The following is a 72,089-nucleotide window of genomic DNA, read 5'->3' as shown; positions in this document are numbered from 1 at the left end:
TAATTTTCCCAACCTCATCAGTTATGCAAATGATAATACTTATAGAGTTAAGGTTGGCTACACACTCTAAGCTTTGGGGGAGGTGAAGAAACCCTCACCTGAAATATCCTCCTCAATGCTGCTCTGAATAAATGTTATAGTCAAAGGCACAATTAAATGTCATTCAATGGGGAAAAAAGTCTATTGAGTGCCTACTAAGTGCTACAGAGTAAGACAAACTTGTGTTGGCCCTTGGGAAGCTTCCAACTGAAGAAAAGATGGCTGTTGGAGAATAACAAAATTTGATGAGCATCTCAAGAGAGGAAGCTGAGGGAAGATACAATGAAGAGGCAAAGCCAGTCAGCCATTAGCTGAAGGCTTCAAAGAGATTTGCATGTAAGTAAATAGCTCTGACTTTGGCATCTTCAGGGTTCTGTGGGTATATCAATTTCACTGCTCTTTGTCTCACAGAGTGTGTCCTTTTACATGATTTTTGTACTAAGATGCCCCCCAACACACACACATCCCAATGTTGAGTGGTCTAGGACTTGGTAACTCAGATAAAATCAGTTCTAGGTGTAAAAGAAAAAGACTTTTACCTTTGGTGCTCCTTTTTTTAAACTTGTCTTTCCTCCCTTCTTAGTATTAATAAAGTAGCAAGACTCTTAAAGCAAAAATTTGGGTGTAGGCCTAGGGCAGAAAAGTCAAAGGGGCCTCTTTGCTTTCTTTTTATCTAGGCTTTAGGCCAACGGAACAAAAAGAGTCCTTATAGAACTCTATGACTCAGCCTTGCTCACTAGGGCTCTGGGTTAATGCCAGAGACTTATTGTAAAGAGTGTGTGTGTGTGTGTGTGTGTGTGTGTGTGTGTGTGTGTGTACACTGGTCCCCAAGGAATCAGAAGATGGCTGATTTATTTTTCCCGAACTTGGAGATCCAAAAAGAGCCTCTTTTTATCAAAGAGCTATCTAACAGAAAACAAGAAGGCAACAACACATTGCCTTTTTAAAAGAAATGTACTCAATTACTTGAAATAGTTTTGTTGCTCCTTAGGTATAGAATACCATTCCATATTCACATTCTTCATGCCACTCTAGGGATTGAGGAGGGAGGAGGGTTGATTGCATTAGTAAGATCAGAGGATACTGATTAATCCGCTTTTTTCAAGAGTCAAAGCTTTCCAAGGGGCTATAGGTTATGCAGGCCTCTCTGCTTCTTCCATTTGGCTTGCTGGTAGGACAGGGCAGGGTAGTGTGGGAGACACAGAAAGGTTATCCTCTCCCTAAGTTTGGGGTACAAGGAAAAGTTTACTTCAGTAACACACAGGAGAGCGAACAGGGTCCTCTTTAGCTTTCTCTCCATTTCCATTAGTGCTCACTGGAGTCTTAACAGCTGCCTTTGAAGCTGAAAAGTAAGAGAGAGCAATCCTAAGAGCCTGCTATAGCTTGAGGCTATTCAGGCCAAACAAGCTCAAGAAAAAGAAACCTTTCATGTGTACAGACCAGTTTACTAGAGCTTTGTACTGTGGCTTCAAGCCAAATTCCCAAATAATAAATTCTTTTTACTGTTGTTGTTTGGTTATTTTTGCCCTTGAATTTTGCTTTATGAGAATATACCTCTCAGAAGCATTGGGGAGGATATAATTATTTGAGGCAATTTCAGGGACCTCCTTGATATTTTCTGGCAAAACGTCATTAAATAGTACCCTGAACTCACTCAAATTTCTAAACAATGTAAGCATGAAAAATTGATTTAAAAGTAAAAATGCTATTTTTGTTTGCATAGTACATTTTACTGGTACTGGTGTCAGTAAAGGCCCCGACCAGAGGGTATAGAGAGTAATAAAACATTTACAAACCAGCCCATGGAGTTCCACAAAACCTTGACAGTGAACCCAAGACTGCCCACACTGAACAAAGGCTACCCATGCTACGACCCACACCTGTTCATCTGCTTTGCCAGGTTTGGAACTTGAGAGCTATCAAACATTAAGAGAAACATAAATGATTTGAATACTGGTAATAAAATTGTGTCTACTGTGAGTCACATTGCAGCCACATTGTTAAAATTGTGCAATGAACAGAACTACTAATCATCATACTATGCCATGCTAGAGTTTCCAAAAGCAAATGCTCAAGACTTCCCATTGCACATATGTTTAGAAACAGATATTATCTGCTGCTTTAAGAGCATCCTGTAAGTTCTGACTTTTGTATACCAAGTGTCAAAGATCTCAAGCCAAATGGTTTCATTTGCTGTTTATAGCAAGGCTGGGAGGTGGATAGGAGCCATGGCCATTCCCTTAGTTGAGTTACTATGCTCATCTAGCTGCTCTCCTTATTCATCAGGGGTTTTGCATGTATAACCTGGAAGTGCATATTAAATTTATAGTAATTTGAAAATTGTGCAAAGATACTAGTTTTATAATATAAACCACAAAAACCAAAGCTGGAACAATGTGGATATTGAGGCTATTGATACTCAATTTGGATGAGGGGAAGGTGTTGTGTTTACTCAGGATTTTAGACAACTGATAAAGATTGTTCTACTCCCTTTTCCTAGATGATTGCACCCACTTCCAAGGCTTTCCTAACCATTAAAATGCTGGTGCCTTCTAAATTTACATCTCCAGGCTGTATTTCTCCTCTGTGTTCTGACTGGTATATTCTTATGTTTGCTGAACAACTCTGGAAAAAAAAAATGCCAGCTTGATTCATACTGTTTTAAGGCATGATCAGGGCTGGTCTTGCATAGAGCCGAGGCTCTATGGCAGAATCAGCAGATAAGTAAGCTAAAGAAGGGGACTGATGCAGGCAACAAAAGCAGATGGCCTCCATCAAATCTGATGAGCTAAAACTGCTTTAGTCTATTCCTTATAACACATTTTCTCTATTTGTGACAATATGGATTGTTTTCAATTCCAAATTATTTTTGTTCTTTAACAGACCCCAAAAGTCAGTTAGATAAATCATTAGGCTAAAAACAGAAGACTTAAAATAAGCACGGTTTACTAGTGGGTTGATCCATGACAGACAGATGAAATATCTCCCACAGATGAAATATCTGTACAGACATTACCAAAACATGACATGAGGCTAGCTGGTGTTCTGCTAACATGTAAACGCTCACATAATATTTGCAAGGCAGGTCTGCAAAGGAAAGAGTGTAACTGATTGTTTACAACTGAAATAATGATCATGCCCTAATTTTTAGGAAATTGGTATTTTAAAATATTAATTTGCAGAAAAGCTAAACATGGAAACAAGAACTCCTGCTTCAAGTAATTAAAACAAGAAATTATATAGACCTTTCTATGAGACTTTAGCAATCATTAAAAAACCATATTCTAGCCAGAATTGTATGAAGGCATGATTTCTGCTGACTTCAACAGATAACACCTTTCCATAAACTCAGCTGAAATATTTATACTCAGGGAGGTATGTTTTCCCAAGTTTATTTCTGAGAACATTTGCACAATGAAGTTTTTCTTTAGTATTTGTCTATGCTTGCCCTTATTTCTCATTTGATTTAACTATATATCCTATAATAGCAAGTACTGTTTCACCAGGGGGAACATTTTTCCATTTGTCTGAGAATATCAGTGTTTTTATAAGTGAATGTTTTAAGTCTTAAAAACAGAGGACAACTTGGGGCACCTGGGTGGCTCAGTTAGTTAAGCATCTGACGTCAGTTCAGGTCATGATCTCAGGGTCCTGGGATGGAGGCTGGTATCAGTGGGGAGTCTGCTTCTCCCTCTCCCTCTGCCCCTCCCCCTGCTCATGCTGTCTCTCAAATAAATTAGTAAAATCTTAAAAAAAAAAAAAAAAGAAGACAACTTTATTCGTTGTCCCATTTGGTTTTCTCTTTTTTGTGTTTTGAGGTTGACACTGAACACTTGGAAAGCAACATTACTGGTTTCATATTTTTCCACTTACATATTTTATTTGAAAACATCCATATGAAAACTTGGATAAAACAATATGAAAGAAGATTCACCCCAGGAAGCAAAATGGCTGTGAGTCCAACAAAAATCTTACTCAGAGTGAAGAAATAGCAACATCAACACAAAACTGATTTTGTTGTCTGCCCTTTACCTGAGTAGGTGTTTAAAATAAAAGTCTTCCTGGCCACTTTAATTTCATAGAACAAGGGGGTTTCATGTTACCCTCTCCCAAAAGCTATCGGTTTATCAAACATTATATACGATCAAAAACCAATACTACTGAGATAAGCTGTATATAGAATTTAGTGGCAAAAAAAGACAATTCATGAAAATTCTAGGCATCTACAAATATATACATACATTCCAAGTCTCTACCTAATAAATTCGTAACCACCATATGGCATTCTAAGATTATAGTAAATACCTATAGTAAATACCTAGTAAATACCTATAGTAAATATAGTAAATAACATTCTAAGATTATAGTAAATACCTAGGTATTTACATGAAAATGTAACTTCATTACCCTTTTTAAAACTTAAGATAAACTTGAATATGTCAGTGATGTCATTTGTTTTTGTTTTCCTTTGGGACTATAGTTTCTCAATATCATTGTAAATATTTCTTACTTAAAATGAATTTGGATTGAGTAAAATGTTTAGAAGGTTGGTTTCTTTTTACCTGCATGCCTTGTGGCTTGGTGAGAAGAGCTCAGCACTACTTTTGCCCTGCAAGCATGCTGAGGTAGAGATTCCTTAGTAGGAATTCCTCAGAAGGGATACTCCAGCTTCTCCATCTGATCCTGGAAGACAACTTTGGGCCCAGATGTGTTCACTTGAGCATGAGTGATACAGACCCCACTGCAGTCTCCTCCTACCTATGTCCATATGTAGAATAAAGGTGATACCTTAAATTGCAAATAAACAAATATCAAAATCAATTAAATATTTATTATAGAAGGTTAGGATAGAAACCACTAAGGAGATTTCAAAAACTCTCTCATAAATCCAACACCAAAAGGAGAGCATTTTGGTGTATTTCCTTCCAGTATTTTTATGCATACTTATTTTCAGTACATGTTTCCTATACAGCAAATCTTCATTTTGTGGGTCCAAGATAAGACTGCCTAGTATAAAAGGAAATATCATACAATTTCAGCATTGAGTGAAAAATAAGAAGTGAATCAAAATAAAAAGAATGATATGAAACATTAAAATACTAGGGGAAAGTGTAGAATCAGATTTTCACATTACCTATATCATGTTGAAGACAGTGGGAGTAATTAAGGGGAGAGGTCCCTCCCAATAAAAGGATCTAGCAGGGATCTTTGGTTCCAAAATAAAATTTAGAGGTGACTTGGACAATAGATTCCATATTGTTTAGTAGTTTATCTATGTAGGGGAGAATCTTGCATTGCTCATACCAAAGTCTAAATGCAGTCCAAGGAATAATACTCAATGCATTCGTTCTATGTGATCATAAGAGCAATTTTTGTTGTTTTGGACATAATTTTGAAATAAATCCCTGATTTATGGGGTTGCCAAATACAAAAAAGTGTGTTTCATAAACTGGGGATGCGAGGAGGAATTATGAACAATTCTCTTTACTCTAGAAGAATTTTCCTTATTAAGTTTTTAGGGGCGCCTTGGTGGCTCAGTCATTTGAGCGTCCGACTCTTGATCCTGGCTCAGGTCTCAATCTCAGGGTCGAGTTTGGGCCCCATGTCGGGCTCCGTGCTGGGTGTGGAGCCTACTAAATAAATAAATAAATAAATAGATTTTTTTAAAACATTCTAAATTGGAGATGTTCACTGGTTAGAAGGTTGTGTTATTTCATCAACTTACTTGCAATAAAGATACAAAAACAGGAGTCCAGGTCCATAATCTTAACTTTTATAAAGTGATAGCTTTAGAAATACAGAGAACCATTTTTATTACAGTTTTTGTCATATTTCCCAGATAGAATGATTGCTGTACAACAAACTGAATATCTGATTTTCTTAGATGGTCAAACTTATTTGTCCAACAACTCTATGGGAGGTGTTCTCATTGTCAATTGTAGCCTAAAATTGTGACATAAAGTTTTTTCCCTTTTAGCTTTTTTTTAAATGAATCAAACAGTGTTGTCCATGTTCATTATGTCCTTTCCAAGAAGACTATGAGCCTCTTGAAAGTTGGGACCATGTCTCTCTTATTTTTATATACACTGCACCTGTCAGTGGCTGATATGCCTCAGGCAATCAGCCAGGTGTCTTTTTTTTTTTAAGATTTTATTTATTTGAGAGAGAGGGAGACAGAGTGGGAGAGAGAGCATGAGAGGGGAGAGGGGCAGAAGGAGAAGCAGACTCCCCGCTGAGTGGGGAGCCCAGTTCGGGCCTCAATCCTGGGACTCTGGGATCATGACCCTAGCCAAAGGCAGATGCTTACTGGACTGAGCCACCCAGGTGCCCCTAATTTTTTTTTTTTAAGTAGGCTCCATGCCCAGTGTGGAGCAACATGGGGCAAGAACTCAGGACCCTGAGATCAAGACCTGAGCTGAGATCAAGAGCTGGATGCTTAACCAAGTGAGCCACCCAGGTGCCCCAAGGTGTCTTACAAATTAGTGAACGAACCACTTTCATATTAGTGCTCTATGCTCCTTTCAGTATTTCATAACAAAACAAGAAATGATTTTTTAATTTCTCTCTGTCATTCTTCATCATCATTTATCAAATTTTATTAGATAGCTGTGTTAGTTTCCTAGGGCTGCTGCAACAAACCACCACAAACTGGGTGGCTTAAAAACAAGATAAATTTATTCCTTCACAGGTGTAGACTGGGTCATCCCTGTGAAAGGGGAGAATCCTTCCTTGCTTTTTCCAGCTTCTGGCAGCTCTAGGAGTTCTCTGGCTTACAGATGCATCCCTTGAATCCCTCCCTCTCTTCATATTGCCTCCCTCTCCTCTCTGTATTTTCCTGTCTCTTATAAGGACATGTGCTGTCCATTACATCTTCAAACATCCTTTTTTCCAAACAAGCCCACATTCACAGGTTCTGGATAGACCTACCTTTTGGGGGTCTCTATTCAACCCACTACAATAGCTAATTGTGCAGATTTCTTCCTACTGAATAGTTTAACAGTTCCAGAAATAGGCATAAATATTTGTACTAGTTGGTACAAATGTTAACCTGACATTAAAAAGAGACTCAAAAAAACAGAGTGGCCTAAAAAAGGCAGAAGTTTATTTCTCTCTCATCTTACAGTCTGGCCAGTCTAGGCTGGTAGAAAGGCTCTGGTAGATTAGGTCATTAAGAGTCCCTGATGCCACTGATCTCTGTTATCTCAGTATCTTAACCCAGGAAGGGGAAAGAAAGTGGAGAGCAAGGCATTTCCTTTAAGCAAATGAGACTGGAGTTGCACGCATCAGTTCTACTCTGCCATTCTATTGCTGAGAACTTAGTTACTTGGCTACTTCTATCTGCAAGGGAGACTGGGCAATAGTTTCTTTAGCGGGGTGGTCACATACCCAGATAGAACTTTTAGCACTGGTGGAAGGTGGAGAAATGGAGTGGCAATAACTAGCAGCATGTGACAACTTAAAAAAACAAAAACAAAACTTTAACTCTCCAAATCATCTATTTTTAAATTAAACAGATCATTGGTGGAATTATTACAAGTTACGCATCTAATTACGCCATTTGTCATCTTCATTTGTAGACTGGAAAATAAACATTAACTTTCCTGATTTTTTAAAATTCCTAATATCTTTGACATTAATTACCTTAAAAGAAGAGATGATTTTGACACTGTTCAGAAGTCAATTGTTACACACTGTGTGGTTAGTCATTAGTATTTTCCTAGAACTACCACTAAAACTTTATTAGAAAATATATCTGTCTTGAGTAATTCATCCCCTGGTTTCCACGAAAGAGTGTTTATCTGGACTTTTTGCCCTCCATCCCTTTGCTCTTCCACATGGTGGTGGGAGGAATTACCTGGGAGGAGGGTGACAGCTGATAGCTTAGGTTAATGTGTCCTCGATACAGATTACAACTTTCCCTCTAGTGGGCTGTCCAAGGACTAGACTGGCAGTAGTTTGTCATTATTTGGCTTTCACTCTAAGACAGATTCCCCATCAACCCTATCAGTAATAGAGTTAAAGTTTTGGTCTTCCTTTTCCTGACTCACGTGTCTCTCTCAGTTCAGAATTTAGGAGGTGAGAAGAAGGAGTAACATATGAACCCCTCTAATCTCAACAATGACTATAAAGCCTTTTTTGTTTCCCCACATGATTTGTGAGCATAAAATAATCAATCAGAAAAGTTCCTGAAAGGCTACAGCCAAAGATTATGTTTAATGTTGTTAAAGAAAGGGTAACATTTCTGTCCAAGGGAGAGATTTGTTTTCGGTTTACACCCCATCTGAAAGTTATTCTTCTAGTTCAAAAGGAGCAAAATAGGACACCTTACTCCCACTCTACTCCATACTTTCCTCCCTCACTCCATTCCTATCTCAATACTAGCAAGGGGTAGAACACAGAGGCTGGAGTCCAATGCAAAAGACATATTGGGTTAATGGGCTGCAAAAAACAAAGAGAAGCTAATGGGTTATAAGTATTTGGCAATGAGAACTGAACAAAGCAACCTCCTTAAAAATGCCATTGGCAGAGATTACATTGATGGAAACATTTGGAAACTGCAAAAAGATAAAAAAGGGTTTGTATAAGGAACTGACCATTTCAACAGCCTAGTAAGAGGAAAGAACAGCACAAAACACAAGAAAAGGGTCAGCAGAACCTGGCACCTTAAGAACAACAACAGAGAACAGAACAGAGATGGTTCCTTAGGCACACTTGGCTAAGGACTCAGTTGCAAAGAGAAACTTGAAGCTAAAATCAAAACTTCGCTGAATGTTATTATGGGTTCAATTTAGGATCAAGTTACTCATCTATACTTCTCTATTTTATGGTTTCAGCCAGCTGCAATTTATTCCTCATGTTGTATCTACAAAGTCCTATGTATGGGGGGACCCTCCTATAGTTATTAAGAGTATATCGAGGCTGGAAAGACCATAACTGATCCTTGTAGCCAAAGTTCTGATGTTCTGAGTGGACTCAGTGGGTAAACAGCACCCCTAGATGATGCTGCCTTAGGAAGGCCTGACCATACCTGAGTGGACTTCATGTCACACATTTTGAGGAGTGACTGCTGAATGACTGTGACCAAGGCTTCTCTCTCTCTTTAGCTATGAAAAATGACACATGACACTGGCAAAAAAGTCACCTGAAATTCTGTATGATTTGTTAGACCTCATTTTAAAGATTTTGGTAACATGAGATTCTTTGAATACATAAATTTTATAGTATTTCGGTTACATTATGGAACATAATCTTAACATTCTGAGATTCCTTCCCTTTTCTCATTCCCCATATTCAATCATTCCAAGTAATCTTGATTATGCCTCTAGATGTTCTCAAGTGTATTTCATCTTTCCATAAATGAGTTGAGGCTCATTTACTTTGTCTCTTGGACATGTGAAATAATCTACCAACTGGTTTCCCTCACTCATTCTCCTCACAGCTGCCAGTAAACTTTCTAAATCCAAATCTGTTTCTTTCTTTCTTAAGCTACACAAATTTCAGGTACTCTCAATTGACTATAGGATAAAATCCAAACTCTAAAGAAGTGGTTCTGAAAGTGCGGTCCCAGGACCAGCTGCATCAACATCACTAGGAAATCTGTAAAAAATGTAAATTCCTTGCCCTCTCACCCCAAATCTACAGACTCAAACTCTCTGGGGATGGGGTCCAGGGATCTGTGCTTTTAAAAGCCTCCAGGGATTCAGATGCATACTCAAGTTTGCAAACCACTGCAAGAGACTGACACAGTGGTTATGCTGTCTCCCTTCCCCCAGGCTCACATGTGTACTCCGTGCATCATCTGTCCTCAGATCTTCCCACGACTTCTCAGGCATATCATGCCCTTTCCCACTTCTGTGCTTTGGCACTTCCTGTGTCTGAAATGCTATTCTACTCCTCCATGATCTGGTCAACTCCTACAAAGCCCCTTAAAATCCTTTTGGAATAAGCAGGATATAAATAAGTGTATACTCATCCTTCAACATCCAGCTCAAATATCACCTTTGCTGCAAAACTTTCTCTGATACCCAGATTTAGTCACTCCTTCCTCTGGGCCGCCCTTGGACCTAACACTCCACGCTACAGCTGCTTATGCCTCTCTCACCACAAGATGGACCTGTAAGGGCAGAGTCTCACCCTCAGTGTGCCCTTTAAAATGCTGGAATCATAGATGCTCCCAATAAGTAATTACTGAATAAGACCTTATTTGGTGGTTTAACAAGCAAGCCTGGCTACTGGCTACTCTTTTTTTTTTTTTTAAATTCCTTTCTTTTAACTGAAGATGAATCCTCATCTTCCAAGGGAGATTGCTCTCTTCTTCCTCTTCAAATGGGAGGATAGATTTGAGAGAGAATGACATGAAGAGATGAGGCAAAAGAAAATCAGCCAGATTCAGCCAGATGGGTCACTTTATGCCTGGAGATCAGCAGAGTATGCCCTTCCTCCTGAACTCATATTTAATAGATGAAACAAATGATCTTGATACAAATCCAAATTTAAAAAATATTCTCTGATCATATTTTCTTTATAATCTTTACTTATGAGAACAGTTGAAAAGCCACAAGTATTTAATAAATGTTAGAAATCATAAAATTCTGTGTCTGTGTGCCTAAAAATAATAGATTCAGTCTACAGAAATAATATCAGTCTCTGATCCTATTTTCTATACTGGGAAATAAGGCTCATTGGCAGTCGGATATTCTGAATTTTCCTTTTCCTTACTTTCTAAACAAAACTTTAAACATAATATTTTATACTCATTTGTCTCCTTAATATCCTAGTGTTTATTAATGTGGTGGCTAGACTGAGCAATACTTTGTGTGTACATCTACTTGTACAGTAACAGAATTATAATAACTGCAAGGCTTGGCATTTTCCCCCACTATTGTGAATAACAACAGTTTTCTAACTGAACCTTGATATACTGTTTTCACAGAATTGAAAATACTTGAAATTAGAAACACCAAATCTTCTGATTGTTCTGGACTGGAAGTTATAACTGTAGCATCAGCCTGTAATTTTCGTACTGTGAGTGGTAATTAGCTAAACAATTACTTAGCTGATATGAGTGGGTGCTTCCCCCTTTTCTGCTAATTTTTACCTGCCACCTCCATCAAGACTCACTCCTTCTGGGTCAAATATGTACTGAAGAGCATTGTAAGAGGAGAGGGAGGCTGGAGATATACTCTTCAGGAAAATGTGTACTTGGTAAAGGATGGACAGGTGCGTGAGCAAAATGATGGCAGATCAAGGCTGGAGGAAATTATAGCATTTCCCATCACAACTGTAATGACGGACAGAGGGAGTTATAGAAGAAGACTGGTTATATTCACAATTAGCTCCTGGAATTAAGGAAACCCAGGAACAGAATGAAGAACATTTGTTGGAAATGGCCAGCCATCAGGAATCATCTACCTTGCCCTTGCCATCCCAAACCCCTTGACACCACTCTGATGCACCCATTACGCATGCTTTGTAATTGAGTTAATGTTCCCTTCTTCACAATTAGACCGTACTTTCTGAAGGCAGGAAATGAATTTCCTTCATCTTCATAGTCTCAAAGCAGCTAGCAAAGTATATATCCCCACTATGCTTCTGTTGAACAAATAAGTTAAATATACAGCATTAGAAAGAATTAGTTGTTAACACTGATATAACAACTTCACACAGGGTCCAGACACTCATTTAAATTATATATCTCAAGCAAATCTGAAAAAAATAAGGCACTTGTCTTCTGTGAAGTGCTCCAAAAGTAGTGTTCAAAGTATTTGCCTTGCTAGCTGGAGAGCTTCTTGAAGAAGAGCACTATTCTGATTCCACTATTTGATGCACTGCTTACACTTTCATTTCCTTTGGCTGCAGGAGTCCTCACTGAAGGAGGCCTGGCATGTGTGTTCATTTGACACAGTTTCATGAAGTGAATTCAAGCCTTCTGAAACTCTATTACAAAATTAACCAGATTCTAATTTTGATCTCAGAACCCTAAAATCTCCCCCAAAACCTACCAATCAAAGATGTAAATATGAGGCAGAGAAAGGTAGAAACATTACACTCATGCAAAGACTCATAATTGTGCATGAGAAACAATTTGCATGAATAATAATAAATCTCAGCAAATTAATTTTAACTATTAATTTCAATACCCACATATCAAAGTGTACTTATCATTATGGATGTCCTTAAATTTAAGTGAAGGTAATATTGTGAAATATTGTGAAATCCATAATTATAAAATAATTTAGAGTTTGCAGAGTAATTTACCATTGAATTAGTTTTTAATAGCATCTTACCATTTTGCTTTTAAATGTAATTAATAATGCTTGATTGGATTCCCTCTTCTACCTCCTTCCGTCTCCTCACAGATACTAACAAAGTAGGGAATTCAAATGACAAGCACAGTGGCAAGTCTATAACAAAGAGGCTGGAAAAATGTACCCAGTGTATGACTGACACCTAAAGAGCTGAGAAGATAAATCAGGGAAATTATTTGTGATCAGGGAAATTCATGTAAATCATGTCCTAGGCTATCAAAGGGGAGAGAAAAACTATCTGCATTCTCCAAATAAACCCCCAATGACAGACTCCATTACAATTAGAAATCAGCACTGGCAAATTTGCATTCATTCCTAGTCATTTCTTTAAACCTCAGAGAAAGCATTGCCTCCGGCAGCTAATCCTTTCCCCAGATCTTAATCCCACCCTCCTCACCTCATTGGGAACCTGGCTTCATCACTTCTTTTCTCCTTTCTGTTTCTCAATCCTTTTCTCTCCCCAGGCTTCCTTATCTCAATTTATGAACACGCTGGAACATCACACAATCTCCCCATCTTCCTCACCTGGCATCACCTCCTAGCTGTCACCCTTTTCTTCCTTTCTTTCTGTTCAGGATCATCAAAAGAGCCATTTAAACTCTGCTATACTCACCTTTCATTTACTCTCAAACCTCTACAATTTGCCTTTCATTGAAAGTACTTTCCCTAATGCTGTAGTGGCTACTTTTTTTTTTTTTTTAAGATTTTATTTATTTATTTGAGAGAAAGGTGGGGGTGGGGGGGTGGCGGGGGAAGAGGAAGAGACAGTGTGTGTGTGTGGGGGGGATGGAGCTGAGAGAGAGAGAGAGAGAGAGAGAGAGAAAGAGAGAGAGAGAGGGACAAGCAGACTCCACACTGAGTGGGGAGCCGGAAGCGAGACTCGATCCCAAGACCCTGAGATCATGTCCTGAGCCGAAACCAAGAGTCAGATGCATAACTGACTGAGCCACCCAGGTGCCCCCGTAGTGGCTACTTTTAAAACAGATTATCTAAAGGACACTTACTGGTCCTTCTTTCACCTTGAACCCTTTGCAACATTGGGCACTGCTATCCTTTCCTTCCTTCTTAATATTCTCTCTTCCTTGGATAATAATTTCTCCTGATCTTTCATAACGCCTGAACTTTGATTTTAAAACCTGGTTCCATCACTTTCTCTGTGTAGCCTTGGGTAAGCTGTGTGAACTCGGGTGTTAGTAGTACTGAACTAATCAGCCTTTAACCTTTTCAGCTATCAGTCAGGGTCCCAGTGGGCAACAGAAACCATAGTAAAGAGAGTCTAATCAAGGGAGTATTACAAGGATGGTGTAGCATCAGGAAGCCATTACCAGAGCCAGGATGGAGCTGGAAACTTGATAAAGGAACTTTGATCATGGAAGAATTCAGTTACTGCCAAAAACACAGTGAAGCTGGGTTAGGCAGAGGTAAATACCCTGACCACTTCTTACTCCTACTATCCTCCATCTTCTTCTGCTGCCTTTCATTGGTCAAACCTAACTGGAAAGCCAGAGCATGGAGGAGGCTGGGTAATGCAAACTCTAGAGCTCAGCCTCCTGAGACACACAGCAAGGCAGGGAAAAGCAGAGAATGAACCCAGATGGAGGACTAGCAGGAAACAGCCAGTCACAAGCACACTACCTACCACCCCCCTTTATTCACTTAAAAATATTTAATGTGCCAGGAACTATTCTAGGGACTACAGAAGATCCCAAGACTCCTTAGGGAAGACAGTAAAGCAGTAACTATACACATTTCAGATCATAGATACAAATGAAAAAAAGGAGTACCATTACTCTAATGTAGACTCTATCTCTGAGATGACAGTAAAACTTAAAATAAATAAAAAGGAAGGAAGAGATAATAAATTTTCTAAAAGCTAGGGGAAGAGTATTCAAACAAGAGAGATTAGCAAGGGCAGAGTACAGACATCCTGAGGTAGAAATCAGTTTGGCCTATCCAAGGCAGAGACAGGAGGCCGGTGTGGCTGGAGGGAGGGTGGCAGGAGATGAGGCAGGACTGGTTGGCAGAAGTTAGATCATAAAGGGCTTTGTAGACTTAGCAAGGAGTTGGGGTGTTTTTGCTAATGCAACAGAAAGGTTTTAGGCTGGGGGTGGCAGGTTGGAGTGTTTGTAAGTTAAGACATATCTAATTTCCATTTGTAAAACATAGCTTCAGCAATTCTGTGAAAAATAAATCGTAGCAGGCAAGGATGGAAACATCTTGTTATAGTCTGCATTGCCCTGACCAGAGCTCCCAGGTTCAGGAGAGCTGGGAGGTGTTTTGTGTAGGGGTGGCACTGTTTGGGTCAGGATGGGTGCCTGACATACAAGTAGCATGACGACCGACTGGCTGGCAGCCAATGATGGGGCTCAGAGATAAGGGGTCTTGCAACTGGACTGTGTTCCTCTGAAATGTAGGGGAGAGGATAAGAAGAGTAGTGTGAGGACAGATCAAAGAGGTAGAGAAAAAATGGAGAGCCAATGGGAAAGAAATAAGAGAAGAGCTTCTAGAAGGGCCTTCGTTCCTAATACCCACTCATATATCCATATAAACCCTTTTGTTTTCACCCTTTTAATTGAGGTGGTCTCTGGGTCTCTCTTTCTTACATGCAAAATAGTCTAATGAATATATTAGTGTTCTCAAGATTTCATTCTTCTCTTCTAATTTCCATCAGTCAGAAATGACGAAGATCTGCTCTGGTAACAAATAAACCCCTCAAATCTCAGTTGCCTAAAACAACCAGTGTTGACTTCTCACTCACTTTTAAATATCCATCATGAGGTGAATGGGACTCTTTTCTGCATCATCCTCCCTCTAAGACCAAGACTTACAGAGCATATACTCTCTGGAACATTGTTGATTGCCACGGCAAAGAGCAAAAAGAGTTCTGGAAGGTCTTGCATCAGCAATTAAATGCTATGCTCACAATTCATGGCAGAATGTGTCATGTGACTCATCCCAACTACAAGGAAGCCAGGAAATGCAATCCTGCTTGTACCTGAAAGAGAACAGAAAATATTTGATACACTCACCACCATTCACTCATCCATAACCATGGCTTTAACTGCTGCCTATACACAAATCTCAAAATTTCTAAGAAATGCCCCATTGTCACTCTTTATCCATATTTTCAACTACCTACTGGAATGCCACAATTGGATTAAATCATAGGTATTTCAAATCTCAAGTACCAAGACCTAATCCTTTATCTTTCCCAGAAACTTTCTGTGTTTTTTCTCTTGGTTAGTGGACCCATAATTGAGCCACTATATCATCTAAGAAACCCAGATATTTGACACCTCCCTCTCTTCCAACATTCATTTAGTTTCCAAACCTATAGATGTTCCCCTCTAATTTATTCTCATCCTACTAACTCCATGACCATTACCGTACTTCAGCCCTTCGTGGATTCTTGCCCAGACAATTGTGTTGGCCCTGTCTGGTTTGTCTGCCTTAATATCTTTTCCTATAAACTGTGATAATTTATTCACTCCTCAAACATTTATAAAGTGCTTACTCCTTCTTAGTGCTTAAGTAATGAGCCCACCTTGAAGAAATTCAGTCTAAAGACAGAGACAGTGATGTAGACTAAAAATTTGGACACAGTGGACAAATGTGATAATAATTATGTAGCAAACAGTGGAGAAATGGAAAGGAAACATCAAATTGAGTGTGGTGCTGATGGGAAGGTAGTTTTGGAAGCTTCTAGAGAGGAAGTAAAACCGGCTAAATGCAAGGAGGCATTAGGAGCTGCTCCTCCACGTGAGCCACAGCAGTTGGAAAAGGTGAAGAAAGAAGCATGTGTCTGACATCACTGAGGTATTTTTCCTGACTCAGCCAAACCAAAATGGATTGAGAGGAATGGCATGAAGAAGCAGGAACCTGATCAGTAAGGACCCAAAGTGTCCTGGTCAGTTAACCGGCAGGCAAGTGGTAGAAGGTCATCCATTGAAATAAGTAACTCAAAAGGAATAGCAGGTCTTGTGGAGATGATACTTTTAATTATGGATACCTTCACATAGCTGAACACTGATTTCAGGCATAGGGCCAAGCATCTTACTTTATTACAGCTGACCCTTGAAAAATGTGGGGATTTGGTCCCTACACAGTCAAAAATCCCTATATAACTTTTGGCTCCCCCCAAAATTAATAGCCTACTGTTGACTGGAAGCCTTACCAATGAAGAGTTGGTTAATACATTTCGTATATGTATTATGTTGTATATTCTTATAATAAAATAAATTATAGAAAAGTTGTTATTAAGCACATCATAAGAGAAAATACATTTATAGAACTGTAGTATACTGAAAAAATCTGAGTGTAAGTGGACTCACACAGTTCAAACCACTGTTGATCAAGGGTCAGCTGTATTTTATTAATCCTCACTTTATGTCATTAAGTTGTACTATTATCTTCATTTTGCTATTTAAAAGCAAACCCTGAGATTCAGAAGTTAATGACCACTTCCACACTTAATAAAATGTTTTGCATTGGAGCCCAAGTTGCTATCTACCAAGCCATGCTAAGTTTAAGGCGCCTACAGGAACTGCACTCGCACGTGTCCACAGGCTGAAGCAACAGGGAAAGACGGGATTGGGGGTCATCAGAACAAGGGAAACACGGTGGGATCTAAGTTATGGGCGTGGATGAGATGGCTCAACCAATTCTAAAAAAGGAAGAAGGAAAGAGGACCCGGGGAACATTAAAGTTAAAAAGGCTGAAAAGCGGGAAAAAAAAACAGCAAAAAAGTTTGAGGAGTCGTTTGATAATGGGAATCCTTAAGAAATGTCTTTTCGTGAATCTTTTTGAGAAGTCCCTAGTCCAAGTGTCTGGCACTTGGTAAAGGACCTCTGGGGTTAGAAGGGGCATTCTGTCAAGGGTGGGCTTTTCTATCTAATTACTCCATCTCCTGAAGGATCCGTGATTCCCACATGGGGACTGGGGAGGTAAACAATTAGCAAATTCTCCTCAGAGCAAATCAAGAACTCTTCTTCCTCCAGTGTCGCCCAAGGAGCTGTGGATGTGAGCGTCCCAAAAGCTGCTCGCTCGAATCAGAGGTTACTGCAGAAACAACCAATGGGCAAAGATCCAAGCAGCTTGCGGACTGGGACTCGGTCCGGGGGAGAAGAGCGCGTGCCCTGACACGCAGGCACGCGCGCGCCCGCCAGGGGAGACAGGGAGCGCGCCGGGTCCCCAGCCAGTCACCGCACTCTACTTCACTGCCACTTTCTTCTCTCTCTCTGGTGCCCACGTCCCCTCGGCTCCTTCTCTCCTCTCAGCAACTCCCCTCAGCAGCCCCATCCCCGGCCGGCCCCGCGGCCGCCGCCGCAACCCCTCCTCACCATCCCTGCAGCTGGCCGGACTGTGCGTCAGGGGGGCGGGGCCTAGCGCGAGCGGCATTCTGGCCCCGCCCCCACGCCGAGGCCCCCGCCCCCTCTGGCCGAAAAGGGGCGGGCCCGGCCGGTGCTGGGTCCAGAGTTTTCTCACTCTCCGTCGGACCCGTCCCTCCGCCGCTGAGACCTTGCCCTTACCCCGGGCCCTCTCCTGCCCCCCGAGCAGACGCAGGGAGTCCAGGCAGGGCGTACGGGGAGCCATGAAGGGCCGCTGCCTGATAGGCGCCGCGGCGGAGGGGCTGGCCGGCTGAGGGCCCGCGCCGGCCGAGGCATGTGGAGCCCCAGCGGGAGCCTGCTCCAGGCACTACCCCGGCTCCTGCAGCACGCCGCCCTCCAGGGCCGAACCGAGCTGCCGGCCCGCTGGGCCCTGCCGCGGGCAGCGGGCGGGGACGACGCTGCCGATCGCCTCCCCCGCGGGGGCGGGGCGAGCGCGGCGGCGGCGGCGGCGGCTGCCTCGGGCGCCCTGCTCGGCGCCTATCTGGAGCGCCACGGTCCGCCAGCGGCCTCGGAGCTGCCGGCGCCGGGCGGGGCCTTGGCGGGCGGCCCCGGGAGCGGCAGCGGCGGCGGCGTGGTGGTCGGCGTGGCGGAGGTGAGAAACTGGCGCTGCTGCTGCCTCGGCAGCACCTGTTGGTGCCGGAGCCTCGTGCTGGTGTGCGTGCTGGCCGCGCTGTGCTTCGCTTCCCTGGCCCTGGTCCGCCGCTACCTGCAGCACCTCCTGCTCTGGGTGGAGAGCCTCGACTCGCTGCTGGGGGTCTTGCTGTTCGTCGTGGGCTTCATCGTGGTTTCGTTCCCCTGCGGCTGGGGCTACATCGTGCTCAACGTGGCCGCCGGTTACCTGTACGGCTTCGTGCTGGGCATGGGACTGATGGTGGTGGGCGTCCTCATCGGCACCTTCATCGCGCATGTGGTCTGCAAGCGGCTGCTCACTACCTGGGTGGCCGCCAGGATCCAGAGCAGCGAGAAGCTGAGCGCCGTTATTCGCGTCGTGGAGGGAGGAAGCGGCCTGAAAGTGGTGGCGCTGGCCAGACTGACCCCCATACCTTTTGGGCTTCAGAATGCAGTGTTCTCGGTAAGTGGTGTCCCGCTGCCCCCCATCCCTTTCCAAGACTGTTTTCCAGCGGTCTTGTGACGGTCCTGGGAGGGCGCTCCATCAGATAAATGCCAGTAGAGAAGTGACATTGACAACAGGAGTTAGAATCACTTTGCGTCGCACGCTGAGAAATCTCATACAAATAAAACAAATCTAAGTCGGGGCCTCAGACCTGGTAGAGAAAGAACTCTTTTTTGGCATATGAGTATGGTTAAAAATGAAAAGTCCTTTTAACTTGGAGGGGAGATGAATGGAAATGTCAATTTTAAACATTTGTCATCTTATTTCTGTAGTAGCTTTGGCAACAGTCAGGGAGTGAAGGCTTCACATTCCTAGCTTTCTCTCTGGCCTGCAAAAACGCATCCAGGGTTTTGACTCAACTTTTTAAGGACACGAGGCTGAAGGAAGTGTTTGGGTAAACAGTGGAGGGAGTAGCTTCAGACTCCATATTATAGTCTCCTAAAACTTGTAATAGGCCTTTTCTTCATTAGATAATTTGCTTTAATACGATGCAAAGGGGGAAATCCTCCTGTTTATTTTTCTTTGGAGGAACTGCATTTTGAAATCACTCGGTAGGGGTAAAACAAAATAGGACAGATAACCTTTTGCCTAGTGAGCATATATTTTTCTTTACACACATCTTCTACACTCTTTTTTGCTTGTATTCATACGTTCTGCTTATCCTATTTAGTTTTCTCTAGCTCAGTGCAATTGACTGAGGAATAGAAATACTGCTAGTGAGGAGACCATCTGCCCGGAAGAAAGGAATCCTGTCTTTACAAACTTCCTAACTTTGGACCGCATCATTAACCCTATGTGTCCTTGCTTTCCTCTTTTCTAAAGTGAAGGGATTGAACTAGATTACTGAGTTCCCCAAATTCAATGATTGTAAACTACAAAGAGTTCATATAGTGATTTCCCAGGAACTCAGCCCTTCAGCTTGACTTGAATAAAACTGTGGTACGGAAGTAAAGAGATACAGCATTCAAAACCATGGGGATAGATGTATTTTATATTATGCTAGTGATTCTGATACATTGTATTGTTTTAAAAATAAATTATTGTTAGTCCCTAGAAACTCTCTCATTTTGTTTTGAATTAAGACTAATTCTAACCACTGATCCCTAAAAGATAAAAATTGGTATTTTTAGGAGTGTGGTATTGTTTTAAAGCCCAAATATCTCCTAATTCATTAATTTGAATAATTTTTATCACCACAAATTGCTTTCAAAACAATATATAACTTTAACAAACTATAACCACCGGGTTAAACAATTTGAATAAACTAGCAGTTTATCTAAAAAAAAAAAAAAATTCTACCCAACCTACCATTTTTGTGATGAAATTAAGATTTTTTTCTTCTTCTTTTTAAATGTCTTTTGCAAATCTCATGTTGATTCTAATCAACAGCAGCAACAACTAGAATGAGGCTCATGGAGGCATGGAAATAGATAAGGGTTTTTTGTAGAGAGAAAGTTTGGTGTTTATGGTGGTTTGATATGTTTTTTGGCCTTAAATTTTTCCCTTTTACAACAGCCTATAGTATTAAGTATAAACATGAACTTTGACCCAGCCTTGGGTAAAATAGATCACGTGTTCTTAGACTTTGGAAGAGGGTTGGGACTAAGGGCCTGAATAGTTTCCTTCTGTTAGTTGGCTTTGTTCTCCAGTATAGCTTGTGTCCTTGTGCCTTTTCTTGTTCACCTGCTGTGTGCTTACTACCCTAAGCTCTTTCCAAATATTATTTCTAATCTTTAAGCCAGCCCTGCATAATGTATTTATGCATATAGTGTAGACTTGTTTAACACTTTGAGCACAGGACTAGTGCTCTGGAGTCCTACTGTCTGCATAGAATCTGTTGACCTTGATCAAGTTGCTTATCTTCTCTGTAGTCAGTTCCTTATTTGCAAAATGGGGAAAGAAGTGGTACCTACTTTATAGGATTATTGAGACAATTAACATAAGACAAATACATGCAGTAGAGTCTGGCTTAACAAACACATGTTCTTTTTTGTCACCATTACTATTGTTATTACCCAAGGTCACCTGGGTACTAAATAATTGGTAAAGTAAAACTATGCACTATGGTTTTATGATAGGGTCTCAACCCATGGCTTCATTGTATATTTGTATATTTAGTAGCTACTGTAGTCCGGGGTATATAATGAGGACTCATTATATATTTGTTAATTAAAAATAAGACAGTTTTGGAGTGCCTGGGTGGCTCAGTCAGTTAAGTGTTCAATTCTTGGTTTTGGTTCAGGTCCTGATCTCAGGGTCCTGGGCTTGAGCCCCATGTCCTATTCCGCACTCAGCAGGGAGTCTGCTTGATTCTCTCTCCCTCACCCTCGTCCCCTCCTCTCTCTCTAAAATAAGTGAATAAAATCTTTAAAATAAAAGGACAGTTTTTTAAAATGTTTTTTAACATACTAAATACATGAATAAGAATTTATACTTTGTGCTTGGAAATAATTTAAGGTAATTATGTAGTTGAAACCACACTTGACAAGAGGCAACTCTAAAGTTGGTGCTGTGGGGTCAAGAGCAAAGAAGGAAAAGAAAAGGAAAATGGTCTCTTAAAGAGATGATATTAGCATAATTTTACCGAGGAAGAAACAGGCTTAGCCCTCCAGAGACTTTTTTAGGGTCACTCACCTACCAAGTGGGGAGCTGAGGTTTGAAACCAGGATGGGCTGATGAGGTGTGTCATACTGTAATTTTTTACTCATAGCCATAAGCAGGGTGTGTTGTAGAGCCAGTGAACGTAGTCGGTTACATTTTGTTTATTTTTTTTATTCTTAACTATCTGCTTATTAGCTCTTTCAACTAAAACAGTTTACTGAATTCACCCAGGGTATGTGGGTGAAAAGAAAGCTTAGTTTAGGCTGATTTTTGTTTTAGTCTCTCTCTTTCGTCTTCTAGAACTTCATTCCACCTCCACCCTCTCTACCCTCATACCCCCTGACTGCCCACAGCTGCTCACTTTCCCCGCATATTTCTGTTTTTTTCTTCCCTTCCTGTCTTTTAAAAGATCCTCCCCCCCTTCTCTATTCCATTAAGAAAACTCATTTTCTTAATGCCCCTGATTAAAGAAATTGATCTGAGCTTACCTTAAAAAGGAAGTGAGGTATAGTGGTCATGAGAGGCATAGGCTTTGGAAGTAGTCCTTGGTTAGCCCATGCTGAGTTATGAGGGTTAAATAAGCTAGTCTAGGGAAGGCTTTAAGTATTGCCTGGCACATAGTCAATTCTCAGTCATTGTTAGCAATTATTATTAGTGGTGCAGGTAGTGGTATTTACATTTTAGACGCAGGAGATGATTGTGAAGGTTAATATATAGAAGAAGAAAAGGGGCTCTCCTTTGCTTTGTGTCTATTATTAACCATATTTCGTTGCTTTTTCCATGTGTGCCAAAAAGGGATAAGCAAACTGACACTCTACGTTTTTGAAACTGTTGAAATAAGAAAAAAGTACATACACTTTATAGTCTCAATTATTAGATCATAAGAAATATAATTTCCCAAGTACATATTTAAATTTTTTCCTTTTTAAAAAAAAAATGCGCCTTTTTTTTTTTTTTTAAAGATTTTATTTGTTTATTTGACAGAGAGAGATAGCGAGAGCAGGAACACAAGCAGGGGGAAATGGGAGAGGGAGAAGCAGGCTTCTTGCCGAGCAGGGAGCCCAATGTGGGACTCGATCCCAGGACCCTGGAATCATGACCTGAGCCGAAGGCAGACGCTCAACGACTGAGCCACCCAGGCGCCCAATGCGCCTATTTTTTTGCTGGGAAATAGTTAAAGCTCCCCTCTCCCCCATTTTTAATGTAATCTTGTACCTGTAGTTATTACTGCCTATGAAGACAGATTTATAGACTTATAGTTTGTGTTTCTAAGTATTGTTCTTTTTTTTTTTTTTTTTTTAAGATTATTTATTTATTCATTTGACAGAGAGAGACACAGCGAGAGAGGGAAAACAAGCAGGGGGAGTGGGAGAGGGAGAAGCAGGCTTCCCGCAGAGCAGGGAGCCCGATGCAGGGCTCGATTCCAGGACCCTGGGATCATGACCTGAGCCCAAGGCAGACACTTAACCGACTGAGCCACCCAGGTGCCCCTCTAAGTATTGTTCTCATCTGGACACATGTCTAGGATGGGCATTTCTTAGAGCTCTGGTCAGGACAGGTTAAATTATGCTGTAGTAAAAACCCCTAAATCTCAATGAGTTAAAAAGTAGAGGTTTGCTTACTTGTTGACACAGCTTCAGGTTCAGCTTGGCTTGGGGAAGGGTCAGGGAATCTTTGCTTTAGGTCACTTTTACCCTGGGATCCAGGCTGACAGAGCCACCATCTTTCACTTGGTTACTGTGACATGGTGAATTGAACACTGGTTTTTAAAGCTTTCATCTGGAAATCATCTCACTTTTTACTGGCCTGAACAAGTTACCTGGCCAGCGGTAACTTCAATAGAGTCATGCAGGTACCAGGAAGGAGCTAGAACTGGGGTGTTTGGTAGCAGTCTTCATGACTCTCACTTGATTACCTCCTCTCTCTCTCATCCCCCACAACTAATCATCGGCCAAATCCTATGAATTCTGCCTCCTGAACACGTCTGTTTGACCTGCTGCCATTACTTTGGTTCAGGCATCTCAGCCTCCCACCTGGTCTCCTTGCCTCTGAGCCAAGGATTTCCAGTTTTTTTCTCTCTCCAGAAAGATCTTTCTAAAATGCAAATCTGATCTTGTTACTCCCCTGCAGGAAACTCTCAAATGGGTTTTCTAGTCCCCTCGGGATAAATTCCAAACCCTCATAGCATACATACCTCTGTACCCTCTTGCCATTCCTCAATTACTAAATGCTCTTTGATGTGTTAACTTCTTTAATCCTCAGCATTCTAGGAGGTAGACATGATATTTCTGATTCAAACAGCAAATCTTGTCTGTAGCTTTGAAACTTCAGGTTTTCCTTTTTCCTTTCCTTTTCCTAGAAGAAACTTGTCTGTAAAGTTGGAAACCAAAAACATTCACAAGAATAACATCCCGTCCTGTATTTAGCATTAGAGTAGTCTCATAAGGTTTGCTCTAAGATGCCCCTTTAGAGACATCTGGACTTTCTGTAGTTTAAAGTTACCTTCTGTGAAATGTCAATTTTAATCCAAAAAGTATTATGTGATGGCTGGTATGGGTAACAGAATCCATAATGGTACTTGGAGCTTCCAGAGGGGAGATCCTAAAAATCATTCTCTGTCTCTTTTTACTTTGGTCGTGGAAAAACTTAAAAAGTCAAAGATCTGGTAGGTTCCTTTTCTTAAATAATTCCCCATGGGAAATTTTGTTTCCATCATTTAATCTTTGAGGCCTAAAATAAAAGCTTGAAGCATAGCATGAAAGATTCTCTTATTCATATGTTATATAGCACTTTGCAGTTTGCAGAGCATATTTACATATATGATACCCTGTAATCATCACAGCAGGTCTTTGAGGAGCTATCCATGACTAAGAGGCAGAGTTCTATAGAGGACAGGTGTCACTTGAAATCAGACTTGGTCCTGACATTTACTGTGGCTTCTTGAGCTAGTTATAGTTACTCTTTTGAGCCATACTTTCTGTTGTAAAATGTGTTTAGTGATACCTGCTACATGATGTGATAAGATATATAATTTGCTCATTATTTACCACTTCCTTCTCTCCATCCTCTGCATTCCAAAGAGAGAACATCAAAACTCAGAGATTTTTTTTTTCTTTTGTAACTTAACAGATATTTGTATTACACTTACTAAGTGCCAGGCACTGTTCTTTTTTTTTTTTTTTTAAAGTATTTTATTTTTTTTAAGATTGTATTTATTTGTGAGAGAGAGAATGAGAGACAGAGAGCATGAGAGGGAGGAGCAGACTCCCTGCTGAGCAGGGAGCCCGATGTGGGACTCGATCCCGGGACTCCAGGATCATGACCTGAGCCGAAGGCAGTCGCTTAACCAACTGAGCCACCCAGGCGCCCCCAGGCACTGTTCTTCTAACATGCACACATGACTTGTTTGACACTTCTATCAACCCTAAGCTTCATCTGACCACTAAGGCAACTGAGGCACAAAGTGGCAAAGTAATTAGTAAATAGTAGAGTCATGAACTTACCCAAGGTTCTATTCCTGGTCCAAGAAGAGCTGAATTTCTCAGAGATTTCCTGGTTCCAGTTGCAGAGCACTTGCCCTGTGGTGCATTGAATACATGTTAAAGAGGACCTCCCATGCGTCAGGCTCTGGGCAAGATTCTATATAGTTGAATTAGACATTATCCCAGGACTTCAGAGCAGGGGTCAACAAACTGTGGTCCCTGGTTGGGTCCACCATCTGATTTTGTATGGCACACAAACCAAAAGTTTTGTTTTGTTTTTCATTTTTAAATGATTGGAAAAAATGTCAAAAGAAGAAGAATATTTTGTGCACATGAGAGTTACATGAAATTCAAATTTCAGTGGCTATAAATGGTGTTATTGGAGTACAGCCATCCTCATTCATGTTTACACTGGTTATAGCTCATTTTAAGCTAAACTGGCAGAGTTGCAGCAGAGACCCCAACGCCTGCAAAGCCTAAAGTATTTCTTGCCTGGCACTTTATAGAAAAAGTTTGCATTAGAACTTCAGCAGTGACTCTAATAAAATAGCAATTAAGCCTGAACCCCTGCAACTGTAGGAAGAGGCCCCTAAGCTCTCCTGTGTATCTTACTTACCTTTGTATTTAACAAAATTGTCTTTTTGAAAACAAAAGCAATAATATTTGTGGATACTGTGAGTAGAATGCAAACAAAATAGAAATGAGTAAATTTAAAAGTGCAAGACCTGACCCCATCACCCTGGCTCACTTCTCAGTGGAACCATTTTAAAGAATTATATGTTAGCAAACTGTTAATTACTTTTGTTATTTTTATGAGCCCGTAATAGGTTAAAAACAGCAACAGAAAGATTTTCTGTTGGTTTTGGGAGGGGCAGGGAGCTGTGAAACTGGTATAGTAACTAAATGACAGCAAAAGATTAAAGACGAACTTAAAGCAAATATAACTAATGAATTTTCCTCAGGTTTGCACTGAATAATCAAGAAAAAGAAAAGTTTTAGTAATTTAGTTCACAGTTGAACTGAAATTTATTTTTCAATGAAAGTTTTTGACAGGCTAGTGATTGTAAGATCACAATTATGGTAAAGTCTTAGCCTCATGGACTCTTTGGGGACCTATAGTTCTGTCTCAGCTCCTGTGTGACTTTGGGGAAGTCATTTAATGATCTGGCCCCCAATCTTCTTATTTGTAAGGGGAGAGGTTAGACAAAGTCTCATAGTTTGCTGTTAAGAAGGCAGATGTTCTGAGCAACAATTTAACATCCCCCTTTATTTTAACAGTTTGGTGATAGTAAGTTTTATGAAAATGTTTTCTCATCCTAAATTCTTATTCTGTATTATAGATATAACCATAGATGCAGATATAGGTAATGGATCATGATACTTGTCACTGTACCAGGGTATCTAATGATCCTTTCTTTTCACTATTAAGGTCTACTGGGTACAGCTTGGATGGAATAGGAAGACAGAGATCAGTGTGTGTTTTGAAGGACCTTGGAGTCTATCTCTGAAGGATCAGATATGATGGCCAAGTTAACAAATGTGATGCCACCTCAACCCATACCCTTAGGCCTCACAGTAACACTGAGTCCCACTGGCCATTACTTCTTTGAAACTGTTTACCCCTCTTTGTGCCCCTTCAGTTATCTCATTAGTTTCTGTGGTTTTTAAAGCCTCATCTGTGGGCTTACAATTCACAATTCAGTATCTCTAGCCTATTGTATCTTAGTAACACATACAGTATGTCTTATTGTCCCTTATCTAGATTAAAAAAAAGTCTTTAAAAGCAGATGGGTTTTATTAAAACTTATTTCAACAGTTTCAGCAGTGTTCATTGTAAAAATTGAAAAGTATAGTTAAGTAAAAAGAAGAAAACAATCATTAACGTTTTAGTGTTTATTTTTGTAGTCTGCATTAATGAATGCTTGTGCTTTCCTTATATAACATTGTGAGTAAATGTTATTAATGATTCTTGTGACCTTTTACTGGATGTAATGAACATTTTGATTATTAAGAATGGTACAGAATGACTTAAAATGGACACAGTCAACTATGGTTTTCTCTCTTTGTGTCTTTATCCCTGCTGACAGCTGGGTCTTATGTATAGAAGGCATTTGATAAATTTTTGTTGGGTGAGTAAAAATAATAAGCCTATAGTTTTTCAACTCTACAAATAAGATCTTTTTAATTTATGTTCCAGAAAATATATGCTGTAAAGTGTGTGTATTTTTTTTTCTGGGGAAAAGGTTTTGTGTGTGTGTGTGTGTGTGTGTGTGTGTGTGTGAATCAGATTCTCAAATGGATCAGTGACCCCTAAAATATTAACCATTAAAAGCAGTTCCTAATTTAGGTGCACTGAACTAACAAAAAGGTCTGTATATGTGAAGATGGCCTCTGCTTTGTAGGTAGACTTACTGACCTACCCGTCTTTGTCTGTAGAAGCCTGTGCAAGCTGTTGGAGTGGGTCTCTCTGAGCCTCTGCCTTGTCTTTTCTTCCCAGTAGCAAGACTTTTCCGATTACTTTCACAGTTGCTGCTTAACCAGAGGGTCTCAACCTTGACATTAGGTTGACCTCAGAGATTACTGGAAATGCTTTTTTTTTTTTTTTTTTTTTTTAAAGATTTTATTTATTTGAGAGAGAGAGAATGAGAGACAGAGAGCACGAGAGGGAAGAGGGTCAGAGGGAGAAGCAGACCCCCCACTGAGCGGGGAGCCCGACGTGGGACTCAATCCCAGGACTCCAGGATCATGACCTGAGCCGAAGGCAGTTGCTTAACCAACTGAGCCACCCAGGCGCCCTACTGGAAATGCTTTTAGTATTCATTCAATATTCACTTAATAAGTAACTGGTAGGTACCTAATCTGTGCCCACTGCTGTTCTAGATGCTAGAGTTATAGCCGTGAACAAGGCAAAGTTCATCCCAAATCCCTTAGGTGCTTGCAGTCTAGTGGAGAAATAACATTCTAGGTATAGTATGGCATAAATTTTGCTGATAATTTCCATTTATAACATTATTTTCTTCTGGGGTGGGGGGAGGTGTTCTGTTTCTGAGCAACTGATTACAAGTGGACTTTGTGTCCTCACCTGTTTATAAACTGGCAATTATTATAGGTCTCCACATTTATAAACAATTTTGATGTTGATATCGTCAACATCCAATGAACATGTATTTAGCCCCTAGTATATAGTAGGCATGTGCTCAAGACCAGAGACACAATGAAGAACAAGACAGGTCCTTTCCTTTACAGAATTTCTAGTCTGGGGAAGAGGTGAAGGGCAAACAGATGGTGAAATTTTTAGTTAACTCTCCAGCGTGAAGGGGATGGGGACCGTCTAGTGTCCCGTCAGAGAATTTGAAAGCTGTTCCTAATGCAGACCAGGGAGCTCAGGGAAGGTTTGTTAGAGACGTCCATGACTGAGTAATGAAAGACAGTTTAGGACTTTTGCCCAAGTAAGAGGAGTGGGAGGAAGGATGTGAGTTTCCTTGCCAGAGGGAAGGAACATTGTGTAAAGGCCCAGAAGGAAAAGAGAGCAAGGAGTATTCTAAGAACAAAAGAATTTTGATGTGCCTAGAACATAATGTGACATGAAGCATGAGATAATCAGAGTCTGGGTGGTGAAGCACATTGCCTGTGGAAGTGAACCTGAACCATATTCTGATGGCTGTAGGAAAGAGTTAAAGCAGGATTAGATCTAGATTTTTAAAAGATTTCTGCAGGATTTAGCATAGGTGGTGAGTGCGGGTGGGTCTCCTCTCCGTGTCCAGACTAGAGAGGAGAGATTGAATAGGAATAGAACAGACAGTAGGTAGGTTTCTTAGGTATTTAGAAAGTGGAATTGACAAGACAGATGAGTAGACGTGGGAATGAGGGAGGAATGAACTGTGTGACTGACTGACTTCTGAGGTGTCTAGCTAAGGAAACTGAGATTGGGGACACGGGAAGAGGAATTTGGGGGAGGGAAGGGAAAGGAAGGGGGAGTGGGCAGTTAGTTAATGTTTTTTCTTATACTGGTTTTGAAATTTTTATATTTCTGGAAGTGAAAACTACAGTTGACCCTCAGAACAATGAGGGGTTGGGGTACCGACCCCCCACCTGCCCCTGCTCAGTCAAAAATCTACTCCCCAAAAACTTAACTACTGATAGCCTAATGTTGACCAGAAGCCTTACTGATAGTGTAAGGAATCGATTCACAGCTATTTTGTATGTTATTATATACAAATAACATATTATCTACTGTTTTCTTACAATAAAGTAAGCTAGAGAAAAGAAAATGCCATTAAAATCATAAGAGAAATACATTTACAGGAGTGTACTGTCTTTACTAGAAGAAGTCCATGTATAAGTGGACCTGCATGGTTCAAACCCATGGTGTTCAAGGGTCAATTGCCATTTGCAACTGTTTCTAAAATATCGATAGTATTTTGAGGATATATATCTCCTCAAATATTTTGATAGTATTTTGAGGATATATATATATATACACACACACAAAATAAAACACACAGTTTATCAATAAATAGTAATTAGATGAAAAGATCAAACTGTACTCATTTTTATTTCCTTTGGCCATTCCTTTCTTAAAAATTATTTTGGGGATTCGTGATTTTTTTTCTATATAATATTATTAAATATATTTTTAATTGGAATTTACCTGAATTGCAACTTTGTCAATAAAACAGCATCCTTATTGTATAAACCAAGAAAATTCAGGAAAGTATAATTTGCTGAAACTAATACTAGATTCACAGAACTGTGGATAAAATTTGAGTTCTTCTGAACACAGATAGATCCTCTTTATAGTCTTCATTAGATCTATGTCAAGATACTCTGTGTGAAAATTATGTAGTTTCTTAGTGGATTAAATTAAAGTCGGTAAAGCCATTGTATAAATAGCTGGAAACTGAGGAAGTGGAGGGTTTGCCTGGGGAGCTGTATTTTGTGTGTGCCTGAGAGGACAGCAGGCCCCGGGTTCCGGGAGCATCTGAGTGATCCATCTGAAGGTAGAGGTTCTCTTACTGTCAGCCTCAAAGATAAGTCAACTCTTGCTCTTCAGTTAAGCATTTCTTTTTATTTTTACCTTCTTCTTTTTTTTTTTTTCCCCCTCAGATGGGCTCTTTGTTTTCAGGATCTATTTGGTATAAGGTCATGTTCTGCATTAACCCATACTGGCCCAGAGAAATGAACTCCATCTGCAAGGAAAGAACAGTACCTCTGGGAATAAGAATGTATATGCCTCTACGGTGCTTCTAGAATATTAAAAAGCATGGGAGGATGGCAGTCAACACTCACCGTCCCTGAAACTCTTACTCGAGTATTTATGACCACAGAGACTGAGCAACAGGACAACAATGACGTCCTAGGTTGAGATTTCTAGTTCTTTGGAGTAGGAAAACCATCTTGAGCCAAGATCCCAGGATGTTGTAGGCAGGAACTCCAATGAGAATATTCTAGGCTCACATTTAATGTCTTTCTGGCAAGTAGGACAAGCAGACAGATTTTTAAGAAGTTGGTGGGTGAGAACTTATTGGGGAGAGAAGCTTGGATAGGTCTTTGTGGGAACACGTATTCTAAATTTATTATGTTTTTCAAAGAATGGAGCTAGATGCAGATTCTGAATAGGATCTTAGCATGTTGGAAGTGCTGTATTGGAATAATTCGGAACCTGTTTATCTTAATAAAGTTAGTAATAGCTGAAAAATGTGTGTGTATGTGATTGTGTTGCTGTACTGGTTAAATTATTTGACACTCCAGTGGAAGTGTTTAGCACAATGAGCCAAAATTAGCTTTTTACTTTCTTTTGATATACAGCTTTTCAGAAAGGACATATATATAAACAATAACACTTGCTTTTTCCCTAGGATGAGGTTTTGTCATAAAAAGGTTTGGTGATACTTGATTTCTGCCCTGGACAAAGGTCTTGTTAAAGAGTTGAGTTGTAGAGTTATTTCACATTTATGAGATCTGTTCTTAACATCAATCATTTGGATATTACTGATTTCACATCTGAATGTCAATTTTATGTTTTACTTGGAGAAATTTCATTACATTTAAAGACTATGGACTGAAGCTTTGCATTCTGACATTTCGGAACTGAAATATTTACTTTAAAGACAACTTTCAAAACCTGTAATGTTTTATTATTAACTGCAATATAATAATTATGATTCATTTTTTGTCGTATGTACTCATTTTATACATTTGACTGTCTCTGTTGCTATAAGTACCCGAAACTGACAGAGGAGCCTTTCTCCCTCTCATTCATCTCATTCCTTGACTAGACTCTCCACTGCTTTTCTACTGGGTACAGACTCATTTCCCTTTTCTGCCCAGGCCCCTAACAAGTATCACTCTAAGTACTTGTCCTGTATAGGATTCCCTTGCATGTGCTCTGTGAACAGTCCAAACCCCACTGCCAACCTCACAGATACATCCTGTACATTCTGAGCCACATTGTCCTTGTTCAGTCTCTTCTTAGAACACTTTAGCTTTCTCATCCCACCTCTCTCTGCTTGCCAAACCCATATTTAGCTTTAACAGTCCATTTCAAATGCCTTTTTTTCCCACATGGTTGCCCTTTGGCCCCTATTCCTGCAGCTAATATTAATCCCTGGTTACTCTTTAATGCTCTACACATAGTCCTTCTCAAGAACCCTTTACTGTCTATTTTTGATGTTGTTGATGTGTCTTTGTCAGTGTGTAAATCCTTTATGGTAGGAGTTGTATCTTACTTTCTCTTTCTTGCAGGCACCTATCAGAACATCTTGCACGGGCAGCCTGGAGTCAGTAATGTTTAGTTAAATTGTTAACCAGTCACTGTAGTATTCTTTCCAGACCAGCAGTGGTGAATCTCCAGTTAATGATCTGTGAATAGAGATGAATGTAGCTTTATTGAAAATACGACTTACATGATTATTAGATTAGATTGTAGTTAGAGTACGCTTTTAAAGTACAAGATCTTAACATTAGCAAAAAAAAAAGTTTAGTAAAGTGGCCAGTAACTTTCTAACATACTAGTAAACCTAGATGTGGATATAGAAAAGTTCTCAAAATTAACAGCGCTAGCAACAACAAAAACACAAATGCTTAAAGGTACATGAATAAGAAATATATAACATAAATAAAACCATCAAACTTTAATAAGAGATGTAAAGATTTTGAGTAATTATAGAAACATTTCTGGATAAGAATATTGAATATTCTGGGGATTTCAGTTCTGTCCAGATTAATTTATAAATTTAATTTAGTCCCAATATAAAATGATCCTAAAACTTCTTTGTAAAATGAATAGGTATGAATAGTGATGGCAGTTTTAAAAAGAAGAGTAATGAAAGGGTTTGCAGGATAGGGAATTCTTTGTCAGATATCAACTGATAGTCTTTGCAACAATTTGGTTTCAATACAAGATTTAAGATGTCAGTGGACAGTATTAGAGCCCCAAATAGACCCTTGATATATAATTACTTCATTTGTAACAAAGTAAACATCACAAATCATAGAAGTTATTGATTATTCAATAAGTAGTGCTAGGAAAATTGGCTACTGGGGAAGGGGAGAAATAAGGCTCATATCCTCACCTTTAATTAAATTCCAGAAGGAATAAGTGGTAAATGTTAAAAAGGAAAATAGAAAAGAAATATAGGTTAAAAAAAAAAAAAGAAGAATAAAAAGGCCTAAAGCTAAAGAAAAAAGAAAAGGAAAAATCAAAGGAAAAGATTGATAATGTTTGATTATGTAAAAATTCTGAAACATTTGTATGTCAAAACGTAAAAGATAAGGGACACTTTAGAGGACAATATTTGCCAAATGTAATAGACAAAGGTTGCCCTTACTATATAAAGAGCTCTTATGAATAAATAAAAAAATTAACATTCCAATAAAAATGGGCAAATATGAACAAGGAAAGCCATAAAGAAATGCAAATAGGAAAATGTACATTTAAAACTACTATCAATATAAATTAAAATATATAGGATAAACAATCATGAAATATCATCTTTACTCCATCGGATAGGGAAGATTGAAATTTAATACCTAAAGTTGGTAAGAGTATGGTGAAATAGACACACTCATGTATTATTTATTGATAGATACATAAATCAGTGTGAACTTTTTGGGAAAACAGGCTTTACTATTGGATCCAATGATTCTGCTCCTAGTGATCTATCCTAAAATAATGGAGATACATATTGTATTAGTCATTTCTTCCTGTGTAACACTCCAAAACTGAGTGACTTAAAAATAAGCATTTATTATCTCACAGTTTCTGTGGGATGGGAATTTCTGTGCAGCATAGACAAGTGCCTCTGACTCAGGTTCTCTCACAACCCTGCAATCAAGTGGTGGCCAGACTATATAGTTAAGGCTTGACTGGGGGAGAATCTGCCTCCAGGCTCACTCATGTGGCCTCGGGTCTTTGCAAGCTGTAGGCTGAAGACATGAGTTCCTTGCCACATGACCCTCTCCATAGAGCTACTTTCAACAACATGGCTTGCCTGCTGTAGGGAGAGATGGAGTTCTGTTCTTTTTGTAACCTGATATTGAAGGTAACATCTCCTCACTTCTGTTGGAGTCTGTTTGCTAGGAGTAGGCACCAGGTCCAAATCACATTCTAGGGGAAAAGATCACATAAGGACATGAATACTGGGGTATGAGTTTTGTTGGAATATTTAACCCCTACACAGGTTAATATACAAAGGTTTTCATCAGGTTTTTTTTAATTTATAATAGCAAAAATATAAATAAATAATCACATATACACAAAGAAACCCGTAAGCAATTTAAATATTCCATAGTGGAAGAATAGTTAAATTGAGCTACATCCACACAGTGGTAGTATAATTGCATAATAATAATAATGTCTACCTTTTTTGAGTATCAGTCATGTGCTATTCATTTGCTACATATTGTGCAAATATTTCTGATCCTAACAACAATCATGTAAGGTCGGTTGTTATTCTCATTTTACAGATGAAAAAACTGATGCTCAGAGACAAAGTAGTTCATTGAATTCTCAGCACTGGCATGCCATTATGGGGTTATCTGGCTTCAAAGCCCAGTAAGCACACTGCCACTGAAGTAATGCTTATGAAGATTATTTAATGACATGAGGAAGACTTAAGAAACTGTTTTTACAAAGTGATCTGTGTGTGCACATTTTATTTACATTGAAGAAAAAAGATAGTCACAAATGTTATCTTTCAATGGTAGAATCAATCATAGAATATTAAAATTTTTCTTTACACTCTTATTTCATTCTAAATCTACATTGTGCATGTATTCCCTTCATAATCATTTTTAAAAATTGGAAAGCTTTGTAAAGTGTTTCAGCTCCTTCTACTCCCAAGGAAAAACCACTAAGAAGACTTGTACACACAGTTTTATGTAAAATTGAAATTTTACTTGATAATGAATCAATTCCTTTAATCTGCTCTTCTAGATTACTGATCTCTCCTTACCCAACTATCTGATGGCATCTTCGGTTGGACTGCTTCCTACCCAGCTTCTGAATTCTTACTTGGGTACCACCCTGCGGACAATGGAAGATGTCATTGCAGAACAGAGTGTTAGTGGATATTTTGTTTTTTGTTTACAGGTGAGTTTAAGGCCAAGGGTTGTCTTTTTTTTTTTTTTAATTGTCTTTTTCTATGGCATTACTGATTTAAACCTAACAGATTTCATTGAAAATAATTTAGGAGGATTTTTTCCTTTTTATATCTTATCTTGTTCTTTTGATTATACTTCATATTTTGACATTTACATTTTAATTGTGTGGATATATGGAAGTTTATAAAACTGAATTGAACTCTTTTATAAAACTGAATTGATACTGAAAATTCTCTTAAAACAAAAAAGGGAATGACAAAAATAAGGTTCTTTTTTGCAGTGATTTTCAAAATTATTACTCTATTTTGAGTTTTTGTGAAGTGTTGTTAATACTATGTTTCTGAAGATAAATTTAGTGAGAATTGGTAGAGTTGGGTTTTTATCTTACTTTATCTTCTAATTATTAAACTCTCCAGTTGGTATTTTTAAGAGTATTATACTGGCAATGTAAAGTAATTTTTTCCAGTACAGTTTTATGTAGAACAAAATATTTTTTTTTAGAAAGTATTGCTTTATAAAAAGCACCTGAAGTATTCCATTACAAATTTAAATAAGATTTGCATAATTGATTGCTGTTGCCATGCAAATTGTAATATAGTTTAGGGTACATACAATTACATATAAAAGGTTGATAAGAGAGAAAAATCCTGCTCTGTAGGCATATTTATTCAGTTCCTTTAAGTTGCAACAGGAAGAGTTAAAAAAATTCATTTCTTTGGTTGTGCCACATTTCCTTCCTGAGATTTACCAAGGTATAAAATCACCATAATTTTTGATGATTTAGTAAGATGCTGATAATAACTTTTATTGAGATCTTTATATGCCATATATTTAAGCTCATTTAATCCCTACCAAAGGGCTGGGAGGTATGTACTTTTATTATCTCCAGCCAATTGTGTATATATCTCTTCCCAGCTCTTGTGTTCAGTGACATCAGCATTGGTAACTTGAAACTGATCGTTGCAGGAGTATTTATACAATGGAAAATGGCAGGTGCTCCAAATCAAGATTCTTACCTCTGATCTCCAAGAGCTAGTTTATCAGCACACCAGTGGAGGGTAATTTGTCTAAAGTCACAGCTGCAAGGGGTAGAACCACGATGTGAACCAAGGCAGTTGGCTCTGTGAACTATGCTCATAACTAGGACCATAGTTTACTGAGCATATAACACTGAGATAGCCAACATCTTATTGATCCCTCAAATTGTTAGTTTTAATTAATTTGTTATTAAATATATGATACCATATTAGAAATTTAGTTGTTAGCATTATTCTCAATTTTTAAGGTACTATACTGTATTAAAAATACTATGATAAATAAAGCCAGAGTTGATTTTTGCTGTGCTTATGTAGTACAAGTTCAGTAAACAGAGTGAGCCTAGGAATATTTATATTGAACTATAATTAAGGCTTATCAATTAAATGGCTTGCTTTAAGAAAAATTTTGTAATATTTTTGACATTCAGGGAATCTTTTTTTTTTACTTTTTTTCTACAAAGTTATATATATACATACACATCTTATATATATATATATATTTTTTTTTTAAAGAACCTGAATCTAGGTTTAGAGTTTTTATTAAAGTTGGTTTATTTTTATTAATGTAGTATGTTAATCACATTAAACTTTTTATGCATTATATCTACATGATAATTTATGTTTATAATTATCTTAAGGTACTTTAAGATTCTAACATACACTGCATTCTCAGATTTTTTTTAGCATAAATTTAAGTATATTTTATGTTTTTCTAGCTTCCTGAAAATGAATAATCCGTTTGAAATATCTTTCTCCCCCTTTATATTATGTTTGAGCAATTAGAATTTGCCATTATTAGTAGGTCTCATAAGATTTTCACTATTTTTGATACTTTATATTTCTGTGCATCTTAGTAAATCATTCAACTATAATTGGTAGAGTTATAATAGAACAGAATAGTCCATGTATTTGTCAGTAGTGCTTCTAAAAATATAGGGTCTTCTTTTTATCCAGTGATTTCTTACCCCTTTGTTTGAGCTGACAAATTTAGGCTTAGCATACAAGATGGGGGGAAAAAAGGGCAAATAGTTCTTAACCCAGACATTTATGAAAACAACAATAACCACCACAACAAAAAAAATAAAGGCATATTTATGCCTCAGTTTTATTTATTGATGTTACTTATAGCTTAGTATATTTCAGAAAGGATTTAATTTAGCTTATAAAAGATATACAGGAGAATTGTTTAAAACAAGAGGGAAAAGAAGTCATCTTGAAAGGGGAAGTACATAGGAAAAAAGGATGAAGCTTAGGTGAAAGTAGAGTAAGTGTATTCATGAGGTTTCTCATATTTTGCTAGAAATAAGTCACAAATTTGCCTCTGAGCTTTATAGCCACCTAAATAGAGTCCAGTGTGTGTAAAATTAAAGCAATACAAGATAGATGTTCAGAGGAAGGCACAACTATTTCTTGTACAAAAATCCAACTTAGATTCTGTGGACTCGCAATTCAGTTACTCTTTTCCACCCCTATGTTTTTCTGTGTACCCACCAGCCAAAACCCTGGATGAGTCCCAAGTTTTGATATGCTTTGCACTTGTTGTTTTTGGGAAGTCATACAGCCAGATTGGTAATATTTAATTCTTAGTTGCAAACCTTCTGCTGGTTTCTCAACATTGCCCCATAGCCCAACTGTTTCCTTTGTCTTCGCACTCCCCCATTTCCTCAATGACTATTGCAAACCTATCTCAACTCCTCACAATTTTGATTCCTATCCCCACTTTCCTCTTCAATCTCAACAGATTACCTCTTTTGCTTAACAGAAAAATCAGAAGCCTTCAAATGAGAAACCCCTCAATTTCCATCTAAGAAATCCACTAATGCTCTTGTGTTCTGCTCATGCTCTCAGCTTGCTCTCCATTGTGACAGTGGAAGAGATGCCTTTCTGTAGAAGGCTTGTCCTTTTACTCTGTTTCATTCTTTCATTTTAATGGGGAAACTTTCTAAAACAGGTTTTTGGTTTTTGGGTTTTTTTATTTTACATTTTCACTAAGGTGGTGTGTTGGGAAAAGAATTAGTACAAATTGCCAGGTCCTGGGTCTAGAAGGGCATCTGGGGAAAATCCCATGTAAAGAAATAGCCAGTTTACTTTCACTGGGAACCTGAAAAAGGTTTTCTGCTAGATCTAAGCCTGCTTTCTATGGCTGTCATTGTTAACTTTGTTGAAATCAGATGCATTTTCCAGTTTTCATCTGGCTTGATCTCTTAGCAACCTAGCATTCTGTTAACCATGCTTTTTAAAACACTTTCTTCGCTTAGCTATTTTGATTGTTTTTTCCACTTGCCTGGTTCATTAATCAGTGTGTCTTCCTCTTTTCACCTGAAAATTGGTGTTCCTCATGATTCTAGCCTAAGCTTTCTGTTCTTACTCTGAAAACCTTTCTTGCTAGCAAACCCTGTTAATGTGGTGGCTGCTATTCTGTTTCTTTGTGTAAGGACTCCCTCATACACATCCTGAGCTCAGCCTTCTTGCCATAGCTTTGGACCTGTTCCCTGCACTGCTTTGGATCTCTGTTAGGCACCTCAAATTCAGCATGGCTGAGGCAGAGTTTAGCACCTCATCCACACCCTTTCCAAGTTAGTTCTAAGGTGCTTTCTATGTCTTCACATGGTGTCATCGTAACGCTGATAAGTATCAGACTTAGGGTTTTCAGTAAGTAGATCTTGTTTTTTTTTGTTTTTTTTTTTTTAAGAGAGCTCACGTTAGAGAACGAACACAAGATTTGAAGGCCCACCTTTAAAATACCTAATTTGCTCAGAATTCTATGGAGTAATGAATACCCACTTACTAGTGCCCCCCTTGCACATGTTCCAGATTCCCCTCTCTAACCCACCCCCAGCATGTCTGCCTCTGCCCTTCCCCCACTACCCTCAATGTTTGTATTCAGAATACTTTTCCCACAAAACTGCTAAAATTATGGGTAGGCTTAATTGAACCAGTGTTATATTTTAGGGTCACTATGAATATAGCAGCCTTTGAAACTTACTGGGACATTAAACATCACCTGTTCTAACCTTGTTGCACTGAGAATATTTGCTCCAAACTCTGAAAAACTGATCTACAAATGAAGTTTGGAATAAATACCATTTAGAAGATGTGTACTGCCTAGACATTCTGATGAACTATATATAGAATGTTAAAGCACATTAACACATAAAGAGGGACCACAGCTTCCTATCGGACAAAGGCAGAAGCCCACATAGTGATGTGAAGTCATATCACTAGTTGAGTGGCTAAACCAAGACTAGCACCTGACTTTCATGTCAGTGCTTTTTCTAATATCCCTCTGATGGGCATTTTTTTCTCGATCACCATGTTTTCCTTTGTTTTTGTTTTTCCCTAAGCACAGACAATTTGTTCATGGTCTCTTGTTAATTTCTTTTGAAGTTTATTGGCATTTCATTTTTTTAAAGTGGTTCTTAATATTTTGAATTTTGGCTGCACCAGGTAGTTCATTTGCAAATGGTAGTGCTTCTCTGTGAGTGGACTTAGGAATACCTGTGGACATTTATAGATGTGCAAAGATATGATATTGCATTAATTACATTAATAAGATTTAGTTAGCAGACCTCTGTTGTAGACTTTTTTTTTTTTTTATTCCTTGAAGGAAGCTTTTTGGTACAAAGAGACAAGTTTGACTTGTATCTAGGAAACATCATTTATATGGACTAAAAGCGATGTCTACTTGCCTTGTGTTAACCGGATATCCTACATTGGTGACTTAAAGATTTTAGCCCTCTAATCTCAATAGATGCCCCAACGAAAGAATGAGTGGCAACTGTGTATAACCTATTTAAAATTGTTATCTGACCATATTTGAGAAGCATCCTGTTTGAAACATTTCTAAGCCAAATATTTATTGGGTTTATTTCTCCCTTTTTTTCCCCTGTGTAAAATATTGTTAACTGTAGTGTTTTATTTTTATTCACAGATTATTATAAGTATAGGCCTCATGTTTTATGTAGTTCATCGAGCTCAAGTGGAATTGAATGCAGCTATTGTAGCTTGTGAAATGGAACTGAAAACCTCTCTGGTTAAAGGCAATCAACCAAATACCAGTGGCTCTTCATTCTACAACAAGAGGACCCTAACATTTTCTGGAGGTGGAATCAATATTGTGTGACTCTAATGAAATGTATGATTGTCAAGAGCTAGTGTGCTGTCCAAGGTCTAGTGGTCACCTTACCAGCGGGCAGAGACAAGTTCTAATTGTATTAAGGCACAAACAAAACTGACTAGTTTTTAAATTGCACAATTTTTTTAAAGGAAGAATCATTTTCTGGATATGTAATTGTAAATGTAGATGCAAATTTGGGCTGCACCTCTTTATCATTTATTACGCCCACAGTGGCCCATAGGTCTGCACTTTAGTGTTTTTTAATTGTTTTCTTTCTGGGTACTTAAGAACAGAGAAATAACCCAAATATTTTTCTGCTTAGTGTCTTTATTTATAAAGTCCATGAATAGTTGTAAGCATCTTCCCTACTTATAATGATGAGTAAAAGTATGTAATTTTAAATGTATGATATTATTTAGATGTTCTGTGTCCTTTTCAGAAAGGATAGTTTTTCTTGTTTTGTTTTTTGTTTTAAGTGGGACCACTTTGCTTCCCTTTTCCTTACTAGTTAGAAAATAGACATTAACTTTCGGTTGAATGTATTTTTGCAAGCATCATTGCAGGGCCATTTACACCTTTTCACACAAGCTTAAATCCTACATTGTGGGACTGAAGTGCTCTTAAGATACCTTTTTATTTTCACTGTGGAATATGCAAAACAAAAGAAATTATTTAATGGGCGGTGGCTCAAATTAGAACCCATGTTCTAATTCCATTATATTGGCTTTACTCTCGTTAGATCTTTCATCAAAGGGCTGTCCCATTGCAGTCTTACTAAAAAGTTTTAGTAAAATAAACTTCCTTTTCTTTTTATATTCATCATTAGGCTTTGAGATAAAGATCTATTCCTTTAAAATGATGGACTTAACCATCATTGATGATGTCACTCAGGTGGCCTTGTTTCATCAAATAGCCTTTAAAAAAAAAAACCAAGCTTTAAAATCATGTTTATAAGTCCACTGAATTGCATATATATGTCCCCATAGTCTTCAGCTTTAAAACTATAAATATAATGTTAACTTAATGCCCGAATTTGTATTATTTGCCCTACTATAAAGTAGGTTTATTTTGTTTGTTTTTTGGTACTTGTTTTTCTCTGATAAGACTCAGGAATTCTGAAATGTGAAATTAAGTCTCAATTCTTTCTCTTGTAGCATGAATTGAGTGTATTTATTAATAGCACTTAGGGATATAGCATACAATAATTTGGCATATGATTCATACAACATATGTATTACCCATCTATCACCTTATGTTTTTAAAATGGTTTAATTGTGAACTTGATGACTAGTTTTTTTACAACCCAGATTATAAATATGAATGCAAATTTTCTGGTTGGTATCTCTTTTTTGGCTATGAATATTCCACCTTATCAGAGACCTCCCATTTGCCTTTTCATTAGGGTAAAACCTTTGCCCTGATTTACTAAAGTGCAAAAGAATTCTTTGGGAGCAGATTTTTCTAGTCTGATGCTATAGACACATTGCATTTGATTTTAATGCATAAGTTTTTTTCCCCTATTGCAGTTATAATTGATTTCCTTTCCTTCATCATGTTTAAGTTTTCTCACCTTTGGGTAACAGAGAAGTTCATTTATTGATTTCCATACCAAGACCTCAGTGCAAATGATCCAAGAGGCACCTGGGTCTACAGTACTTAATTGGCCTCCAAATCCTTCTTTCTTTCACTGGTAGAAAAAAATATATAGTACTAGAATATTCGTATTCTTTTTTTTAATCCTAATTACTTGTTTTTATTTTTTAAAATAATTTTAGTTTAATAATCCCGATGAACAATATGCTTGATTTATTCTTTTCTGTCTAACTTGACAATATTTTTCTTGTGCTTCTTGTTTGTTGGTAAGTTTTTGTTAAAGGAATCATTTAAGATCACTACTTTCAGACTTATGTTACACTTCATGTATTTTGAAGTGCATTTATTAGCATTTTGTAACGAATAATTTCACCAAATGAATACCTTTTAGTAGTTTGTAATGAGTTCTTCCAGTTGTTGCATTTTGCTTCATACTTAAAATAAGTATGTAAAGGTAGAAGAGAAATAATTTTTCTGTATTCTGCCAATCATAATTTTATATAATAAAATCATCCATTTTTTACTTAAAATAGTATGGATTTACTATTTCTAAAATACTAATCTAAAGCTGCAATTTTCCTTTGCTGCTTTATTTTTGGCCTCCAAGTAAACAACAATCCATTATATTTATGCTGTTTGATAGCTGAATTTGGTTACTGGGTTTTAGATGTGCTCTCTATAAATTGTATGAAGCATTGCCATGCCTTATTCACTCCATCTTTAACCCTGCATCCCAGATTTATGGCAGCAACAAATTTAACAGGATCCTTGTACGTTGCCCAAATGATGCCTCCAGTTCTAGAGTGTGTATTTGTAAAAGAAAATGTTTTGATTTTTCAAACTGCAGTATAAAGTTGCTTTATGAACATTTTAAAAAGTATACAACATACCTAATTTCTCAATCTGATTGAAAGATATGTTCTATTTTTAATTCTTTGGGCCTTTCCCCTAGTTTTCCATAGTTTTTTGGTTTATTGTTAATGATTTGTTTACTCTTCGCCAAATTTTGTCATGTAAATTATCTTTAAACAGCACATCTTTTTAAAAACGTGTACATAATAATTTACTAAGTGCTTTCATGTCCATTTTCATTTGATCATCTGATTTGTGAAATAACTTGAAATCTGTACTCTTTGGTTTATGAAGATAATAGAACCAAATCTCTGTCATTAGAACGTGTGTTTTGAGTTTGTGTTCAAAAGTGTGTGGATTTGTTCAGAGCCAGCTATACTCTTGTTTAATATACTTTGTAACTAACTGCAAACCTAAGATGACTTTCCTTTGATAGGGTCAAACATATGACTATAAACCATTTCCCTCCTTGAGAGGCTAAGTTCAGTAGTTACTCTTACATCCTTGCTGTAACTGAGCTCAGTGCCCTAGCCACCGGCATGTCCCAGCCTTTCTGTGTGTGTTAACGTGCAATGCTGATTTGGACTGTTCTTGGGGAAGGTGCTATGGCTTACTTATGTCAGTATTTGTGGGACTAGCTTTAGAATGTTGAGAAAGAGGCTAGGTGTGTGCCAAGGTGATCCAGGTCAATCCTTAGATGCATGGTAAATCCATGCTATTCAAAATCAAGTGGCGTTCACAGAGAAAAAGAAAGGTTCGGGAGGACCTCAGGAACAGTGATACTGACCGAGGTTGATGACTTCAGTGATGGAATTTGTTTCCGAGGCCACTCACTTATCAGAACAATGGTAAAAATTACACTATCTGGTGTTTAGATTGGACGTTGCTGATTTCTGCTATAATAAGCTAGTTAGGATATCATTTTTTTAAAGGTCATCTCTTTAAGTTTAAAAGCCTTTAAAGAAGGGGGAGGAATCACCTGTTCCACAGGATATTTGAAACTCAGGAGTTCTAATAACTTTGCATATTGAACATGAACTATTTATTTCACAACTAAATTATAACTTGGTACTTTGGAATTGCTAAGTGATTGCTGCAAACTATTTTCTACAGTAGCTGAAGATTTAAAATAGATCATTTGAAGGGTGAATCAGTAAAATCTCATGATAATTGATATCCCAGATCACTTGTGTGCCTGAGAAAATAAAAGGTGATATTTTATTTTCCTTCTTTCTTCTGTTTCTTTCCCTCTATAATTTGATGGATATAGAGACATGTGACATGGGAGGGAGCAATTTAGGAGGAAGGGAGGACATGCTTCTAAGACGGAATGGTGGTGACTGACCCTAGAAGAGGGTGGTTATGGTTACGGTTATAGCAGAGGCTTCTGGAGAAATGATTCTGATGTCTAACGTTGCCACTTGCTCTTTGATTTTTTTTTTTTTTTTCTAATACCCCTAAATCACAAAATGCCACCTGCCTGTCAAAAAAATCTTTAGTCAGGGCGCCTGGGTGGCTCAGTTGGTTAAGCGACTGCCTTCGGCTCAGGTCATGATCCTGGAGTCCCGGGATCGAGTCCCGCATCGGGCTCCCTGCTCGGCAGGGAGTCTGCTTCTCCCTCTGACCCTCCCCCCTCTCATGTGCTCTCTCTCTCAAATAAATAAATAAAATCTTTAAAAAAAAAAAAAAAAAAAAAAATCTTTAGTCATTTGTCCCAGGCTGCAGTAATGTTTACGATGCCTTCATAATGTTGAAAGACTTTAACCAAAATGATTTCCTATGAATCTCTACCCTCCTTCCATGACTGTTGCCTTGAGGGCATACTCGGCTGTCATAACACTTTCATCTCCGCACCTAAAATAATACTTGTCCTTGTTTGTTTGTAGCAGTTACCACACTGTTATGTACATCTGTTTTGGCCATTTTTGGTCAAAATTGCTTGCTAGAACATAAACTAGGCCAAAGGGGGGATGCCCCATGTTACAGACTGCTTTCAACTGGAGAGGTACAGTGGAGCACTGACTGGATAAGTGTGTCTGGCAGTGCGAGTGCTCATTACCCAAGATTGCACAGTACTCTCTGCCATGCCTCTTTGGTCGACGGTGCCTGTCAGCACTCATCGTGGGGAAAACATAGTAGTAGTATACTGTATTAGGAGGTCAGTATTGAACATTTTTAGGGATAGCATTAAATGCACGGTGGTATTAAAATAGTATATGTGTATACGGTAAATTTAATCACTTTGCCATGTTTCAACAAAGTTGATTACCTAAACAGTAATTACTAACTGATATTACTGTCTTAAAAATGACTAATACTCTGTAGGGCAATCTGCTGGGTGAAAGGCTTAAAAATCACAAAATATGCAGAGAAGTGGAATAGAAGAGAATGAGTAGAATATGCATTGAACCAAAAAAGAATAATTTGAAAATTACAAAATTTTTACAGTAGATATACCATTAGAGTGGTATGGGTTTTTTTTTTTAAGATTTTATTTATTCACTATAGAGATAGATGGAGATATATATAGAGAGAGAGAGAGCACATGAGCGGGGGAGGAGCAGAGGAAGAGGGACAAGCAGATTCCAAGCTGAGCACAGAGCCCCACACCGGGCTTGATCCCAGGACCCTAAGATTATGACCTTAGCTGAAACCAAGAGTTGGACGCTTAACTGCACCACCTAGGCGCCCCATCCCTAGAGTGGTATGTTTTAATGTAAGTGTGTTTATCCTAGGATGCATAAAATTTATGACCACCATATAGTAGAAGCAGCTAAGAGGGAATTCTTTGATTCTGTCCTTATTAGTTACAAAGCGCTTTTCAGTAGAAATGTTTTGAAGCATGGCCTGTTTCATACTCATTATCTCTCCCAGTCTTGCACTAAGTTGACCTCAGCAAGGAGGGCAGGGAACTGAGTGGTTTTCCATTAAGTTTTTTCAGTTCATTAGTCCAATTTTAAGTGAATTAACTGGTTTTGTGTCATCACGTACTTTAAATTTACAGAAGAATGGCTTTGCATGGAATCCACATTCTAGGTAGTTTTCAAAGGAGTGCATTACATTATTAGATGGACTTGGAACAGATTCTGGGAACATGGAACCTGAGATTGTCTTTCCTCCGCTTGGCTGCTAGGATCTACAGACTGCTGGGCACAGATGAGGTTTGCTTTCTGTGAGGGTCTTAGCAGAGAAAGCCCGCCTCCGATTTTCTCTGGTTTCCCAGAGAGCAGGGCTTTCTCTGCTGGGAGGAAAGACTGGAGAGCCGGAGATCTTGGGGAGACTTTTACTTTGAAATTCTTGGGCTTCTCAGTGGAAGTTTGATATGGGCCCCACCAAAATATGTCAGTTCTCCCTGGCCTCAGTAGGCTGAGAGCAGCTGAGTGGCCTGAATGTTTCCCGCTGCCAGAGAAGGAGAGAATTCAGGAAGACCATATACAAAGAAGTTTCCTGCAAACTTCCTCCAAGGAATTCACAGCCTGCCTGCTTCAACTTCCACCCCTGGCATTTCTGATGTCTTGTATTAAGTGCAGCATTGTTCTTAGTGTCAAACAACTGGAAACAAAGTGAACACAGCTTGTAGGGGAATGGCTGCACAAATTATGGCAGATCCACACCACTTCAGAGAAAGGAACTAGGTGCATGTCCATGAATGCTGAAGTCCACTCTCCTAGGCTGCTCCCAGCCAGTCACTGGGCAAGGTCCATTCCTGATGATGTGGGATTCCTCTTAACAGGAAACATTTCCTTAGGGACATCCCATCAGTCGGGCTGAGGTTTTCTCAGGACTGACCTGCAAACTGAGGTCCATCCTTTGCTCCTTTCTCAGGTGTTAGTCCCAAGTCTTAGTCAAAAGGCCCTCTCTGCCAACTCCTGCTTCTTGCCCTTTATTCTTCACAGGCATTTCCCTCAGTAAGTCTCTCGTGTTTAATTCAACTTGCATCTGTTTCTTGGAAGACCTGAACTGATACAATCTGCTATGATGCAATGAGGGGGAAAAAATCACTTCTGTGATATTTCTGCCAAAAATGCATGATCTGAATCTCTTCATGAGGAAACACCAGACAAACCCAACTGAGGTACCTTGTAAACACAACTGGCCTGTAGTCCCGAAAACTGTCAAGATTATGATAAAAAAAAAGACTGAAAACCTGTTCCACGGTGAAGGAATCTAAAGAGATGAGATAACTAAATGCATGTGTGATCCTATATTGAATTTGTTACAAAGAACATTATTAAGATAAGTGGAAAACTTGGACTGGTTCTTTGTATTAGATGGTGATAACCATCTTGATGGCATGAGAGGAAATGCTCACTAGAGAATTCAGGGATAATGAGTGGATCATCATGTCTGAAACTGGGTTCAGAAGATAAAGGTCTTTGCACAATTCCTGCAACTTGTCTATAAATTTGAAATTCTCATCTTTCAAGAAGTAAATGTGGAATATGGGGAATGGACTCAGAGGAGCCAAGAAGGAAAGTCTGGAGACAAATTGGAAGGCTATTCGCAGATGTCCAGCTAACACTGAGTGGGCCAGGAGGTATGGTAAGCAAAGAGAGAGTCAAGGTAGATTTAAGTGATAGAATTATCCAGACTCATTAATGAATTGGATATCGGGCGGGGGGGGGGGCGGTAAGAAAAAGGGTAATTAAAGATAATTTTTTGTTTCTGGCTTTAGCAACTGCGTGGAGGCTAGCCACTCAGTGTAGCAAGGAAGATGGAGGGGTAATAGGTTTAGGAAGAAACCTAAAAGCTAGGATTCTGCTTGCTTATCCAAGAGGAAGGCTTGCCACCGTGCTGGATTTGTGAGCACTTGCCTCAGAAAATATTTATTGTAATTTTCCATCAGGCTACAATGGGCTGACCATTCCTGCTTCCAGCATCACCATCTATTGTGATAGTGGCTGAAAACAGGATGAGCTCTAAATGTGGTTTTAAATTTGCACTTGCGTTAGGCTCACTCCTCGTAAGAACTTTGGGAATTACTTTCTCTCCTGGGGCTCATTAGAAGCTTCCTAGCGTTAACAAACAGGTAACTAGTTGCTTTATTACATATATAATAGGGGGAAGACTACTCTCATTTTCAATTCACTGTCATTGTTACCATCAAAGGGAATTGTAAATGAGAGTTTTCTTAAATACAATTAGCTTAAGGCTACTCAAGTATTCTTTCAGAGAACATTCTTATTTAAAAATGTTTAACTCTGGTCTGTGTCTGAAAGATATAAAACATGTAGATTTTGTATATTTTATATGTTTGCTGTTACACAAATTTGATAAAAATAATAGCCAACATTCTTTAGATAAAGATAGGTGGTAGTTCTTTTTGGGCACCCCAGTAACAGGTGAGTGGGAAAGCAAAAACAAAACTAAGTAGGCAGGAAAACAATTCCTTAGGAGTGAAAAAAAGCAAGGAGGGGTCAGTGATCTTGACATTTCAGTGAGGGGATTTCTAGGAAGATGTCACAAATATTCATAAGGACCAAGAAATCTGTTCCAGTGTCCTGTAAGATGTGTATTTTGTTTGACCCCTACTCAAGATTGTCTCGAGAGGTCTTGAGAAAGCTGCTGTTGAAAGACTTAAAGCATTTTACTTAATCTGTCAGTTTAACGGTGACACTTGTGTCTCAGCTCTGCCATTCACTAGGGAGAAGCTTCATCAAATGGACTTTGGCTCTGACTTTTCCCCAGGTTCCTGTTCTCTGTCCTCATATTTATAAACAATCGAGCTAGAGTTCTTGTCCTCTAACCCTCCAAAAATGTTAATAGTGAAATCAGTAGTAGTCGGAGTATGTTGAGTCCAACATACCAACCCATCCAAATTGGTGTTACCGCTACTGAAAGTCATACGTAAGTTATTTCTATATTATCTGTAATTTAAAAAGTATTTTCCTTTTGATTGTTTCCAAAGCCCTGAAATAATGACTATCAATATCGAATAAAATTTATAAAGTAAAATATATGAACATCTTAGTGTATTTCCTAAGTTTCATGATATCTGAGGCATCCTACAGTAAAACCAAGTTTATAAAGCTTATTTTTTAAAAAGAGGTACTTTATTTTAGATCTATAGATTCAGATTTTTTAAAATGAGAAAATAAGTCAACTGTCCCGAAGGTATCATTCTCCCAAAACAGGGTTTTAAAACTGCAGCATTCAAGGTTGGTTCAACATTCACAAATCAATCAATGTGATACAATACATTAATAAAAGAAAGAACAAGAACCATATGATCCTCTCAGTAGATGTAGAAAAAGCATTTGACAAAGTACAGCATCCTTTCTGATTAAAACCCTTCAGAGTGTAGGGATAGAGGGTACATACCTCAATATCATAAAAGCCATCTATGAAAAACCCACAGTGAATATCATTCTCAATGGGAAAAACAGAGCTTTTCCCCTAAGTCCAGGAACATGCCAGAGATGTCCACTATCACCACTGCTATTCAACATAGTACTAGAAGTCCTAGCCATAGCAATCAGACAATAAAAAGAAATAAAAAGCATACGAATTGGCAAACTAGAAGTCAAACTCTCACTCTCTGCAGATGATATGATACTTTATGTGGAAAACCCAAAAGACTCCACCCCAAAACTGCTAGAACTCATACAGGAATTCAGTAAAGTGGCAGGATATAAAATCAATGCACAGAAATCACATTTCTATACACCAACAAGACAGAAGAAAGAGAAATTAAGGAGTCGATCCCATTACAATTGCACCCAAAACCATAAGATACCTAGGAATAAATCTAACCAAAGAGGCAAAGAATCTGTACTCAGAAAACTATAGAATACTCATGAAAGAAATTGAGGAAGACACAAAGAAATGGAAAAACGCTCCATGCTCATGGATTGGAAGAACAAATATTGTGAAGATGTCAATGCTACCTAGAGCAATCTACACATTTAATGCAAATCAAAATACCATCCACTTTTTTCAAAGAAATGGAACAAATAATCCTAAAATTTGTATGGAACCAGAAAAGACTCCGAATAGCCAGAGGAATGTTGAAAAAGAAAAGCAAAGCTGGCGGCATCACAATTCCGGACTTCCAGCTCTATTACAAAGCTGTCATCATCAAGACAGTATGGTACTGGCACAAAAACAGACACATCGATCAATGGAACAGAATAGAGAGCCCAGAAATGGACCCTGAACTCTATGGTCAACTCATCTTTGACAAAGCAGGAAAGAATGTCCAATGGAAAAAAGACGGTCTCTTCAACAAATGGTGTTGGGAAAATTGGACAGCCACATGCAAAAGAATGAAACTGGACCATTTCCTTACACCACATACAAAAATAGACTCAAAATGGATGAAAGGCCAAAATGTGAGACAGGAGTCCATCAAAATCCTTGAGGAGAACACAGGCAGCAACCTCTTCAACCTCAGCCACAGCAACTTCTTCCTAGAAACATCACCAAAGGCAAGGGAAGCAAGGGCAAAAATGAACTATTGGGACTTCATCAAGATAAAAAGCTTTTGCAAAGCAAAGGAAACAGTCAACAAAACCAAAAGACAACCGACAGAATGGGAGAAGATATTTGCAAATGACATATCAGATAAAGGGCTAGTATTCAAAATCTATAAAGAAATTCTTAAACTCAACACCCAATGAACAAATAATCCAATCAAGGGATGGACAGAAGACATGAACAGACATTTTTCCAAAGAAGACATCCACATGGTCAATAGACACATGAAAAAGTGCTCAATATCACTTGGCATCAGGAAAATCCAAATCAAAACCTCAATGAGATACCACCTCACACCAGTCAGAATGGCTAAAACTAAGTCAGGAAATGACATGTTGGTGAGGATGCAGAGAAAGGGGAACCCTCCTACACTGTTGGTGGGAATGCAAGCTGGTGCAGCCACTCTGGAAAACAGTATGGAGATTCCTCAAAAAGTTGAAAATAGAGCTACCCTACGACCCAGCAATTGCACTATTGGGCATTTACCCCAAAGATACAAATGTAGTGATCGGAAGGGGTATGTGCACCCCGATGTTTATAGCAGCAATATCCACAATAGCCAAACTATGAAAAGAGCCAAGATGTCCATCAACAGATGAGTGGATAAAGAAGAAGTGGTATATATACACAATGGAATATTATGCAGCCATCAAAAAACTGAAATCTTGCTATTTGCAACAATGTGGATAGAACTAGAGGGTGTTATGCTAAGCGAAATAAGTCAATCAGAGAAAGACAAGTATCATATGATCTCACTGATAATGAGGAATTCTTAATCTCAGGAAACAAACTGAGGGTTGCTGGAGTGGTGGGGGGTGGGAGGGATAGGGTGGCTGGAGGATGGACATTGGGGAGGGTATGTGCTATGGTGAGCGCTGTGAATTGTGTAAGACTGATGAATCACAGACCTGTACCTCTGAAACAAATAATACATTATATGTTAAAAAAAAAAGTAGGAATTGAAAAATGAAAGGGGGGGGAATAGGAGGGGGAGACAAACCATGAGAGACTATGGGCTCTGAGAAACAAACTGAGGGTTTTAGAGGGGAGGGGGGTAGGGGGATGGGTTAGCCTGGTGATGGGTATTAAAGAGGGCACATACTGAATGGAGCACTGGGTGTTATACGCAAACAATGAATCATGGAACACTACATCAAAAACTTATGATGTAATAATGAATGGTGACTAGCATAATACAATAAAATTTTTTAAAAAAGAAAACATAGGAAAAATAAAACTGCAGCATTCTTTGTGGAACCAGAATCCATATTAACTAAATGGGTTCTAAACAATCAAAAGTATTACAATTATCTAAATGATTTCTGAGGATGGTAAATGACACATAGATTATGTTAATGATTTAAATATCTGCCTATATTTGAAATAAAATAGCTATTAAATTTACTATTTTTCCTCTGATAAAAGGGAAATAATGTTCTTCATTGAGCTTTTGTCATTATAGTTCATTTGCTTCATTCTAAAAGCGTTCTTATTTTCTTTCCAGTTTTAAAACTTTTTGGTATGTATATTAATCAGGGGAGGAAGAAAATTATATGAATGGCTTAACATTACTCAGTTAAAAATAAATTCTTTATTTTCCTAAACGTAAAAATACTATTTCATGATTACTATGGCTTGCTGTCTTTAAGCTGTGATTAAAATTATGACAAAACATTTTGTTTCCAGGTAAAAGTGTTGCAGATATGAGCTGAATATATCCACATAACTGGGCAGGTATATTGACAATGCAGCCAACATGAGCACATCAAAAAAAAAAAAAGTTACTGAAATGTTTGTGACTCAGAGCACATTTGAACAATTCCTATTTAACATGTCATGTGATAGCTCTTCAGAGTCATGTACTTATTACTGTTACTCAAAATAATGACAATAAATGTATCCCAATATTTTGACCCTATAAATTATAAATATTATAAATTAATGTTGAATAATAATATAATATATATAATTATATAATAATAATAATAAATTAATGTTGAATATTTGTTCATCTTGGATTTTCTTTTTTGTGCTTCTTGGGATTTTGATTATCCCACAGTAGAATTATTATGTAATTTTGTAAAAAGATTTCTTTGTAGCAAATTCCTCATAGAGAAAATACAGAGAACTCAAAATAAATTCTCAACAGATTTCAGATATGGATTATATGTTCTAATTTTAGGGAACATAAAGTACCAACTAAATTTGCCCTTCACCACAGAACATATGAATTGACTAAATGAGATGCTAATTATATGAATAAGGTAGAGATGGAAAGTCTGAGAACTAAATCCTCTTTAAGTATTATATTGACAAGTATCTGTTTAATTCATATATTACAACCCTTTTCAAGATAAGTAAATTTACTTCTCGACTTCATTAAATTCACATTCAAATTTATAAATTTTTCACATTATTATATTGCAAAGCCCAAACTATCTTAGATTCTTAGTAAGAAAATACAGTTATGGCCAAAATAAATAATTTAAATGATATTTACTTTTATCTAGTGAATTGATTCATTTCTGAAGTAGGGATCTGTGCTGTAAATCCTGTAAGTTAAATCCTGTTTGCCCATTGAATTCTAGTCTGTATCTGGAATTATTCTTTGGGAAAATGTACACCACAATCTAGTTTAGCTGTGATACTGCAGGGACATTTCCATAGTAACAATGTAGCCTTTTCTCTAGTGACCCACCCATCTCCTGGGAAGTTCATGTATTTTATTCAGTACCATCTGGCTTCCTCCTGTTTGGATAGTCCCAGGGTTTGAGTACAAAATAACAGCTAACAGTTTTTGAGCACCTACTGAGTGTCAGGCACAATTCTAAGCACTTCACAGGGATAATCAAAACCTGTGAGGTATAATTTATTAGCCCCTTTACAGATGAGGAAACTGAAGAGCACAGAGCTCTCAGGGCTAGGAAGTGCTTGAGGACACAGTTTGATTCCAGAGCTGAGATTAGGACCAACAATACACTATATTGCCTTCTTATTTTCTAGACTAGACCTTCTCAATCATGGATGCGTTGTAAGTGTGCTCAGACGTGGATCCTCTCAGCCCGTGGGGTTGCCAGACAGGACCTGTAGCCCAACTCACCAGTCTGTTCCATGGTTGTGAGCAGCTTCATCCACTCAGACCAGTGTGCTACACAAAGATGATTGTTTTCTAGATAAGCCATAGTGTGAAAATATTTGACAAGCACATTGCCCTAGAACAAAGTACACATTTAGAGATAAATATATGAACTGTGTTTCCTAACTTGTAACTGACTTTGAAATAAATGTTCAGATTCAGCTATCTCTTGACAAGAAGTAACATGTATACCTTACATAATTCTACTTTATGTTGCTTCTTATTCAACTATTACAGATGAAAAAGGTTTGAGAACAAAGGCTAATCATTTCTTCCATCGATATTTTGTTACAATTCATATTAATTGTTCTTCCCTGTACTTTAGACAACATTGGCCCTGACTAGAGTTACCATGAAGTCTTAACATCATTAAAACTGCCTTTATTTAATTATTATTGATAATTCATTTTTGACTGTTTATTTGGGCTGCCTGCTTCCCACTTGAATCGAATTGGCAAATATTTCACCTTGAACGTTGAGGTACCACAAAGCACATAGGAGTGCATAAGGTTAATAAGGGAATGCTTTCTGAAGAAGGGAGGTCTGCAGGTTTAAAAAAATATATGATGGAGAAAATAGGTATGCTCTTGCATAGCAGCCCTTGTGTACCACTAAAGTGACTTTGGAGACTTCACATCACTTCAGTACCAGAATGAAATAAAGACAAAATAGTTGAGAGTCCCTGGGCACCTCAGAAACAGCTCAGAATGAACCCAACTGGTAATCCCAGCTGGCTTAAATCAGAGTGGAGACAAACACTTGCACTCATATGTGTTCATTGTGTTTAAAGCGATTTGTTCACAATCCATTAATCATGGAAGCTCATCTGGAAGTGTGGTTTGTGGTCTTCCAGATTTTACCTCAATAGAAGTTTTCAGGTAAAGATAAACATGTTGCAGATGAGTCAAAGAGGGAAAAAAAAATCATTTCCTCTTGATTGCAATAAGCCAGAGAATGATTGCCCACTTACAACATGTCCGGTCCTGTTTAGTACCTTGGTGGGGTCCATCTTCGGAGCTTTGACCATTTGCATATGGTCTGGATGACTGATTCCATGTGAAATACCAGGGAGGAGGAAGGAAAGATGGCTTTGAAGTTGTAAGCCTCACTAACTCAATGGCAATGGGCCATTGTCAAGGAAAGTATCACCAGGAAGAGGAGCTGGTTGGGTGTGTTTGGGGCGGAGACGATGATGAATTCTTTGGAGCACCTGTAGATCTGAAGGAACCAGGAGGAGATTCAAGTGGCAATTTCATGTAAGCAATTGAAAATATTTGCCTGGGATCATGTGGAAAGATTAGGACTAGAAATTTTGAATTGGGAGACATCTACTCATAACCTTAGGGGTGAAAGAGACCTTCTCTCTAAGAAAGAAAGGATAAAGATAAGCTAAAGAGCCTCATCACATACTGGGATAACCGATTTCACAGGAGGAGAAAGGCTGGTGGCAAAGGCTGACAAAGGCCACACTGGCCGCCCTGATGTTCCTGAACCCACCCAACATAGCCCCCTTTCAACCTCAGCCTGGAATACTCTTCCCACAGAGGTAGAAGTGCTTCCTTTGTGCTCCCATAATACTCTGTTTCTGATGCTACATTCAACCACAGACTATGACAGTCACACCTGTTCAGGTTCCTGTCTCACCTGCTACACAGTAAATATTCATTGAATGAATGAACTGGATATATAGAATGGAAAGACACTGTGCTCAGGCCACATTTCAGCACTCGAGATCTTGGCGTTTTCATAAACTAGTCAGATGATGTGTTATTTCAAGGAAAATATAACTGAATGCCCATTGTGTGTCAGCCATTCCCAGAACAAAGGCCAAACATTTTAAAACAATGTCAACAGGACTCTCCCTTTCTTGGCTCTGGTTTTCTAGGTACTCATCTTCAGGCAGGCTTTCCCTAAGTAACAGCAAAGTCAACATTCACTCCTCTGAAATGACTCTGTCCCTGCTGGGGTCACTTGCCCATCCCTGTGAGTCTAGAGCAGGTGGAGCCCCTGATGGACCACCCAGGGGGGAGGCGGGGACAGTTTTGAAAGTAGGGTGTGGTATGGGGGCAGAAACAATACAAAGTAACAGAAGTCCATGCTAGAAATCCTACAAAGGCCATCAAGTGAAACAACAGGAGGGGGCAGATGGGAAAGGGAGCAAATTCATTCTCCCCCCTCCTGTATCTTACTGCCAAAATTACAGTGTGAGAGAAGGATGCTAGCCCCAGGATTGCCTTTGCCTTGTGGTTTTTTTTTTTTTTTTTTTAAGATTTTATTTATTTATTTGACACAGAGAGACACAGTGAGAGAGGGAACACAGCAGGGGGGAGTGGGGGAGGGAGAAGCAGGGGGAGTGGGGAAGGGAGAAGCAGGGGGAGTGGGGGAGGGAGAAGCAGGGGGAGTGGGGGAGGGAGAAGCAGGCTTCCTGCCGAGCAGGGAGCCCAATATGGGGCTCGACGTGGGGCTCAATCCCAGGACCCCGGGACCATGACCTGAGCCGAAGGCAGATGCTTAACGACTGAGCCACCCGGGCGCCCCTCCTTTGCCTTGTGTCTGAGGTTATGTGGATGAAGGAGAGTTAAAAAAGCATCAGCTGACAATAAAGTCACTTGTTGGCATTAGAACATTGAGCCTCAGTGTTTGTTTTTATTTAAATCTTGCCCTTGGTTTGATGTGAAAATATAAAATATGAAAATCTTGTGCAAACTTTAAAAAGGACTTTCAAGTCCTAAATATATATTTTATATATTATATATAAATATTAACATATTTATAATGATACAGGTATAGCATGGGCTTTGTAAATAGACCCAGGTTCCAACCCTGCTCTACCATTTGCTCTCTGTATGAAGCTGAAACAGACGACTTAAACTTTTATATCTCATTCTCTTTGGTACTTACCTTAGGGGTTAAATGAGAGAATGCACATGAAAAGCATTTAGCACTTTCCCAGCACAACAGTCAAAACTAGTAGGTATTATTGGCGTTATTGTTGTGGCTTAAGGATGTTTTTTTATTATGGTTAAAATGCATAACATGAAATGTGCCACTTTAACCACTTTCTAGTCATGCAGTTAAGTGGCAGTAAATACAGTCACATTGTTGGGCAAACATTATTACCTTCCATCTTGAAAACTTTTTAGGGGCGCCTGGGTGGCTCAGTCGTTAAGCATCTGCCTTCGGCTCGTGTCATGGTCCCAGGGTCCTGGCTCGGGTCTTGGTCCCGGGGTCCTGGGATCGAGCCCCACATCGGGCTCCCTGCTCGGCGGGAAGCCTGCTTCTCGCTCTCCCCCTCCCCCTGCTTGTGTTCCCTCTCTCACTGTGTCTCTCTCTGTCAAATAAATAAAATCTTAAAAAAAAACCAACAACTTTATAATCTTCCCAAACTGAAACTGTACCCATTAAGCAATAACTTTCCATTTCTCTCTCTCCTCCAGACTTTGATCACCACCATCCTACTTTCTAAGTTTGCCTATCCTATATACATCATGTAAGTGGAATCATACAACATTTGTCTTTCCGTGTCTGGCTTATTAAAAAAAAATTATAGTAAAGGCAAAATCTACACTTTTTAGTCATTGATTCCTGGGGTTCCCGTACTACATGAGCCACTTCGAAAGGCCTAAATTCCACTAACCTCTTGCTAGTATTTACTCATTGCAGGCCCAATCTCAGTAGAAGAAAAACAATCTCTACAGTGCATCGTAATGCTCAATCTATCTCCACGAACATCACGGAAGCAGCATTCGTTTCAGAGACTATAAAATCTGAAAATATTTCTAACAGGGAGCTCAAGTGCTTTGGTGCTTTAATTGTAGCTGAGTTGAAAAGTTTTCAGCCTGCGTATTGCAGCTTTTTCGCCATCAGCCTCTCGTCTCCTCTCCTGAAGTGACTGTAAATTTGCAGTCAGTAAGCAAAGTAGATGGTAATGAGATATAAATATTCATTACTAAAAAATGAGGGCCTAAATCAAGAGATAAGATTAATTATTCAGAAAAAGCTCTATTTTAAATTTTCTCTCACAGATGTGTAGCAATTACGCAACCTGTTTCTTTTTATCATGGATATGAGTTCATGGAGCGTTTCCCTGCCTGGCAAGTCTGCATTCCTTTCTGTACAATGATGCCAATTCCTAGTTGCTGGACAAAAAATAAGAACTGCTAAACCCATAACCATCAAGGACGAAGCAAGTAGTTTCTGTAGCGACCAGTTACCCACATGAAATCTCTCAGGGTTCCACTCTTTACTCCAATGACTTGTCCATGCAAATGCGGTTTTATCAGTCAAGTGGAACTTCCTAAATCCGCTCTCTGGGAGCAGCCTGTTTCTCCTTAGCTCAGCGCTTTCACGCCTGGTCTTTCGGATGCCCGTGACCCAGATTACTACAACCATTACTACGAACAACAAATGCCACCTCCAAATGCAATTTCTGCTTTCTTTGTATGATCTTGGGCAAGGAATTATCTCTGAAGGTCGGCTCTTTCATCTGTAAAATCCGTAGATAAAGATAGCCTGTGAAGACCCTAGAGCCATGTGTGGCCCGCAGTCAGGAATGCAGGTAAATATTAGATTTGGGGAAGTCTGTGTTGTACTTTCCAGCACTCTTTCTCCTTGAGACTGTTTCTCATTTCTCTGCCAACAACCATCTCACAGCTTCTAGCTCCGGTATTTGGGAACTGAAATTTCTACCCCATTTGCCCTTCCACTAGCAAGGCCCCTCGAACCTCAGGCTCTCTGCCTAGCAGAATCTAAGACTGCAGGCTGGAAATCACCACCCTTGTGATTTAATTACCTTTATCTCATCTGTACCCTTGGCCCTCAGGACTCTCACTGCGGCTCTGCAGAGCACATTTGACAGCCTCCTATCTCTAGCTTTTAATCTAAACAAAACCCCGATGATTCAGACAGACATTTGAAAGGACACTGTGATAATCAAGAGAGATGAAAATTCTGCAAGAACAATAGCAAAAAAACAAAACAAAACAAAACCCCATGTTTACATTTTATGTTAATTCTGGGCTCTTTGTTAGAAAAGGTGATGCTATGTTTGGCATATACTTCTGTTTCTTTGAACAATTATGGTGGTATTTATTGGGTGCTTCCTACAGCCTAGGCACTGTGCTACACACCTCGCATATATTATTTCATTTAATCCACCCAGTAATCCTAGAAGGTAGGTGCGGCGCATACTCATTTTATAGATACAAAAACACAAAGGCTTAGAAAGGTTAAGTAACTTGCCTAACTTCACACAATAAGTGGCAGGGCTGGATCAAACCAGGCCAACCCGAGAACCAGTGGTCTGGCCACCATGCTAGAATATTCAGTGGTATGTGCAAATGCAGGTCCTCACTTCAGAAAAGGTAATACTGAGTTACGCCTTTAAACTGGGAAGCCTCTGGAAGGCTTAAATGATGGATTACTGCATTTAAATGATTTACTTCACTTCCCCCCCCCCTTTTATCTTCTTTGTTTTTCTTCTGTTGAGGTCCTTAGGTTTAATTTTTTTTTTAAACTAAAAGCCATCTGTTCTCTGTTCCTTGCAGTAGGAAACATAAGGCTTCGAGAGGGTCATACAACTGTACATGTTTGAAATTCCTTGTCAACATAACATGCTGAATTCATCCAAGAGTAAATGGTGACCTCAGGGACTCCTGTGGTTGGAATTTTTCTTATTTAATCAAAATAGTAAGAACATTTGAATAATTTTCTGTGAAGGTGTGCCTGTAAAGTAAGAATTAGGAATGCTCTCTATCCAAGTAGGAAAAAAATAGTCCCATTTGTAGAATTTATTGTCTATATAAAAAAAAATATCAGCAATCACTTAGGAGATTTTATGTGGGTGGGTTATAACAGTTGTCTCCAGGGTGGGTCCAGAAGATAGTCCCTAGGGAAGGTTGTATTTCTTCTATTAGAATTTCTATTTTTATTCTTTCTTTTTTGCTTATTATTTTTAGTTTCTACTTTTGTACATACTTTATATATTTTATAAGATATAATATACAATTTGTATTTGAAATCATGTATTATTATGTACATTATATATTATATATTATGCATATCCATATATTTTTATTTTATATATTTATGTATATATGAAGCACATGCTCCAAATGTTTTATTGGTTAAATAAGTGATCAAAAAAAGTCTGGAGAGCATGTTTTAAAAAACTTCTGAAATTACAAAATATTAGGAATTCTCATGAATTTGAGTTAAACTTCCAGCATTCCTAAAATATAATAAGCATTTATTTTTTGTAATCCAAAGAACCAGAACATTTTTTAAAGATACATTATTTTCATAAGAAAGAGCTAAATCATAATAAATATACTAGGTGATGAAGTTAAAAGGCCATTTGTAGGAGATACTGGCTTCATCTACATTAAAGTATAATGAGGATTAAAAGCCATCACGACATCCTTGGGGCCCTGCAAAATTCTTAATTATTCTCTAGCCTAAATTGTCTCAATTCCTGTAGTCTAAAAACAAAATTATACAGAGTGCCAGTCATTGGTAAATGATTTTTTTTTCAAGTCATTTGCTTATACTTTCACTGGCCCCCTCTGTCCCGGATGTGACCTCCAAGATCTCCTAGCATCCTGATGGTACCCTACCCTACTTCATTGCTCTTCACTAGTCTCCTCCAAGTGGGTGCTGCATTCACCTAACAATTGTCTTGCCTTTGGGCATTTGCAGAATCCATTCCCTCTTTATGACAGAAACACTCTTCCCTGCTCTTTGCCTGGCAAACCTCTTCCATCCTTTCAGTCTCAGCTAAAATATTGGTTGCCTCTCCTATGTGTTCTGTGGTATCCTGTACTCTCCTTGCCTTTACTATTGATCACACTGCATGTTTCATATCTATCTTCCAACCCTAAATCTGTGAGACTCACCTCACATTTCTGGCAGATTGGACTATCTGGTCTCATTTCCCTGGACCCATTGTCTAGGTGGAGAAATAATGGGGCATGACTGAAGCCTTCGTACTTCCACGATGTAGAAGTTTCTCTCGCCCATAAGTGGCACAGCACACACTCCCTCATCTGCCAGTTTGTACTTTGGGGGTGCTTTATTAGATCTTTGATCTCGCCAATTATTTCCCACTCTTTTTTTTTTCTTTTCTTCTTCTTGTCCTTTCTTCTTTCTTTAGCTTGTTAGACTGACAGGTTGATCTGCTGATATTTTTAGGTTTTGTTCATATACTTACAGCCTATAGGAAATTAACCTTGGTCTTCTAGGTGGTGTCAGCAAAAACTTATGTGCTGATCCAGATTGTGGTCAGCTGGGAAATGCTGCTAAGCAGGGGCCAGAGAATGTAGTAGCAGCACAGAAAAGGATCAAACTGATTTTAGATGAGACTAGGTTTAGTGTGCCATTTGACCCTTGATCCACAATCAGTCTTTTAATGCAAATTGTCCCTAATATGGAAAAAGAAGTATGTGTTTCTTTCTCAGTTCCTAATCTTTTCTTTTAATCAAGAAATGCATTTTCTTTTATCTTTACATCCACTTGACTCTAGGGCAAGGATGTTAGAAATTACATTGTCAGCAAAATTGTATTTGATGACGAAGGCAAAAACATTGCTGAATTATTTGAAATTCTGTTTTGTTTATGTCCTAATTAAAATATGACCTTGTCACTGTTTAACTGTAATAGACAGTGTATTATAACCATTCCTCAGCTGTTTTCCTGGATCATGAGTTCAGATTTATGTTATATGCCCATTAGTTGATTTAGAAAGTGTTTTACTTAAGTTTTCGTTGTGCTGAATATTTCTTTTGTGGATCTGAATTGCAGATTTGCTCAACCCCCCTTTCCCAAGGCTAACTTAAGCAAAATAGACAGATGGTCCTCAGATAGGCCCCATTCTCAAGAGTGATCTCTACAGTAACTTTTTGTTGCCTCTAGTGATATTGCTTACTTTAATATCTTCTCAAGACTGTGCCTTACAAAGAACAGCAAATTAAATTGTCAGTTTCTTAGTGTACAAAGCTTTCTTTTAGATCTTTAAGAAATAGGGAAAATTATTTTAAGTGGCTAGAAGTTAAAGTGTGAAATTCTTATTTCAGGATATTATTTGCCTTTTCATGGTTGAATACATGATGAAGTAAGCACCCTAAGGCTCACATTATTATAGTTATCACAGTAATTATCAATACTATATTCCAACTAAAAGTGGAAATGATTGATTGGGAGACCATGTATATGTGGAAACATGATCTGTTACTAATCATAAACTAAGAACAGACTGAACTGGATTTATGTATTAAGTTTATCTTTTCAAAAATATAGTGACTTAGTTATCTGGTTTGTTTGAGGAGTGAGGTCACATAATCATTTAAAAAAAATAATTGAATTAGTTCCTTTTTAAAAATATTATATTCGGGGCGCCTGGGTGGCTCAGTCGTTAAGCGTCTGCCTTCGGCTCAGGTCATGATCCCAGGGTCCTGGGATCGAGTCCCGCATCAGGCTCCTTGCTCCGCGGGAAGCCTGCTTCTCCCTTTCCCACTCCCCCTGCTTGTGTTCCTGCTCTCGCTGTGTGTCTCTGTCAAATAAATAAATAAAATCTTAAAAAAAAAAAAATTATATTCTTAAAAATCTTTTTTTCTTGATGCAAGATGTAGAGAATCTAGAAAATTTAGATAAAAAGAGCATAATCACCCTTAATCCAACTACCCAGAGACAACTATTGTTAATATTTTAATATTAATCCCTTTTGTCATTTTTTATTTTAATCTAAAACTTTGTATGTATAAATATAAGTGAAAATAATAGTGTAAAAATAGAATATATAGAACACCTATTTGTGAAGAATGATAGAAAAAGGCAGGCAAAGTCTCCCTAGTTCATGGTGGTGGTTTTTGTTTTTTGATAGAACACATCCTGATTTTAGGCATCTTATTAAAAAGTACCTATCTCAATTCAACACCTCTTAGCCATTTTTTAATAGAGAAAAAAAATTATTTATGTCCACTAAATTTAATACAACATTTTGAACAAAATGATGCTTGGGAAAACCTCACATAATAGTCCAGGCACAATTGGTAGGTTAAGAATCAAATGTACACTTTTTGGGGAGCTCAAAAGTGTTAACAAAGCTCAACTACTTCCCTGAGGTTGGTGCCTGAAGATGCCCTATTCATCGATACAAAGCAAAAGTTTATTGATAGTTCTATTAATTGATGATTAGGAAGCAATGTTTTAAGCAATTTATATTTTTATATGATAGTTTGCTACATATGTTAACATTCTACTGTGGTTTATATATGATTTGGGAAGTTGGGGGTTGACATGACAATATAATTTATGCACTAGAATGATGAAAATGTTTAGCATTTTCCTGCATATTTTCAGTACTGTATTTTAGTGTTAATAATATATTATAGGTGTTAACATTAATTATGCAGGCACATGAGATGCCTACATATGTCATTGTGAGTGCATAAATAATTTCTGGAAGCATATACAAGAAATTATCATTGTTTGCTTCGTGGCTGGGGACAGGAATGCAAATTTTGAACCATGTGTATATGTTAGCTTTCAAAAATGGAATTATAAAAACACAGTCAAATCTAATGTGAAAAATATACTTGTATGCCTTTAAACATGACTAGTTTTATCTATTTACAGGAAAAGCAAACATGATTTATCTCAGTGATTCAAGGTCTCCTTCAGTATTAATTGTGTAATGCTTTACTCAGAGGCTACCGAGATATAAGGAGCTATTTACCTCTATGGTGGATTCAGACTGGTGGTTCTGGAGTTCCAGTCAGGAATCCAGTGGTCCCTTTAAGGAGCCATTGGGCAGGAGAGGGCACGCTCTTGGGTGTCTCATCAGGGAGGACCTTGTGGAGAGGAGAGACAGAGAGAGAGACACAGAGACAAAGACAGAGGGAGAGAGAAAGAGAAAGAGAGAAGAAGGAGGAGGAGGAGAGGGAGAGGGGAGAGAGAGGGAGAAAGAGAAAAGAAAATGGCCCTGAGAGCTTCCCATGTTTCTGCTGCTTTTTTGCTGGCTGTCTCTGATTCATAATCCATTGCTATCAACCACAACTTTTGTTAGCTCTCCTCATCAGCTCCAGGCATTTCTTCATGACCTCCCAGATGCTGCTTGAGCTGCCAAGTGAAATCCTATCTCTGGAAGCAAAGATTGAATTTCTTTCCTCTTCGATGATTTTTGGAAGTGCCCTAAGTAACCCTAGTCCTGGCTTTGTCCAGCTCCAGCTCAGTGGAGGGACAGGATCCTACTTTGCTAGGGAAGGGTGGAAATTCTCAGAGTCCCTCTCAATCTGTAGATTGTTGGAGGCATGTGTTCTAATTGCTCTGACTTATTTCAGAGCAATCCAAAGTCAGGCTTCTATTCTCATGTGGGAAAAGAGTCATAAATATGACTCCTGGCTGCCTTTCATTCCGTTCACTCCACCACTGCCAACCTTTCATCCTCCAAACTTTTCCACCAATGCCTATTTGAACTTTTCCTTTTGCTTTAAAATACCCTCTTGAGCTTTGGTAAGCAGGCACCCACTTTTTGCCACATGCCATAAGGTACTGGCCTATTCTGGAAATCTAGTCCTAATTGAAATAAACTGCATGCCTCAGTAGATGGGTTTGACCTAGTTTCATACTGGAAATTTAGCTACCTGATCTACATATCTGTCACAACCATAAGAAGTTCTGACGACTCTTCAGTTTTATCAAGGCTTGGTGTCACTTCCTCTTGAGGACTCATGACAGTCAAGGCTAATTACTTCTACATAATTCATTGCCAAACCACCAACAGCACTTTGAATGACAGACAGAAAGCTCTCGCGAGTTCTCCGACAGCCAGCCTGACACTGTCCTGGAAGCCTTATCTGACTTCCCTAGGAACACTACCCCTTAAGCGATTCTCCACTTCAGAATTTTGAAGTGAGCCACCCACAGGCCACACCAAAGCAGCTTGTCCCAGATCCTTTGTTGACATCAGCTGGAATGTCTGTTTTTAACGTGAAGAGGTTCCATTCTTGCCACCATGTCAAGGAAGTACCAGGCTTATGTGTTATAATTGCAATGCCACACGACTCTCATCACCACGCAGGCACCCCGATGCGACCTGAATTCCTAGAAATCGGCCTTTCCAGGTCTGCTGGGTTATCTCCCCCAACACAGTTCCTTCTGCTCTGCTTCTGCCTAACATCAGTTTGCACATCTCATTGCTTTCCAACTGGGCTTTTTGGACTTTAACACTATGCAAAGCTCCACGCTTGCAGACCACAGTCCTTGCTCTTAAGGAACTTATATCTAGAAGGAGGGAAAAGACATATGCCTAAATTACCACAATGCGAATCAGTTGACAGTGTTCTGTATTAGGAATCCTAGCAAACTGTGACGGCCGTAACACAGGAGTAGGTCTCTGACTGGAGTGGAGGAAAGCTTCCCAGAGAAGGTGGCATTCTGAGCTAAGAGTTAAAGGCTGGCTAGGGTTTTGATCCGCAACTAGAAGGTAGAGCTGGCGTTCCAGGCAGAAGAAATAAGCAGATGCAAGAAGGTCTGAAATTACATTGTTTAGAAAACAGCCAGAAGTTTGGTTTTGACTGAGAAAGAGAGGACATGAAAAATAGTACATGCAAGTCAAGGCTGAAAAGACATTTTGGGGTCAATTTGTGGCATGCTTTGATTTTCTAAAGTAAGGAATTTATTAAAATTAATTACAGTAATTGAAGTAAGATTACTTTAAAATAATAAAATTATAATGAAAGCATTAATTGAAGTAATAAAGGGGACATGTCAGGATTAGAGCTTTAGAGATCAATGTCATAATGGAATGCAGAATTGATTGGCCAGGAAAGATGGAAAAACAGTAAAAAGGTTATTGAAATAATAATGAATCGCTGTTATAGTGTTGTAAGTGCGGAGGTAAAATGAGCGAGTGTAACGATAGAGTATAAATAAGTTCTATGAGGAGTACTATGAAAAAATATTTCAACGTAGGGCAACCAGCTATATGTTAATAAACTTGACAGTGACTTAGAAAGAAAAGAAATGGTGTCTTACTCCTTTTCTCTATCTTGTGTGGCCTCTATCATTTTGCTTTGCACATAGAAGGATTTGATGAATGTGGAATCAAGAGGCTCTCAATGATAGGCCAAGAGCTGTACATTGCAAAAAGTGCATGGGACTTTAGTCCCTGCACCTGTGAATATCTGGTTTCACTACTTAGGATGTTTCTGGGTTAGCTCAACTCGACTTTGTTGCAGCTAATTGGAAATGCTGGAAATGCAGCTGTACTGCAATGCTCTTGATATGTTATCGTTGTGATTCTTCTGTACTTCATTCCACATTTACAGAGTATGCCATCATTACTTGTAATCTTTATTTTTTATTTATAAAAGGAATGCTTACTTATAACGAATTCATAGAGTCCAAGAGCATATGGAAATGGAATAAGGAAACAGATTCCAACAGCCCTGGAAAGGTGGCAGGTAACATCACGAGTCACGTTTGACACTGAGAGGGCACATACCTTTTAAAAGGGGCAGCATTTCTCAGCTCTAGCCAGTAGTTGCCAAGCAGGAATACAGGGCCTGGGGTTCTAAATCTTCTTATTTATTTACTTATTATATTTTATTTTTTAAAAGATTTTATTTATTTATTTGACACAGAGAGAGAGAGAGCACAAGCAGGGGGAGCGGCAGGCAGAGGGAGAGGGAGAAGCAGGCTCCCCACTGAGCAAGGAGCCCAATGTGGGACTCCATCCCAGGACCCTGGGATCATGACCTGAGCTGAAGGCAGACGTTTAACGACTGAGCAACTCAGGCGCCCCTCTTCTCATTTTTTAAAAAAAGAGATCAGGAAATCCAGGTTTTCCAAGAAATTCTTTTGATTTTTAAAACATTGGTTTTCAATCTCTCTCTCTCTCTCTCTCTGTTTGTGTGTGTGTGTGTATAAAATACCTCTGCTGGTTAAATCTAGGCTGATAAGTCACTAGTTTGTAGTCTCTGATATGCAGTTAAAAAAGTGAAAATCCTTCTGCCCTCTAATATCATTTCCTAAAGATGTGCATGGCTAACAATAAGATGTATGTCTCCAGAAACATGTTACATCTATTATTCTGGAAATTGCTTTTTGAAGTTAACAATGGTTTGAGTGGGTATCGTATGCTAGCATATATAGATGCTCTTCTCTTGCATCTTTTCCTTCATCATCTTCTTCTTCAGGTTCAGAGTTTTTCATTGTTAAGATTGCATCATCAAATTACCTATTCATCTCCTCTTAAGATAAATTTATATTATTTCCCCTTTTTCCCATTACAATTGCCAATAAATTGATATTCTCACAGATGTATCTTTGTTCTCTTGTGCTAACATAAATTTTATGATGTGATGTTACTGGGTGGGTCAAAAGGCATGGCATTTGAAATTTTAATAGATAATTCCAAATAGTATTGCAAAAAGGTATATTATGTTAGAGTGCTGGGTCTCTCATCATTTTAAAATACCAGATATAATCAAAATATTTTTCTCAGATTAAAAATGTATTTGATTATTTTTTTTTGTTTTTGATTTTTCTGGCGGGGTGAGGTTGAGCATCTTTCCCTATGTTAGTTGGCCACTGTATTCATCAATAAATTGTCTGCTCATTGCTTTTGGTCTTTTGCTTACTAGGTTGTTTTGTTATTGATTTGTAGGAGCTTAATATTTTCTCCCATACTGTTTGCTTTTGGCTATAGTTCATGTAGTTTACCTGTGTGCTGTCTTTTCACTGTGTGGAAATTTTAATTTTTTATGTATTCAAATCCACAAATCACCAAACATTTCCTATGTAGCTTCTGAGTTCTGGGTCCCACTTGGAGAAGCCATTTTCTCTTCAAGATTATAAAAGTACTCACCTATATTTTTTTGTGGTATAGTTATATACACATAGCTATATAGATATTTAATCCATATGAAATTTATTTTTCTAAATGATTGGAGTAGGGATCTACTTGTTTTTTCCTCAGACGGTCCATTTGTCCAAATAAAGGCCATTTGGACAACTGGACCACTGTTTTGAAGTGTCATCTTTGCTATATATGATAATCGGGGTTGCAGGTGAGAACTTTTTTTATAACTCATTTTATTACTTGGATATAGTTGTCATATAGGAAAGCTGTTATTATTTATACTATCTGTCTCATCTAACAATTATTTCTAAGCAGATGATTTCAGTTCCCTGTTGATGAGCAAGTGAGCAGTGGGCTGAGCTGCCACAGAAGGATGCTGAGGTTTGGGCAGCCTGTGTGTCTCTCTGAAAGTTTGCTCTGAGTAGGCTGTGGTTTTATGTGACCTATTAATGCTTCACAAAAGGGAAATGAGGTGGGTTCCCAATACTCTGGAACTCTCAGGACTAGGTAATGTTGATAACTTACATTTTAAAGCAAATTAACTACTAATTGGAAATAAATTAGGATGTTGGCATGCATTCTCAAAGGGATGGCAGCACTCAATTTAAAGTTCTGAAGAAACGGTTATGAATGATTGTATTAGGAGGCATTGGTTTGAAATGTTTGTGATGATTCAGCACTTTGTTGACGTAGAATTTTTAAAAATTAATTGACCACATATGTTTTATATGTAGCAATGGGATTAATTGAAGGGTAAAAAAACATCAAGCCCTTGTATACCTGAATTGTAACAAATATTTCCTGTAGCAGTAGTAACCATTATAATTTTACAGAGCTTTATGGTTTACATTATTCTTTTATATATTAGAGGTCATTTCATCCTCATAAAAACCTGTGAGATGGAAAATGAGGCTCTAGTGTTATCCTTACTTTCCCAATGAAGAAACTGAGATGTAATGAGGGTAAACGAGCTGTCCAAATTCATATCACTCTTAAGTGATAAGGTCAGGGTTTAGATGCAGGTCCCCTGGAGCTTCTGCCAAAGTGCCCTGCAATCCACTCTGCTGCCTCCCAAAGGATCCAGCATATTGTAAAATGAGATGAAATATCTTGACCGTCTTATCTCAGATCCTTGGTTTCATGGGTGAGCGTCCCCGTCTGACAACGTGGTTCGCGGACACCAACATGCACCAGCTGCACGTCGGAATATGGCCTTTCTGCCATGGCCAGTGGAAGATTTCATTAAGTTCCTCCAACGTATTTGGTTTATTTTTGATATCCATTGACATTATGCTAAACCATTTTGTGTCCTATATTATAATCAATTGCAACATAATTCCAAAAGAGAATGTTCAGTTTCTCCTACAATTCAGTGAACTCTCTACCCTGCCATTGGTATTACTATTTGATGTTCATAAAGATTTGACATTTTGTGAGTCTTAGAATCTAGAATATTTTAAAAAGCATTTCTGAACTTTTCATAACAATCATTTTTAAAAAATTGTGAGGCTGTACATCTCTTTGAATATTATCTTTCCTGTCCCAAATACCCTCTTTTCTGGTGGAGAGAGGCAAGGATAAAAGAGGGTAGATAATAGTGGATTAAGTGTCTCTAAAATAGTTGGTACTTTTTTTTTTTCTCCCAAGAATCTCTAATGGATGTCCTATTGATGGCTGGGGAACATACTTAAAAAAAATTAGGTCAATCTTTTCTTCCAAATTCTTAAAATTCAAATCTTCTGAGTAGGACAGTACTCTCTTTTCCTGTACACATTTATTTATTTAGTTAATTTTATATTGAACCTTTCCGAAAATATCCAGGATCTTGGTATGATCCTTACTTCTAAAGCACTCATCTCCTCCCTTCTTTTCCACTCTTATCCTGCCCCACTCTTGTCTTATCACTTCTTTCTCCAAATTCTTCACCAGATCCACAGAGCTAACTCATTTCTTCTAAGCCATCGCTACACACCAAAGTGCTGGATAATAGGTATGAGAAAAAAAGCGTATCAAATATTTCAAGTTGAGGAATAGCATAGATGATAAAAGAAGACCTCATAAGGATTACCTTTAGAGTTCTGTTTTGTGCTGGCTCCCGTCAAGCTTCAATAATTTGAACTGTGAATCAAGAGAGCATATGACCTAAAAATTAGTAATCAAGGTGTAATAAAAAAAAAACACCCTTTCTATGAAACTCTCAGGAAGTTCTACTTAAATAAGGAAAAGTTAAAGTACCATACACCATGTTCATGCCAGGGTTTGACACAGCCAGCTGTCGGTCCAAATTATGGCTGGATGAGAAACCTCTGTCTAGACCAGCAACTGCAGTGAAGACAAGGAACGAATGTCACATTGAAATGTTTTCTTTTAAACAATAAAAAAAATTAAAAAAAAAAAAAAGAAATGTTTTCTTTTAAATAAATGAACCCCATGCATCGAGTCTCCTAACCAAAGCCATCTTTGTTTCAAGCTTACATCTGAACTTCTTAGAAAATGGGGATACATTTTCAGGGCATTATGTCTCTAGCACCTCAAGGAAGATATTGTCTTAATGTACTAAACTTCCTATGTGGAAATATATGATATATCCACAAGTCTTCTTATGTAATATTGTAGCATCTGTGTAATTTTTTCTTATTTCTATGAGTTGTGTACTGTTTACATGGTTAAAGAGCAAGATATTACCATAATGAGTCAGAATGGTGTATTCCCTTGTTACCAATAGAGAATCCTCTAAAGATTTTGGTTTCTTAGCATTACTTTTTTGCCTGGTAATTAATGTTAGCAAGAATGCTGTGGGGTGCTTGAGTGTGAGTGATGTTAGAAATGTACCATAAGAAGCTTTAGTTAAACATTACTTTTGATATGAACACATACCCCGTTTATTTCTCCACCAATAAAACACGGCAAGCAGCCTCTACATCAATTAGCATTGAATTACAAGATTGTCCTTACTTTAGAAAAGAGAAGGTTACTCAAAATAATTATTCCTAAAATATATGGGCACTTACTATGTAGCAGGAACCATGCTAAAAATCTAAGGGGATAGAAAACGGTTATTTACACCCATTTTTCAGCTAAGAAGCCTATAGTTGTGCAAGGTCACAAAACTAGCAAACCGATTCAGTCCAGGTGTATCTTAATTTAGAACTTGATGTTTAGCCAGGCATATAGCTACAGAGAAGCAGAGGGAGTATTTGGCTTCCCCTGAACACATCCTTCAAAAGATGTATCATTTTAACAAGAAAATTAGAACACTATGTTGACATGATGGCAGCAGTGTGAAATAATGTTAGAGCCTGGCAGCAACCCTGTGTGTAATCACCACCCTGTTGTGCTTCGCAGGACCCTGAGTACTTCATCATGAAGGCTTTTTGTTTGCTTGTCTTTCTATCTACCCCTTATCTGGTGATTTTTTATTACCTTGATATTGATTATTTATTACCCGGTTACCTGTTTTCTAGTTTTAGAAGTCTCGCAGAAGTCAGACATTCCTTTTCTTTTTTTTTTAAAATCTTCTCACATTCAGAGAAGGAATATGTGGTCTTCCTAGAATCCCTGGAAGGACTAGCTATCTGTCTTCCCCACAATAATAATCCTGCCTTCATATGAAGATAACGTCAGGAGGTCATAGCATGGAGTTACTTTTCCTACTAGTGGTGGTGATTGCACCCAGATGTAGTCCTACTCTTACTCACCCTAGTGACAAATATTTTTGGAAAGATTCAGTAGGTTAGAGATGCTTGAAAATGATCTTGGGGTTTTGAGTTACAGCTTTAATGGAAAGAGTATGGGTGTAGCCACAAAATCATCACTATTGGAAAAAGACTTCCGTGTGTTCCTCATACTTAGAATCTCATTCATTAGGTTATCAACAGCAAAGATTTTCTGCAAATAAGTAGATGATAGAGAGCTTGGTCAGGAATTACGTACAACTCAGGACTTGACAAAAGCTTCAGTAAGACATTGGATAAGCTACAGTCCATTCAATGAAATGCCCCAGGTCTGAATTTGTATTGGGGCAGCTCATTTGTAACTAAAATATTTATCTCATATCATCTTGGTCTATTATGGGTTGAGTTGTGTCCCTCACAAATTCATATGTTGAAATTCTAATCTCTAATAACCTTAGAATGTGACCTTATTTGGGAATAGAGTCACTGCAAATGTAATTTGTTAAGATGAGGTCTTGTTGTAGTAAGGTGGGCTCTTAATCCAATATGATGGGTGTTTTTAGAGGGAAAAAAGGGGAAACTGGACACAGAAATATGTATACAGGGAGACCACCATGTGAACATAAAGGCAGAGATGGAGGTCATGCATCTATAAACAAAGAAATGTCACATCGCCAGCAAATCACCAGAAGCTAGGAGAGAAGCCTGGAGCAGGTTATCCCTCGCAGCTTTCAGAAGTAATCAATCCTGCTGACACTTTGATCTCAGACTTCTGACAATAAATTTCTGTTGTTTGAATAATCTAGTTTGTGATAACTTTGTTATGGCAGATTTAGCAAACTAATACATGGTCTTTCACAGGAAGATCTTCATTGATTTAAGATTAAATACATTTCTTTCTGCCTTCAGATTGATATGAAAAATGTCTGTTTAAATAAATAATCCTTTATAGTTTATAAAGCTATTATTAAAGATACCAAAATGCTTTGATTAAGACCCTTATCATAAATTCCCATGTGAGTTTAGTTGCAAGAAAAGCTTTGTCTTAGTATGTTAATAATTATGCTTTCCTTCTTAAAAGTGTATCTTAAGGTGCTTCTCTTTTTACTCCAGCACCCAGCAACCAAGTACATTGCCCAAAAACTATAACCCAAGTGTATAGTCCAAAAGCTGAACTTGTGTACCTAAAAACACTACTCTAGTTGCTTCTTTTAGATGTTTTCTCTTGTATCCTTATTTGCCTCATCTTGATTTAATTAATAAGTAGTTTAAAGCCTTTCAGAAGTGAAAGAAAAAGCCATTTCAATGTTTAAACAAATAAACAGTAGTATATGCCCTCTAGAAATTAGTCATGATTTGTGATAATTCCTGAGAAATCAGAATCATTAGCTGGAGAATCTTGAATGCCGGACAGCTATTAATTCAGGAAAAAAAAAAAAATGGAGGAGGGAATCATGCCTTTGGGATCCAGGAAAACTCTTGGGCAAGCACTAGTCAAAAGCGTGAAAGACCTAAGATTTTTCCCATATGGTGTTTGGTCAGTTCACCAATAGTATTACTATATATGATTGGCTCATGGTATCTGTACAAGGTTCATCTTTTTTGTGTTAATGTTGAAATGAGTAGACATAGTGCAAGACTGAAGTCTCTAGGAGGAAACAAGAAACAAGCAGTCAAAGAGGAGGGGTAATGTTGGCCAAAGCCTAAGCAGGGCAGCTCAGTGGTGACTGTGGTAGCAGGCATCTTGATGTCAAAATCAAGTGAGTCAATGAGTCCATACTGAGTATCAGTCAGGTCTTAGGTCTGGTGATA

At 38.4% G+C, this 72,089-nt stretch overlaps 1 protein-coding gene across 2 annotated transcripts; it reads left to right on the top strand.

The window, feature by feature from the left end:
- Nucleotides 1-17,790: 17,790 nt before the first annotated feature.
- TMEM64 (transmembrane protein 64) lies at nucleotides 17,791-40,175 on the top strand. Of its 2 annotated transcripts, XM_032421823.1 has the most exons (3): nucleotides 17,791-18,806; nucleotides 34,368-34,523; nucleotides 39,503-40,175. In XM_032421823.1, exons 1-3 carry the CDS (start codon nucleotides 18,009-18,011, stop codon nucleotides 39,692-39,694), a joined length of 1,146 nt encoding a protein of 381 aa, XP_032277714.1. In that variant the 5' UTR covers nucleotides 17,791-18,008; the 3' UTR covers nucleotides 39,695-40,175. The 2 variants fall into 2 exon arrangements, with proteins under 2 accessions (XP_032277714.1, XP_032277715.1); XM_032421824.1 differs by lacking the exon at nucleotides 34,368-34,523.
- The last annotated feature ends 31,914 nt before the right edge of the window (nucleotides 40,176-72,089 follow it).

This window comes from Phoca vitulina, unplaced genomic scaffold (genome assembly GCF_004348235.1).
Source record: "Phoca vitulina isolate PV1807 unplaced genomic scaffold, GSC_HSeal_1.0 scaffold25, whole genome shotgun sequence".
Taxonomy (NCBI): domain Eukaryota; kingdom Metazoa; phylum Chordata; class Mammalia; order Carnivora; family Phocidae; genus Phoca; species Phoca vitulina.
The sequence above is the reverse complement of the archived record's forward strand: the minus strand, read 5'-3'. Positions and strand labels throughout refer to the sequence as shown.

Bases quoted from the DNA above. Each gene is read 5' to 3' on its own strand.
- TMEM64 (XM_032421823.1), top strand. From the start codon at position 18,009: ATGTGGAGCCCCAGCGGGAGCCTGCTCCAGGCACTACCCCGGCTCCTG. The intron at 18,807-34,367 runs GTAAGTGGTGTC...CTGCTCTTCTAG, and splicing joins TTCAGAATGCAGTGTTCTCG to ATTACTGATCTCTCCTTACC. The intron at 34,524-39,502 runs GTGAGTTTAAGG...TTTTATTCACAG, and splicing joins ATTTTGTTTTTTGTTTACAG to ATTATTATAAGTATAGGCCT.